This window comes from Aegilops tauschii, chromosome 7 (assembly GCF_002575655.3).
Source record: "Aegilops tauschii subsp. strangulata cultivar AL8/78 chromosome 7, Aet v6.0, whole genome shotgun sequence".
In the NCBI taxonomy this organism is placed as follows: Eukaryota; Viridiplantae; Streptophyta; class Magnoliopsida; order Poales; family Poaceae; genus Aegilops; species Aegilops tauschii.
In genome coordinates, this window is record NC_053041.3 from 2,853,227 (window position 1) to 2,925,315 (window position 72,089).

Genomic DNA, 72,089 nt, shown 5'->3' on the forward strand with positions numbered 1-72,089 from the left:
GTGAGAGTCCATTCAATCAAGTCCTCATTCATGTTGTCGAGGATGTCCTGTTTAACTGCCTGCACCTTCGTCCATAAGCATAGGAATTCCTCCAATTCAGCAGCTCCGTCCATCCTGTTAAGGCCTCTCATCCATCTGTCATCACTAGTAAGCGTGCACGTGCAACGCACGTCTCTCAAATATAACACATGTCTTTTGAAATCTATTTATTTTTAAGTAAATGTGCCCGGATGTTGCAACAACATCCTCGCGTTCCCTAATGACAAATATGTGTTCTATGCTTCTACTTATCCTCTTCACTAGATCTCACACATCTCATGAGTGGTATTCACCTGGTCGCCTCGTCATCAGGTATGGGGACACATGCTTGGGGTTGTCATGGTCGAACGTGTGCTTCGCAAACTCCATCTCCTTGCTGGCTCTTTTTTTTAACCGCAAACTGTAGAACAACAATTCTATGGTCAAAATTTCATTAATATAGTATGGTATAAGGGGGGAGGGAAAAACAGAGCAAAAATTATTCAAGATACAATTGGTTACAAACACCTCAGCCAATGCCAGTTCTAGGTATCATATGGAAAGAAAATCTAGCTTGAAAGACTTCTTTGGTCGGAGCAAGCGTCGAAGCTCCCTGAACCTACACATTTTGCAACCTTTGTGTTAGTCAAGGTAAAAAAATAGCAAGGCATTGGTAATCATGAATGTACCATATATCAAGCTATTTGCTTCGTTGATGTCTGGGTTGAAGTATAGCCGAGACTGCTCAGTCGTACGCAAGATAGCATCTGAAATTGAGTGTAAGAAAGACTTAAAAGTATTAGCAGACAACCTAAAACACAATAGCATGAAGCCAAAAGATATGCCAAAGGATACTAAGCATAATATTAACCCATTTAGTTGTTTAGATGACCAGATTAAATCGTAAGCATTATGTGGTTCTTATTTCAGTGAAAAGGAATTTGGTTGAATAATGATTGCCAATGCACGTCAGCATGTATGATTCAGAAACCACACAGAGCATAATTCAGGAGCGGATACATATGTTTTCAGAGCTTGCAGCTCATAATGAAATGCTAGAAAATTTTATCGCCCTACTAAAAACATGAGGAAATTATCAATGTCAAAGTTGTTGCGTCTAATGTCAAAACTAACTACTATATCAAGTTACTGAGATGGTTTTCTGTATGAACATTAGTTAATGAAAAAATATATGAGAAAATACTTGTGTAATTAGAACAACAAGAATTTTAAATGTGTGGACTTGGATTTCACAACTTAATGTGAACTAACACAGCATTAGAAAGAAGAAAAGCCTGGTACAGTTTGCTTTGCGATGAAATTTGATTGAATCATTCAGTTATCAAGAGCAATTGGATAACAAGAAGGGAAGAACAGGAAGGGAGAATCAGAAGGTTCACCTATCAAACGTGAGTAGTAGTAGTTGCCTAGTAGCAGGTCAGATAGGACGACAATAGGCAGAAGAGAGTCAGGCTGCCACAGGGCTTCCTCAAGCTGAAGAAACAGGGAGTCGGGGCAACATCACTGACTTGGCTGGGACCTTGGTGTGTCCTATCGTGTAGCATCGACATCTCATGGTCCTACAGCTGCAAGAAGCAGAATTCCTTGCACTACATTCAGACATAGCTGAGATTAGTTTGTAGTCCACGCTAAAACCTCTCAGATCACTGTTAAATGTCTGGAACTGAAGAATGCAGTTTCTCCTCTTTGTATATGATACGAAGTTTCTTTAGACGGGTAAAATTTCAGTAGAACAAAAGCAACTCTTAATTTTACTCCATATGTCTTACCATAGATATGGTTACTGCACCAGCATCCCTCTGTTGAAATCTCAACCACAGAAGTACCAAGCTATTCTTTGACTTCACTCCCAAAAACTGCATGTGCTTGAACGACTATTGCACCAGGAGACAATCCTGCAATCATGAATTCAATGCTTATAAGTTGAAAGGGGCAATGAATGAGAAATGCTAAATGATAGACCTGATGCATAAAAGCAAATAAAACTGTGATCAAAGGACTACAGAGAGATCTGATGTTGGTAAAATGCTGAGTTGAACTGGAACAAATCCTCGGATAAATCAGAATCAGATTATCTATTGTGGTACATAAATCAAGCGGGAACACACAAACAATCAGGAAATGTAGGACCACTTGATGACTATAAACTTGACAGTAAAGATGTCTCATTTTCATGATAGGCTGCTCTATTTGTCAGTATTAACACCAAAGATTTTTGCTCTTTTACAGCAAAGTGTGTACATAGAAAATTATGGTGCTTAATTCTGCTTGGTTGATTCTCTTGGTGTATCCTCCTCAGCTAGAAGACCGGAACTACCATCTGCTTGGTGCAGAGTGATCCTATGTTGGTTGATTACGCAAAGTATTGCCACTAAAAATGGGTTGTCCATGTTTCATGTCCTAAGCATAATGTTGTTGCTCCGTTTCAGTATGGTACTATGGTTACAACTTACAAACAAGCATGCATGTGCAAATAATTTTGTTTTAACATCTTAACACCCGCAAGCCATTGTGTTCTGACAAATGATGTTTCAGACTAAATTGATTAACTAACAGTGTGTCTTGACAAATGATGTTTCAGACATGTCTAGATATAAAAGAATTTTAGAGGGTTGTACATAGACCAGACATTGACCGGACATTCGAACAGTACATGAATACTTATATTATATACAGTGACACTAAAGAATTCAGTATAAGTCGATGCAACTATATGGAAAGATTGAGCTAGAAACCTAATTACATGGATCAATCCGTCAGTTAAAAAATGTCATTACTCCATACGGAAACAAGCATCCACGATTGAAAGCTCCCAAAATCCAAATCCGATGGCCATTACTCTGTACAGAAAAGGATTTGTGCAGGCGCATCAGGATCACGTCAGAGCATGAACGGAATGGGCCGGGACACGGCGATAGCAGTGATTTTGACCCACCCGGCAGTGGCGGAGGGGAGTTCCTGGACGTGGCGCCCGTGGGGCAGAAGCCGAGCGGCAGGCGGCGACGGCGACCGACGCTCCAGGAGAGGCCAAATGCAACGGCACGTGTGTGCCTAGAGGAAGCCGCAACTCCTCCTCTCGCGTCCCCCGCCGTGGTTTGCGTGCGTGGTGGCGACAGGTTGACTCGAGGTGGATCGAAAGGGAAGGGGCGGCGGCGTTTGCTGGGAGGTGGGGCGAACGCGCGGTGTGTCTTAGCCATGGCAGCGTGGGAGATCCGGTCGTCGCTGTCGTTGATCTAGTCAGGAGGAAGGCCGGCAGTCATGAGGGAAGGTCCAACGGAGACAGGGAGAGAGATTAGTGAGGAGAGGGAGAGAGAAGGGAGGAGGAAGGCGCTGGGCGTGGCTGACCGGCGAGGATGTCGTCGCCGCTTGTAGGAGAGTGGGCCGCGACCGGAGGCGGGGTCGACTCGGGATGGATGAGAGGGCAGCACACAGGAGGAGGGGAATGGAGGAGCGGCGGCAGTTGTTGCCGATCCGTTCTTCTCGACCTGGGGCCTAGAGAAAGAAAGGTGGGGAGGATCCGAAAATCATGGAGTTACGGGCGGGGCCGCAGGGATTGGGTACGCAGAGCGCGACTATTGGCAGACCTCTGCTAGGCAGAACATTGGATCTCAGACGTTCATTCAAGCGACATATCATTGACGTAATATGGTCAGTCGGATCTATTTAAGTTGATTTAATCGGAGGGCTTCGGTTATCCCGTGTACAGTTTTGTGTGTGACTTTAGGTGGACTCATGTTTGCTCTTTTAATAGTAGTATAGATGTAGAGCATGCCTGACCGAGCTTGATTTTGAGCGAGAAAGGGCAAAGAGAGCTGGGAAACAATCTTTTGTTGCATTGCCATCAAGCCATTTATCCATCCAGAAGGATGTTTTGCTCCCGTTTCTCACGGTAATCTTTGTGCAGGAGGCGAAAAGCTGACGGTCAGAGGAGTCACAGGGAATGCTAGCACCTTTCCATGGTCTGTCCGTGGGTTCCCATTCAAACCACTGCCACCTTAACCGGAGGGCTCGGCTATAGGCCTCCAAGTCCTTGATCCCGAGGCCGCCCACATCTTTGGGTGCACAAATTCGCTTCCAGTTGACTAAACATTTACCACCATGTGCCTCTTCGTCCGCGTTCCAAAGGAAGTTTCTTCTAAGTTTGTCAAACTTTTTTATTGCCCATTTGCCCGGTGCAAAGGCAGTGAGGAAGAAGGTTAGTGTGGCAGTGAGAACGGAGTTGACAAGTTGAAGACTAGCGGTGCGGTTCATGAGTCTGCCCTTCCAGCCTTTTAATCTTGCAACGCCCTTATCAATAAAAGGCTGAACATCAACTCTTCGAAGCTTTCGGGTGGACAACGGGAGTCCCAAGTACTTGCAGGGAAAAACACCATGTGTGCCCCCAAAGCATCGAAGGAGCTCCTCCCTATTGATATGCTGACACTGTATGGGATAGGCCACGCATTTGGCCTCGTTGATTTTGAGCCCAGCAATGTTTCCAAAGGCCAGAAGTATCTGCTGGATGGCTGTGATCTCTTGCTGAACCGGATTGACAAAAATTGCAGCGTCATCACCATAGAAACTAGATCTCAGCTTCGCCGTCGGGATGGTGAGCGGAGAGAGAATGCCAGCCTCAGTAGCCTTAGAGAGGAGCAAATGGAGTGGTTCCAAGGCAAGGATGAACAACATGGGGGAGAGGGGGTCGCCCTGTCGCAATCCACACTTATGCATGAAAGGGGGGCCCGGCCGTCCGTTCAGGAGCACTCTGGAGGAGGATGTGGCAAGGATGATGCTGATAAGATCCCTCCATCGTTGGCCAAAGCCAATTTTTTTTTTTGAAAAGACAGTAAAATAAGTAGATTTTTGTTTTGTTTTTTTCCTTTGCTTCGAAAGACAATAAGTAGAGCAAACAAACGGACGCCTCCCAATATATCCTTTCTCCGCGATGATTCATTAACACCGCCGCCAGCCTACATATATGGAGTAGTAACTCTCAGAAAATGTATACGTGGAGTATCAATGGTTACTAGTGTATAATATGATGATGAAGATAATATGTATCGTGCGTGCAGATTGGTAATTGATTTTTTTTACAGACGTTCGGCAATTCCTGCTATTTAATCTAGTTTAGAAAGAAAAGAAAATATAAGGTGCATATAAATAGTTAGATAGGGAGCGTGCGTACCTTGCTTGCGGCAGGTGGAGATACACGCCTAGCTTAGCTCAATTAGTTTAGGAATCTGGAAAGCTTGAAAAAGGAGATCCGTGAGTACACGGCTAGATGCCCATGGAGATCAGCACTAACAAATAAATAAATATACACTTAGTTACCTGTTATTCCAAACATTTATATTCCTTGTTTCGATATAATGACTAACACGGTCTCGAAGCATATCAATTGCACGCTTTGCCGTTTCCTTGGCCTTCTTGTGGTCCGCAGGAGGGGCCCATACAAAGACTTTGATTTTCTTAAGCAAAGGGAGGTTCCCTAGGCTAGCAAAGTCAAAGTCAAAGCTAATGCCATCGTCATTGGACCGTGCTCTGATGTGGAATTTGAGAGATTCAAGGACCGACATATCTCCCTTTTGAAACGAGCCAACCGTTGCTTCTGTCTCGAAGACCTTCAGCTTGGGGAACGCACCTGCATCGCCCATGGTGTCATGGTGGAGAGCTGAACGTGTCCACAGCTGGAGGGAAACAAGCTCTCGGAAACTTCCAAACTCATCCAGATCTAGACTGTACACATACAGTTCTAACTGGGACATGTTCGGAAGAAGCCTGGGGTTGATCCTTGCCGCCAGCCCAGGTTCTCCGTAAGCCATGTGTAGAACACGGAGTTGTGGAGAGAGGGCATACTGTTCCTAGGGCTCTCTTCATGAATGGTATCTCTCCACCCTAAAACTGAACCAATGTCTATGACTTGGATCTTGCGGAGTTTGGCTACAGACTCGGCCCAACTATTCATTCTGCTATCATCATCATCATATAAAATAACTATGACTTCCCGAAGCAAAGGGAGGTTCGCTAGGCTACCAAAGTCAAAGTCAAAGCTAATGGCCTCATCATTGGACTGTGCTAGGATGTTGAACTCAAGAGATTCAAGGACCGGCATATCTGCCTCTTGAAACGAGCCAAGCGTTGCTTGTGTCTTGAAGACCCTCAGCTTGGGGAATGCATCTGCACCACCCATGGTGTCATGGTGGAGAGCAGCTGGCCACGTGTATAGCTGGAGGGAAATAAGCTCTTGGTTACTATCATAACACTCCAATTGTTCTGCAGGCAAGTGTGACAATATTCAGTCTTAACTCTTCTTCACATTGCAAAAGGCACTTGAATTTCTGCATCATGCTTGTGCTACCCAGCCTGTGATGACATGGTAAGTTACACTACAATGTGCATTATTGTAGATGCATCTGCTTGTAATGTTATCAAAAATAAAAGGGGAGAGTTTTGAATTGCTTTCTCGGACGTTGTCCAGCTTTTGCACATTGTTTCCACTTGTTACTTCAACTCTGCTGAAGGGCTATCTATGCTTAGAATCCATCAACGTTTTCTACACTGGCAGAGTCCTCTGTTCCACACTTCCACTACAGCATCACCCAATGGTTACATATTTCACACAAAATAGCAAATACTACATAATCATAATATAAATAGTTATATTCATAACCTACTGGAAGGAAAAGGTGTTCAGATATCAAATCCTAGATACCTGGAGAGTAGACTTGGCAAACAAAATCCCAAAAGAAGCTTTCATTATCTCCCAAATATTGTTGGCACAAGATTCTCTGCTTGCTGGCTCCTATATGTTTTCAAGGGTAATTCTGTTGGAGTCGTGTCGAATATTGTGTACAAGGTAGGTTACAGTTGGACTTGTAGTTGTATTGTGTTTACATAGGATATGGAGTCGTGTCCTAATAGGACACTTGTATCCTAGGCCTCTCATATATAGTGGGGGTAGACACACGATGTAACCTATGCCAACATAATAGCACCGGAACGCAAGGGAAGCCGGCGGCATGTGCCGGTGTCCAGGGCGACCGGATGCGGTATTGTGACGGTGTCACGGGGAGGAGCGCCCGTAGTCAGGCCCCGGGAATGTAGCCATATCGGTGAACCTCGTTAACAAATCTCGGTGTCGTGCTCGTGTGATTGCTTGGTCCTCGGATGATCAACGGTATGCCTCGGATTTATTCTAATAAGTGGTATTATGAGCTAGGTTGTTCGTAGGCTGTGGCTTGTTGATCTAGAGGAAATATCGAGTCTGAGTTTGCAGCCCAGTGCGGCGTGGTTCCGGACGAGATTGAAAACAGCAATTGGGTGGAGCTGGATCGGAGCGCCGTATCGTCGGAGTGTCGCAATCTCGGCGAGTTTGGGCTGCATATGGCGGCGGATCGCAGCAGCAGTCGTGGGCGTGGCAGCGGCTCGCATGGCCGGCTAGCTCGCTAGCGGCCCGTCGGGCAGTGCAGGCGGAGGCTCACGGGATCGGGCAGCGGCCCGTGGCGTATGCATGTCCGCGTAGGGGCGCTGGACTCGGCTGGAATTGGGACGCAGCGAAACGAGTTTTGTTTTGGACGAAAAGAGGACCGAGTCCTTGTGACACAGACGGAGGCAGGTCGAATCGGGAAGTAAAAAGACCATCAAGCATACGTATCCATGAGGAGTCCTACTTGCATAGGCGTTGGCAAGGCAAAGGCAAATAGCCAGCATTGAAATTTTGTGCCAAGGGAGCCATCACGTGAAGACCAAGGCAGTTTATTGATTAAATTTGCTAGTACTAGTACACGTGCTTGAAGTACTTGGGCATTGCGTGTAGAAGCTTGTTTTTTTTCCTCGAGGTCAGCCCGACGAAGAACCAGGACGTCACGGGTTCCAGGTTTGAGGTGGTGAAGTTCGTTGAACTGAAAACCTTGGATTATGGCAGACAAAGGTGAAAGATTTGTTGGCACAACAGGGATGCTTGAAGGCGTTGCAGGAAGTCACGTCAGCTAAGATGGAATTATCAGGTGATGGATGGAGATTCACGGAAGACGATTTGGGAGCCTCGAGCGTGTCATGTAGCCGGACAAGTTCGGCTGGGTCGGACTAGATAGTCTGACGGATCGACGAGAGTCGGTTGGTACAGAAGACGGTGGTGGGATCGGCAACGACGACATAGGAGCGTGATGCTGATGGTGACCGACTTCTGGGCGTGGAAACACGTGGCGCAGGCCGAGGGCTTGTGCGGCTTCGACAAGACTATGGCGCGGGGTTGATTCAAGACGGTGCACACGAGAGTTTGAAGTCGACGGGGCGCGGGGTGGACTGATCATCTACTATGGAGTCATGTTGAAGGTGGAGCTGGATTGAGGGGCTACGGCGTAAGTGCACAGAGAGTCGGAAGCCTATTCAGCAGGAAGCGAGTGACACGTAGTTCGGGCTGGAGCCCAGTGGTCTGATGGAAGCGTGAAACTCGTCATCGGTCGGTGATGATCGGTGGTACTCTGCAGTGGGGGTTGAGTGGTCTGGGTTTGCGACCCTTCAGACTCGACCGGAACAGCGGAGGCTCGACGCGGTAATAGCGGCGAGGCGTGCGGTAGCACGGGACATGGAGACGAGCCAGGGCTCTGGTGGTCATACATGTGGTGAGACAACTGCGAATTTGACTCGGGATGACTACAAGCAATGGTGAAATTTCTTCAAGTTTCAGATAGGCAGTAAAGAAAGGAGTAGTGATGTTGAGTTCAGGTAACTCTTATGTGTGACACCCAATATGTGAGTTGTTCACTTTCAGGCAGGTCAGTGATCGGTGTGTGATGGCGTTGACGGATACTCTGGAAGTTGGGAGCACGGACTAGAGTAACAAGGAACTTAATTTTGCTCGAGTGTTGACTGGGGTCAAGAAAAGAAGGGACTACAAGTTGCAGGTGGAGTCACATGGAGTCTTTGGAGTAGCAGCGGTACTCATGGGATAAGCTCAAGTCCAATGTACATGGAAGTTTGACGCATTGACGAATTCAAGGTGGTGGAGAATATTCGTCAAGGTGGAGAATATTCGTCAAGGTGGAGTTTGTTGGAGTTGTGTCGAATATTGTGTACAAGGTAGGTTAAGTTGGACTTGTAGTTGTATTGTGTTTACATAGGATATGGAGTCGTGTCCTAATAGGACACTTGTATCCTAGACCTCTCATATATAGTGGGGGTAGACACACGATGTAACCTATGCCAACATAATAGCACCGGAACGCAGGGGAAGCCGGCGGCATGTGCCGGTGTCCAGGGCGACCGGGTGCGGTATTGTGACGGTGTCACGGGGAGGAGCGCCCGTAGTCAGGCCCCGGGGATGTAGCCATACCGGTGAACCTCGTTAACAAATCTCGGTGTCATACTCGTGTGATTGCTGGGTCCTCGGATGATCAACGGTATGCCTCGGATTTATTCTAACAAATTCTAGGCAGAAAATTTAGCCTGAAGCAAAAGTAGAGTCTACTTCAGAACTTCATGAATATACGGTGGTCAAGTACCAACCTAGGCACCACAAATAAATAGGGAAATCCCCATAGCATCAATTTTAATGTTGATCATATCACACTTCCTTCAACATACTATACGTAGGAAAAGAAAGAAACCGATAAACAAGGGTGACAGTAGTACTTTTGGGATTCTGGTGGCATGGAAGCATGTACGCAACGGATAATAAGCAAATGGTTATGAGGTGCATAGTCAACCCTGGTCTCTGCTAGTAATAATGAAATAGATTTGCCTAACTTGTTATAAACCAGAAGCCAAAGATGTGCCCCTAAAATAGCAGAAGGTAACCAGCATCTACTCGGAATCTAACCTCACATAGCCTTCAGATTGTTTTGTTTCAATATATGACTTCAGCATTGATTTTTGCAGAGATCCTTCATAATGAGAGACTGCCCTTTGTGCAGCAATGCAAATAGGAAGATCTGCACTTGGTAATTGATCTGGCATAAGCCTGTCCCAAGAGTAGTTTTCTATCAACAATAGTGCATTTTCTGCATAAGTTTGCTCTTTCAGCCAGATCTTCAGTTTATCAATCCAGATATGAAATCATGAATCAAACTACAGATATAGTATTGACTCCTCACCTTTACATCAAAATTTTGATACATAAACATGCCATACCTGATACTTCTTTCGCCCGTTAGATCTCTTGGACACCATGTACGAGATGGGTATGGATGTCAACGAGGATATAGCTACACTGTCAGAGAAAAATAACACTAAATGGAAATGGAACTCTAAGATGCAAAAAGGGAAATGCCAAAAACCCGCTGTGTACTCTGGTTCTGCAAATGCTACAGGTAATGGGTACAATCAGAGCAACTCCAATGGGCCGACCCAAACGGACGGCGATTTCATCCGCTTTTTGTCCGTTTGGGTCGGCCAAGCGGACACGAACGTCCGCTTCCGCGTTTGGGTCGGTGCGTGCGTCCAACGCAGGCGCGACCCATTTTGACGGCGCTAGAAAAAAAAGAATACATGCATATTTAAAATAAAAGCAACATTAATTAAACATTAAAGCCGGCCACGAAGGCCGGCGGGAGTCCACGCGTCCACATTTGCATTTAAAAAAAATAAAAACAAACTAAACTACGCGCCGGCGCTGCCCTAGGCGTCGTCGTCGTCGTCCTCGGGGTCCGTGAGGTCGATGACCGTCGGCGCCGGGCCGGCCCAAGGGAACGCCACGTTCCAGAGCGCGTTCATGTCGGGCGCGGGCAGTGCCGCGGCCTGGCGCGCCTCCTCCTCGGCCTCGCGCTGCTCGGCCTTGGCGTCGCGCTCGAGCATCTCGAGGTACTCGCCGTCGCGGCACTCCTCGGCCAGCCGTATCTGGCGCCAGTGCTCGAGGTATGCCGCCTCCTGCGCCGTCATTGCCCCCAGCCAGACGGGCGGCGCGCTGACCCACTCGCGCACTACTCCCGTCCAGGAGTAGCAGCTCGGCTTTGACGAGGCGGCGGTGAGGGGACGGCAGGGCCACCGGCGGCACCAGGCAGTCGCCCGCCGCGGAGAGGGCCATGGCCTGCGTCATGGCCGCCTCGTATCGAGCCTCCTCTTCCTCCACCGCCTCCGCCCTGCGCCGCTCGTCCTCCTTGCTCTCCCGGTAGATGGCCGCAAGGGCCGCCTAGTAGGTGTCCTCCGCTGCCTGGTCTTCCTCGCGGACGATGAGCGGGGGCACCGGCACGCTGCGGTCGACCTCACGCACGCCGCATCGCCTCGCCTCCTCGTGCTCGAACGCTAACCATCTCGCCCAGTTGGGCGAGTCGGTTGCGTAGGTGGGGTCGCGGCGCTGCTCCGGCGTCAGCAGTGCCCGCCGCGACGCACCTCCTCCGCGTGCGCCCAAGCCGACCGCGGCGCCGCCGGCACTGGGATCCTCTTCGGATCTAGATGTCAGTCGTGCGGCAGGGTGGTGTCGGGGTACGGCAGAGGCACGCGGTGCTGCCACTGCCACTCCGCCTGGTGCATGGGCACGTTCACGCGCTGCCTCTGCCGGGGATCCGGCGCCGGCGGAGGCGGGAGGAACTTTGGGGAAAGGGACGGCGGGGGCCTTTCCCTTGGCCTTGCTGCTGCTGGCGCTGGAGAAGAGCCCCATCTCGCTGTGGTGTTGGTGGCTAGGGTTTGCCGGCGACGGGGGAGCAGAGCGGCCTAGATGTGGACTGCGAAGTGGATGAGGACGGCCCCACCGCACGGTCGGCTTAAAAAAGGACGACCGCCGTCGCTGACGCGTGAGCCCGAGGTCATAAATTAAGCTGACCAGGTTGGCTGCGGGCGGTTGGACGACCGCCAGGTGGGGACGCGGAGGACACCAAGAAGGCGCGCGTGTCGTCCGTTCCGCGTCCGCGTCGACGCATTTTGGGCCCCAAATACGTTTTGGGTTTGGGTCGGCGCATTGGGTCTCCACTTTTGTCCGCGCCGACTCAAACGGACAGCGGCGGACGAAATAGGTCGCCCCATTGGAGTTGCTCTCAACCATAAGAAGATAGAATGGTCACACAATTTCATAATAAGTAGAGTTTGGCCCCTCCTTCTTTTTCCGGGCTTGAGACCGGCTATGCAACATGAAGCTACGAAGCAACAGACTACTTGACCCTCAAAACAAACTTTTTTGGTGTGATTTTTTTTCCATTACTATGAAAGGCAGAGATACAAATATTTTATGTGATTTTCTTTTTCTTTTACTACAAAAGGCAGTAAAACAAACCAGCATTTTTTAGAATTTTTTCTTCTGCTAAAAAAAGAGAAGATAGGAAAAAAACACTTCTTTTTGGCTTAGTCCGGTTTCATTTTCCATTTCTTGAAAAGACAATAAAATAAGTAGATTCTTTTTGTGTTTTTCCTTTGCTTAAAAGACAATAAATAGAGCAAACAAACGGAAGCATGTCGCTATCTTTTCTTTCTCCGCGGCAATTTGTTAACGCTGCCAGCCTACATATAATGGAGTAACTCTTAGTGAATGTATACTCGGAGTATCAATGGTTACTGTTTAAAATGATGAGAAAGATATATGTATCGCGCACGCAGATTGGTAATGGACATTTTTACAGTTGACTGACAACTGCTGTTATTTATTCCCGCAGGTGAAGATGCACGTTGCACGGCAAGCTGCATAGCCCATGGAGATCAGTTTGTCAATCTGGTAAAAAAAAAGAAAAAGGAAAAAGAAGATCCGTGAGATACGTGGCTAGCTGCCCATGGAGATCAGCACTAACGAAAAAGGAAAATACTACACTTAGTTACCTAGCTCCAATGCTTTTCTTCCTCAGCCTTCTTCTGGTCCGCAGGAGGGGCATATAAACATACTACTATGACTTCTTAAAGCAAAGGAAGGTTCCCTAGGCTACCAAAGTCAAAGTCAAAGCTAATGCCATAATCATTGGACTGTGCTAGGACGCCGAACTGGAGAGATTCCAAAGCTAATTCCAAAGCAGGAGGGGCATATAAACATACTATGACTGTACCGGCATATCTCCCTCTTGAAACGAGCCAAGCGTTGCATCTGTCTCAAAGACCCTCAGCTTGGGGAACGCACCTGCGCCGCGCATGGTGTCATGGTGGAGAGCTGACCACATGTCCAGGGGCGGCGCAAGGGGTATTATTGGGTCTTCATGTGAATACCCATGATCTTTACAAAACAGTGTTGATTTTGGCAAAACAGTGACAATTTTTGAAAAAATCAATGATTTTGGCAAAATGAATACACATGAATACCCGGTTGCAAATTCCTAGAGCCGCCACTGCACACGTCCATGTCCAGCTTGAGGGAAACAAGCCCGCGAAAACTTCCGAAGACCTCCAGTTCTGGACTAAATACATGCAGTTTTAAATGGGACAGGTTCGGAAGAAGCGATGATTTGATCCTTGCCACCAGCCCAGATTCTTTGTATGGCACGGGTAGAACACGGAGTTGTGGAGAGAGGGCATACTGTTCCCTGGGGCTCTCTTCTTCACTGGAATATCTCCATATGCCCATTGAAGCAATGTTTATCACTAGTAGGAAAAGGGGCTTTTACCCCGGTTCATAAGGGCCTTTAGTCCCGGTTCTGGAACCGGGACTAAAGGGTCGTTACTAATGCCCTAGCCCTTTAGTCCCGGTTCTTACACGAACCGGGACTAAAGGCCGTCCACGTGGCCGGTGCGGGGAGCCCAGGCAGGAGGGCCTTTGGTCCCGGTTGGTGCCACCAACCGGGACCAATAGGCATCCACGCGTCAGCATCTGGCTGGAGCTGAGGTTTTTGTATTTTTTTGAAGGGGCTGATTTAGGGGTTTTGGGGGTTAATTTAGGTTGTTATTAGGTAGCTATTAGAGAGAAGTGTCCTCTCTTATATCTCCGTGCTTGGTTTACCAACGCTACGTACTGCTATGCCTAAACATGGCTTAGATTGAAGTGAAGGCAACATGTGGTGCATGTCGAAAGTAATACTAATCCTAACTTGATCAAGTTTGGATTGTACTACTTTCGACACGCACCACATGCATGTTGCCTTCACTTCAATCCAATCCATGTTCATTTCACCCGCTGATATATAATAACTCTTCATGCGCGCATCATGCATCATCATATATAATAACAAGTCCTACTAATCATCATCGTACAACTTCTACTCGTTATTAATAACAAGTCATACGATCATCATCCTCACAGTCATCGAACAACCCTACTTAATTGTTCTTAGCACATGATCATCAGTATTAGATAGGACCGAAATACCCTCTTTAAGGTAAAATAGCATAAAACAATATAGACCCTGACTCTCCATTATGGAGAATGGAGATCATCCTGTCTCCAATTCTTGCGCTTCGCTTCCTTTTGCTTCCAAGAACCTCCTTGCGACTGTCCATACATTTTTTCCATTCTTTGATTTGCATGTCTCCACTTCTTTTAGAAATTCAGTATGGACAGTTGAGATTCGTAGGATGACCTGGTTGTATATTCAAAACATCAAGCCTACCATTCTGATACATCAAATGAGGCACACAATCCTCTGGGATTATCTGTTGAAAAACATAGTAATAACTTCATAGTTAGCAATGATGTACCAGTTTTAGAACTATGCAAAATATGCACGGATGTCGTAATAGTAAGAAATCTTACCAGGGTATCTCCATAGTAGTTACCGTAGTTCAACACGTGCACTAGTGGCATGTATTGACCATAATGAGGAGGAGTTTTACAATAGATATTGTAATTCTCAAGATCAGTACAAAATCCGACCAGATGAGTTTTCTCCTTATAAGTTAACTCAGAGCCATCGGTGTAGTAGGTTCTGTCTACCATGTTCCGCACATTGTTTGAACAATCAAAATAAGCTGTCAACTATTTTGAAATGAACAATATAAATTAGCTAATAACTATGTTTGAGAAACTCACATAGCGGTAGAATTGGAGGCGTATCAACAAGGACCCAAATGTCCATATTGTCTTGCTCGATGTCAGGATCACCAAGATCCATGGTGACAAGCATACCCTCATCAAAACCATACATTTTGCAAAATGCTTCCCAATTTTTGCAACCAAAATGGGTTACGCTCTCAGAATTATACAACTTTACTTCAAAATCTATATCATGATGGGTCCTTAGGTGAATTTTCTTTGTTTCCATACTTTCATGGTCTTCAAAACCCATCCTCTCCAAGACGTAGCGTCTTACATGGCATGGGATAAGCTAGCCGAATTGTAAAAGATGAAAAGTACACGTTGAAATAGTTGAAGTCGTGCTTAATTACGAAAAAATAACACTTGTCGTCGTTGCGTACCGTTTCAACATCGAAGGTCTCCTCCAGCTTAATACTGAAGCGCCGATCTTCGTCCAGGTGAGGCCTGTCGCACTGACCTCGGTCGTCGTGGCACCAGTCGCACTCCCCGGGGAGACTTTCGTCGTCCGAGTACGACATTTCCTATGTTCATAATTCAAATATTAAACATATACAATTAAATATATGTACTAAAAAACCTAAGTTAGATCATTATTATTCATCACGGGTTGACTATCGGTTTGTCGAGTCTTTTCTTGAAAACTCTCAGCTCACGTGGTGTATACATTCGACCGTTGGTGATGGTCGCTCCTCCATTTGTCCCCGTGTGCATTACACCAAAATGTCTAGCACACGGGAACAAAGGAGAAGCGACCCCCACGACAACGGTCGGGATTCTTCGTCCTCTCATATATATATGGTGGAACTCTCCCTCACCGATTCCTCTCTGACATTTGCGACCGTCGGTTATGGTAGCTCCTCCTTTCGTTCTCGAGTGCATTACACCAAATTGTCTAGCACATGGGAACGAAGGAGAAGCTACCCCCACGACAACAGTCGGGATTCTTCGTCCTCTCATATATGGTGGAGACTCGACAGACTTACAGTCAACCCGAAATATCGTTTAATTATCTTTCTAAAAGAGGATTTGGCTGGTCTCACCTCGATGTCGGAGGGGGCGGTGACGGGGACGACAGCGGGGATGATGGAGGGGCCGGGGGCTCCTAGGTTTCTGCGAAAACAAAAACCCTATAAGCTATCAACTAATCATAGTGCTCTCCAATTTTAGCATTCAAAGTAGGATCGGAGTAGTTTTCCACTTTGAGCATTCAATAAGCAAAATCAAATCACAAAATAAAGTAGTATTCAAATTAGGATGCATTCAATTATAAGCAAAACTAAATCATCTCCATGCGTCCGTACATCGTCGAATATTATCACTAATACACCTCGAATACTATCATACATATAGCATCGCTAGTACAGCTAGAACAGTAGTGCCCGACGGGTATCGGCGCGGGCGGTGGACACCCAAAGGGACGGAACCATCACAGGATCATAGCTCCAGTGAGATCCCTGAAGAACCTGCCAGGTATTGTCGAACCTGCCCTCCAACGCAACCATGTAGCGACGGACGTGCTGGTCCTCCTCGCTGACACAGTGACGTACCACCTCCGCGGTGTCCGGAAGCCTCGGCACCGTCACTGGCCCACGCGAGCGCCACCAAACAAGGATCGGGTCAACGACGGGCTGGTTCCTCACCAACCTACGCCCACCGGAAGGTAGCACCTCCCAAAACCAGCCCGGCGGAGCCCAGTCCCGGACATGGCCCCTCTGATCAAGCCGGCCTCCTCCGCCGAGTCGACGACGAGGATGCGGGATAGGCATCGTCGACGTCGATGCGGGAATAATTGCATTAACTAAAAAAACAAACTAGTTCTATTAATTTCCTTGCTAAAAATAAACTACTTCTATAGTAAAATAAACTAGTTTTGTTAAATCAACTAGTTCAACTACTAATTAAGAACTTACTATAAATAAAATAAAGTAGTTTTATTAATTAATCAACTAGTTCAACTACTAAGCACTTGCTATAAATAAATAAAATAAAGTAGTTCTTACTAAAAATAAACTACTTCTATATATAGTAAAATTTAATAAAATAGTTCTATTAATTAATCAACTAGTTCAACTACTAAGCACTTACTATAAATATATAAAATAAAGTAGTTCTTACTAAAAATAAACTACTTCTATATATAGTAAAATTTAATAAAATAGTTTTATTAAATCAACTAGTTCAACTACTAAGCACTAACCTAAAATCGATATGTACTAATAATTAACCTCAATAAAAAATTAATACATATATGAAAAAAACATATATAAACAAAAAAATTGTATGAACATTATATTCATACATACATAGCCACATCCATTCATCATATAGCTACCACATACATATATATATACATTATATATATGAAAAAATGCAATGAACAAAAAAATAATACAAATTATATGAAAAAAATAAACAGAGCCGTGGCGTGGTGGCGGCTCACATCGGGCGACGGAGGGCGACGGCGTGGGTGGCGGAGGGCGACGGCGACCGCGGCGGGCCGGGGGCGGAGGGCGACGGTGACGTACGGGCGACGGCTCGGGGGCGCGCGGCGGAGGCCGACGGCGACGGCGGCGGGGGGCGGAGGACGACGGCGACGGGCGATGGCGTGGGCTCGGGGGCACGGGCGACGATGACGGCGGCGGGGCAGCTTGGCGGCGTAGATCGAGCTCGCGGCGTCGTCGGGCGGGGGGAACTGACGATGGAAATCTGAAAATTTCCTAAGTGCTGGCTTATATAGCAAAGGCTTTGGTCCCGGTTCAACGCACAAACCGGGATGAATGCCACCTTTAGTCCCGGTTGGTGGCACCAACCGGGACCAAAGGCCTCTTTTCACCAGCCCAAAGGGCGGGAAGCAGAGGGCTTTGGTCCCGGTTGGTGGCACCAACCGGGACTAAAGGGTGGGCATTGGTTCCGGTTGGTGCCACCAACCGGGACCAAAGGGGAGCATTGGTTCCGGTTGGAGCCACCAACCGGGACTAATGTGCTGGCGCGGTGCGGTGGGAAGTTTAGTCCCACCTCGCTAGCTGAGAGAGCTCAGCACCTGTTTATAAGCTGCATTGCAGCTCAGGTGCTGAGCTCCTCTCTAATATGCAGGCATTACATGCCTACCCTTGTCACTGCCATGTTGGGCCTATTGGGCCTGCGGGCCTGCATCCTGGCCCATGTGCAGATGGGTTTCTAGTCGTATGCAGGCCGTGTGGCCCATTAGGCGGCATTTTTTTATTTTTTCCAGTATTTTTTTGTTTTTTGAATTATTTATTTTCTTTTGATTTTTTCTTTATTTTTTTATTCTTTTTGCTTTTAGCTCATAATAATTATAAACTTTCTGTTACTCCATTAGTTTCCAAATTTGAATAGTTTAAATTTTAATTCTTTACGAAAATACTAGAGGTTTATAAAAGCTTTTTAGTTGATTCCTTTTGCTATTAGAGTTTATAAAAGCATATCAAATGAACTCTGAAAAGGTTCAAAGTTTGCATGGTATCATCATTTCATCCACATAGCATGTTCAAGAAAGTTGAGAGGGTTACGGCAAAAACTGGATGCAATTCGTGTACAAAACGGACAATCTTATTCAAAGTATCAGGATTTCATACGGAAACTCGTTTGTTACAAAGGGATTTCATTTTTTAAAACTTATTTGAACTCCTGACTTTTTGTGTGTTCAAAATGCACCATTCAAAGCCACATCATATTTTTCAATCCTTTCTGACTTCATTTGTTATTTTTCATGCATTTACTAATTATTTTGAGCTATAAGACCCTAAAATTGAAAAGCATTTCAAATGAACTCTGAAAAGGTTGAAAGTTGGCATGGTATCATCATTTCATCCACATAGCATGTGCAAGAAAGTTGAGAGGGTTACGGTAAAAACTGGATGCACTTCGTGTACAAAACGGACAATCTCTTTCAAAGTATCAGGATTTCATCCGGAAACTCGTCTGTTACAAAGGGATTTCATTTTTTAAAACTTATTTGAACTCCTGACTTTTTGTGTGTTCAAAATGCACCATTCAAAGCCACATCATCATTTTTCAATCCTTTCTGACTTCATTTGTTATTTTTCATGCATGTACTAATTATTTTGAGCTATAAGACCCTAAATTTGAAAAGTATTTCAAATGAACTCTGAAAAGGTTGAAAGTTGGCATGGTATCATCATTTCATCCACATAGCATGTGCAAGAAAGTTGAGAGGGTTACGGCAAAAACTGGATGCACTTCGTCTACAAAACGGACAATCTCTTTCAAAGTATCAGGATTTCATACGGAAACTCGTCTGTTACAAAGGGATTTCATTTTTTAAAACTTATTTGAACTCCTGACTTTTTGTGTGTTCAAAATGCACCATTCAAAGCAGAGACTGATTTTGAATGGTGCATATTCAACACACAAAAAGTCTGTAAAGATCGCCAACCCCAACATAAAAAAATGAGCATAGATGCGCTTATAGAGAAAATTCAACCTAAATTCATAATAAATTTCTATGAATTTCAGAGAAACTCACTCTGAATTTAGGCCAAATTCCCTGTATAAGGGCATCTATTTTCATTTTGAGAGGAGCTTAACAAGGCAGAGAGGGATGGGTTTATAAACCGGTGTGAGCGCCCTTCGGTTGGCGAGGTGGGACTAAACTCTGGCCGCAACGAGGACCAACCCTTTAGTCCCGGTTTGTGGCACAAACCAGGACTAATGGTCATGGGCCAGGGGCGAGGCGCATTGGTCCCGGTTCGTGCCTTGAACCAGGACCAAAAGGTCCAGACGAACCGGGACCAGTGGCCCACGTGGCCCGGCCGGCCCCCTGGGCTCACGAACCGGGACTAATGCACCCTATGGGTCCCGGTTCGTGCGGAACCGGGACTAATGGGCTGGCCAGGCCCGAACGGAAGCCCTGTTTTCTACTAGTGTATGACTTGGATCTTGCTCAGTTTGGCTATAGACTCAGCCCAATTATTGATAGGGCTATCACCATATAAATATACCATTTGAGAAATGCGGAGCTTCCTCAACTCTGTCAACTTGCCCAGCTCTGTCACAAAGTTCGAGTCCCGAACAACTTCTGCTAGGCTTAGCTCTTCCAGATAAGTCAAATTTCCGATCCAATATGGCGCTACAATGTCTGTATCGCAAATGTTCAAGCACTTGAGTTGACTTAGTTGGCCAATACTCTCTGGAAGTTCACTTATGCTATTTGCACCCAAGTCCAATATCAGCAAGAACTTCAGATGTCCTATTTCCTTTGGGAGCTCACTGATACCAATGCTCCCTAGTTTGAGGTGCCTCAAGTGAACTAACTTTCCAACATGCTCAAGATAATAGCTACACTCGTTCCAACTATCGTCGCCTTCCAAAGCTAGGACACGCAAAACTTCAAAACATGAAAGTGATGGCAACAACTCAGCACCGCACATGGCATTAAGTGACCTTGCTTATAATGTTGACGTGCTAGACAGAGGTTGGACTATGTCTTGAACAGCTAGCCTATGAGCATTGCAATGTGAAGTTGCATATTGCTCATCACTGTTCAATACAGTAACAAACTTTTCTTCCTTTGACAATACACATATCATATCAAGCATTATGTCGTGGACACGACACTCAGTTATGATGCCATTATACTTATCTTCCTCTACAGGCATTATCATGTTTTTGCTCACCAGCTCATTGAAGTACCTCTCGCCAATCTCGAATAGTCCTACCCCTGGTTCGTCATGGATAAAACCTTCGCCAACCCACTTCCATATCAAACTATCTTCCCCAATCAGATGATCTTCAGGATATATGCTTAGATACAATAAGGAAGTCTTGAGGTGACAAGATCATAATAGCTAAATAAAAGTATTTTTCTTGTGTTTTCCACGTCTTCATTCTCTTCATGCCCACCGATTGAGCTGTAATCCTTAGACCAAAGCTCCACTGGTTTAGTGACGAGCAAACTAGCTATTGTGATTATATATAGCCAATGGTACACCACTGCATTTATGTAAAAAATTATTGTGTACCTCTGACGGTAGATGATTAGGCTGATTTATTTTACCTCCAAATAGTCTTCTATGAAATAAATCCTCTGATAAATCACGAAAAAGTGGTTGTAGCATGTATACTTTACCAGTTCTTGTGGCAACTTCGAGTATACGAGTAGTTGTGATGATCCTGCTTCCACAATCATCACACACCAAAGCGGTCATGACTAGTTCCCAAGTTCTTTTATCTCATATGTCATCAATGACGATTAAGTGCCTGTCATCACCATCCATAATGCAAGAGATATCACAAATTAGGGAAACAATTTTACAAGCCATCTAAGTATGTAAAATATCTTTAAAAAGAGGATGCATGAATGTCAGTCACCAGTTCGTTAAGGTCTAAAGTTGGCATTATAATAAAGAAATGAAGGGTACATGAGAGAGGCGTCCAGTTTAACTACGAGAAGTCTATTTCTGATTCACAAAATTTCGCAATCCAGATACTTTCATCTATTAGATATATTTCTGAATTGAAATATATGGTAAGAAGTTCAAGAATATATGAACATGGGCGAACATTTGACAGTAAGTCCCAACCCAAAGTATAGCAAAGAAGATAGGAAAACTTGATATTATACATAATTCCGTGCAAAAAATACAGTTTTTGAAAATAGACAAGAATGAGCATAGTAAATCCGAACCCTTGTATAAGAGATGTCTCAAACATAATTGGGGATTGATCACACATTTCTTCGCCGGTGTGACGCTATCTTTGCCTTCATTTACTACTTGATGTATAGTATGAACCTACATAATAGATGCATACCTCTTTATCTCATAGTTCATCTATCAGCTGCGTTTCATCCAACACCCCATTTACTACTTGAACTATATGAAATTAAATAATAGGGCATGTACCTCTGTAGGATAAGCCAGCTACTCGAATTTGTGTGGCTAGCTAGTTGCTGGAATTTGTGTGCACGCTATTTAAGTGCCTCTTTTGCTCAAAGATATATTCCTACATTTTTGTTAGAAAAATTGCCTGCACTTTTCCTGCGATGTGACCATTCAACATCTAAATCACTACCGTACGACCTATCAAAATCAGCAGCGGCTGCTGTCAGCTATTCTGCTATAGGAATGAATCCGATTTGCATATTTTATCAGCCTGAAGAACATATAACGCAGATCTTCACGAAGGGCCATTGGCCGCATTTTATTAGATGGGAAAAGAGAGAGTACAAGGTTACAGTCCAGGAAAACTAGACCTGTAACTACAACAATACAGCCGGCACCCCAGCTCGACAACACAGGAAGCATCTGACTCTACAAACCGACCAAGAAGGCCAGCTCAATCACGTCATCAGGTCACAAATGCATCCTGCTGCCCTCCATGTGTCGATATCCTGTATTACCAGGTCCCGAACCCTGTCAGCCGAGCTAGCGACATTATCAAAAATCCTGGCGTTTCTTTCCTTCCAAATCCTCCAATGGAGAAGGATGACAATAGTATCGAAGTTCTTCTTCATTGGTTTTGGGATCCCCTCCCTCGCCTTCAGCCACCAATCCTCCGTAGAACTGAAATTGACCTCCGGTATATGAAATCTGCCCCTGTCCAATCCCTGAACCTCATCCAAACCAGCCTGGTAAAGTAACAATGCACAAAAAGATGTGAGCAAGTCTCCGGGACAGATGAGCATAGTGGGCATGTGTCATTTGACGGCCAGTTCCTTCTCTCTAAGTTATCCGCCGTCAAACATCTTCCGTGAACTGCCAGCCACATGAAAAATTTACACCGCGGCGGCGCTTTGGATTTCCATATCAGCTTGTGGCAGGCAAACCGAGTGTTCCCGAGGAACAACAATTGATACGCGCTCTTGATTGAGAACTGATGATCATGCGTGAGTTTCCAGACGAGCCGGTCCCTTGAACCAATTGTGAGAGATGTGGCCTGAACAATATCCCAGATCTTCAGATACTGGGCCATGGCTATGAGAGTTAAGCCTCCAGAGATGTCTCTCACCCACGCCCTGCCATGTATGGCGTCTCTTACCGATTTTTCTTTATTCCTCACAAAGGAGAACAGCTCCGGAGCTAATGTAGCAATAGATTGACCATCGGGGAGCCAATTATCCGTCCAGAACTTTGCTCTCTCTCCATTGCCTAGGCTGACACGACACGCCACACTGAACATGGCTTGAACCTCCTTTTCATTAGTGTCCGGTAGCAGCTGCCATGGTCTCTCACTCGTGTCCCACCTTAACCAAGGCCATTTGCAACGAAGCGCCATGCCAAACCACTTGAGGTTAATTACACCGAGACCTCCCAGTTCCAAGGGCAAACAGACTCTTGACCAAGGTAATAGACAGTGACCTCCATGGATTTCTTCTTCCCCCTTCCAGATGAACCCCCGACAACGCCTATTGATGATTTTAATGGCCCACGCCGGCATAGGAAGCACAGTCATCAAATGAATTGGCAAGGCCATAAGAACCGAACGAGTGAGAGTAAGGCGACCCGCCGCAGCCAGCATCTTTGGCTTCCATCCTTTCATTTTCCCTGAAACTTTGTCAATGAGAGGAAGCAGCTCGCTACGTCGCAATCTGTATATGGAGAGAGGTAAGCCCAAGTATTGAATCGGGAATTGTTGTCGTCTGCACTGAAAATGTTCCTCAACTGCAGCAGCCACCACCTCATCACAACGGATGGTGGTGATAGTACTCTTGTGCATATTAATCCTCAGTCCCGTGGCTTCCCCCGGCAGATTCAGAATACTAGATATGGACTGAAGATCCGAATGCACCGGTTTAAAGAACAAAATGGCATCATCCACAAAAATGGAGGCTCTTGGCATCTTGGAGTTGCAAGCAATATCCGATAGCAACTTATGTTGTACTGCCCACTGCAACATGCCGTGCAAAGTATCCATGGCAAGGATAAACAAAGTCGGAGATACTGCATCTCCTTGTCTAACTCCTTTACCCAGGGCAAAAGGTTGGCCCACCACTCCATTCATGAGAATAGAGGAGGATGCAGTTGACAACAATCCACAGATCCATGAGCACCACCTTCTTCCAAATCCTCTCTTCCTCGGCACTTGTAGAAGGAATTCCCAAGACAAAGTGTCAAAAGCTTTGGAGATGTCAATCTTCATCAACACCGCTTGCTTGCATTTCTGGTGGAGCCATTTGGCCGTATTGCGCACAAATTTGAAGTTCTCATGCATGTTGCGTTTACTGACAAACGCGGATTGTGCCGGAGAAATAATAGTAGGCAAAATGGGTGCAATCCTGGAGGCAAGCACTTTGGCAAAAATCTTCGCCACCCCGTGAATTAGATTGATAGGCCGGAAATCACTCACCTCCAGAGAATCTGATTTCTTCGGCAGTAGAGTGATGATGGAGGAATTAAGACGTCCAAAGGAATAACATCTGGCATCAAACAGGGCCTTGATAACTGCCATGAAATCCTGTGCTATTGTGACGCCCGAGAAATCAAGCTACAGTAACCCTCTGGTAATCATGCAACGTCACCTTGATTACTGTTGATAATCTCGCGTTGGTTCAGAACCGATCCAAATTCAAAATCTGAATTAAAGTTAAAACAATTAAAGTTTTCAAGTCAAAACTAAATAAATGTTGGTGAAGAAATCATCTTCTAATAAAATACTTAAATGCACTAAATAAACTAAAACAACGCTAAAACAATTATCTAAAATGCTTTTAAAATAATAAGCACCTGCAAAACACTTTATTTAAATTGCCAGAATATTTGGGGCTGTGACCTATTTAATAACACCAAATTAGTTGTCGCTTTTAAATTTTATAAAACTAAAATAAAAGAAAACTGAAAAGAAATAGAATAAAAAAAAGAAAACAGAACAAAAAGAAAGAACCCCCCACTGGGCCACAACCCAGCTGGCCTCTGGGCCAACCAGGCCGGCCCAGCCGGCGCCTAGCGACCCCCTCCCCACTTCCCCCCGATCCCCACCCCGTTCCCTCGTCCTCACACCCCGCCGCCACCACACAGCACACACACGGGAGAGGAGCTCCCTCCTGTCCGATGCCGCGCCGTCGACTCTGACCGCCTCACTGCCCTTCCCCGTCGCCCGGTCATCTCTCCTCCCTCCGTTCTCCCCAGCAGCTCACCGCGCCCCTCTTCCTCCTCGTTTGGCCGAGCGCAGCCACCACCTCGCCGTGGCCATGGCCAACGGCCTTCCCGAGCTGCTCGTGCTGCCCTACGACTTCCTCGACGTTGTCCACGACCTCCACGTGCTCGAGACCGACTGGAGCGGCCCCAAGTCAGCGACATCGACCGGTTCCCCGTCGCGTCCACCGGAGCTCCTCCTCGACCCCTGCCGTCGCCGACGCCGTCGACGCACGCCGCCACGCCTGCACCTCGTCACCACATCGCCGTCGTCTCCGACTTCCTCCTCAACCCCCACTGCCCCGTGCCCTGCAACCCCTCGTGAGGCCCCCTCCTTCTCCTCTACCCCGCTCCCGCCGCACGCCGCGTCCAGCGTCGTCCTTGTCCCGCGCGCCTCGCTCTGCTCCAGCCCATGGCCGCCTTCGCCGGCCAGTGCTCGTGTGCGTGCGTCCCCGTTAGGCCTTGCCCCGCCTCCGCTCCGCCTGCCGCTGCAGCCTCACCGCGCTGCCCGCTGGCCTCCGCCGCCTCCCCTGGCCGGCGACCGCGCCGTTGGCCTCGCCTGGGTCGCGCCTGACCAGGCTCGGGCGCCCACGCCCGTGCCCGTAACCGCGCCCGAACCGTTAAGGCCCTCTGGGCCTATGACGAAAGGGCCCCGCCCCAGAACGTTTTTTTATAAAATAAAAATAAAAATAAAAAAATGAATTAATAAAATTAATAATTAATTAATTAGTGAATTAATTAAGTTAATTAATCCTGTTTAATTAATCTAATTAACCAGTTAGTTTAATTAAACAGTAATTAGATTAGCTAAATCATAATTAACCTAAACAGGGTATGACATGCGGGACCCACACGTCAGTTAGACCCAGTCAACGCCCTGTTGACTGCTGACGTCATGATAACGTCAGCATGCACTATGTGGATAATGTTGAATTAAAATAATTAAATAAATTCTAAAAATGATTTAAAACTTTAGAAAATCATATAAAATAAACCGTAGCTCAGATGAAAATACTTTCTACATGAAAGTTGCTCAGAACAACGAGACGAATCCGAATACGCAGCCCGTTCGTCAGCCACGCACCCCTAACATATCGAACACACAACTTTCCCCCTCCGGTTCATCTCTCCGAAAACGCGAAACAACGGGAATACTTTCCCGGATGTTTCCCCCCTTCGTCGGTATCACCTACTACCGCGATTGGTCCCCACTAACAACGCTCATTGTCATGTCATGCATCATCTTGCATATGTTTGCATTATATTTATTGTTTCTTCCCCCTCTTCTCTCGCTAGACTCCGATACCGACGCTGTTGCTGCCCAGTTCGACTACGGAGTTGACGACCCCTCCTACTTGCCAGAGCAACCAGGCAAGCCCCCCCCCTTGATCACCAGATATCGCCTATTCTACTCTCTACTGCTTGCATTAGAGTAGTATAGCATGTTACTGCTTTCGGTTAATCCTGTCCTGATGCATAGCCTGTCCTTGCTACTACTGTTGTTACCTTTACCTGCAATCCTACATGCTTAGTATAGGATGCTAGTATTCCATCTGGCCCTACATTCTTGTCCGTCTGCCATGCTATACTATCGGGCCGTGATCACTCGGGAGGTGGTCACGAGTATATACTTATATACATAAGATATATGATACCTGTGGTGACTAAAGTCGGGTTGGCTCGTAGGAGTACCCGCGAGTGGATCTTTGTGGTGGAGCGACTAGGCAGGTTGAGACCACCTAGGAGAGAGGTGGGCCTGGCCCTGGTCGGCGTCCGCGGTTACTTCATAATAACACGCTTAACGAGATCTTGGTATTTGATCTGAGTTGGGTCGTTGACCTTATACGCACTAACCGCCACGTGGGACAAGATATGGGCAACCGGCGTCGTGGTATCAGCCGAAGCTCTTTTTGACGTCAGCGACTGAGCGGCGCGCGCCGGATTGGACTGGAATGCCTGCTCTTGTATTAGGGAGGCTAGGTCTGCTTTCGGCCGCGTACGCAACGTGCAGGTGTGCAATGGGCGATGGGCCCAGACCCCTGCGCGCATAGGATTTAGACCGGCGTGCTGACCTCTCTGTTGAGCCTAGGTAGGGCTGCGACGTGTTGATCTTCCGAGGCCGGACATGACCCAAGAAAGTGTGCCCGGCCAAAGGGGATCGAGCGTGTCGGGTAATGTGGTGCACCCCTGCAGGGAAGTTTATCTATTCGAATAGCCCTGATCTTCGGTAACAGGACGACTTGGAGTTGTACCTTGACCTTATGACAACTAGAACCGGATACTTAATAAAACACACCCTTCCAAGTGCCAGATACAACCCGGTGATCGCTCTCTCACAGGTCGACGAGGAGAGGATCGTCGGGTAGGATTATGCTATGCGATGCTACTTGGAGGACTTCAATCTACTCTCTTCTACATGCTGCAAGACGGAGGCGGCCAGAAGCGTAGTCTTCGACAGGATTAGCTATCCCCCTCTTATTCTGGCATTCTGCAGTTCAGTCCACCGATATGGCCTTTACACATATACCCATGCATATGTAGTGTAGCTCCTTGCTTGCGAGTACTTTGGATGAGTACTCACGGTTACTTTGCTCCCTCTTTGCCCCCTTTTTCCCTCTTCTTCCCGGATGTCGCAACCAGACGTTGGAGCCCAGGATCCATACGCCACCGTCGACGACGACTCCTACTACGCTGGAGGTGCCTACTACTACGTGCAGGCCGCTGACGACGACCAGGAGTAGTTTAGGAGGATCCCAGGCAGGAGGCCTGCGGCTCTTTCGATCTGTATCCCAGTTTGTGCTAGCCTTCTTAAGGCAAACTTGTTGAACTTATGTTTGTACTCAGATATTGTTGCTTTCGCTGACTCGTCTATGATCGAGCACTTGCATTCGAGCCCTCGAGGCCCCTTGCTTGTATTATGATGCTTGTATGACTTATTTTAGTTTTAGAGTTGTGTTGTGATATCTTCCCGTGAGTCCCTGATCTTGATCGTACACGTTTGCGTGTATGATTAGTGTATGGTCAAATTGGGGGCGTCACAAGTTGGTATCAGAGCCGACTGCCTGTAGGAATCCCCCTTCCACACTCCTTGGCCGAAGTCGAGTCTAGACATTACAAAACTTTTACTAACATGGCTGTGCGGCTTACGGGCCCACACCGCCATTGGGTGGTATTAGGATCTTTTATTCCTCGTCTTTACTCTCGGATTCTGATCTCTCTCCTATTCGGGTTAAATGAATTTGCTAAAATCTAACTTTAGGTTCTCGAAAACACTTTCTCCCGGAGAGCCCCTGCAGTCCAGATGATCGCCGGCTGCACCTGAAGATTTCGAAGATACTCTCCGAGGTTATCCCGAGAACTTGTGCTCATGCGTGTGCAATTCCCTTCCACCGTCAAACCCAATAAATAACTACATGCCCTTGCCATTCTTTCGTTCATATCCCCAGCTGCTCTTGTTATTACAAGATGCATCGAATTATTCTTTGACTTTGAAGAATCTCTTGAGCCACTGCCTTACAGATCTTGGCCGCATGAATACCCCTACGGATAATTCCTCGCACTTATCGAGTATCCGCTCATCCCTAGTTGTTCATGTGTTTCACAAAATTCTTTGAAATACTATCCAATCTTTTGTAGAATCCTCTGTAGCCCATGGCTCTTGAAATGCTTGTCTACCTGCATTATGGTTAATTCCAAATGACTAGCAATATTCATGGATGTCCTTTGCCTTTATCATCTTGGATCCCTTGACTCAATATGTTGTGAATGCTCGCAATCCTCAATCGGATCCTAGATTTCATCCTTCTGGCACAGATGCCGTTTTGAACATGAGTTGGTTCTCGGCAATTCAAACCTTTATTGATTGCCCAACTAAGTGTTTTCAACTTATCCATCCTTGATCAGAGCGTCTGCTTCTCATCGTTCGTTTTGGAAACCATAATTTCTTTCTAATTAAGCATCAGACTAATCAGGTGATTCTTGAATCTGATGCCTCTGCATTCCTTCTTCTTCTGAGTGAGTACCGATACTCACATCAGCTCCGTTGTGGATCGCCCGATCCATGGTTGGATTGTTATCCGACAGTGTCCTTCATATTCAATCACCTTGTGAGTTCTTCCCCTGATACATAATGCCTCTGGTAAATTGTATCCTCTGCTTGGCCAACCATGCTCTGCTTTCGAGCTTGTGTATTTACTTTTGAAACTTGTGGTATATGTTACTAAGATGCCCGATGGGTTGAACCTATGCCTTCCCCTAATCCGTGAGAACCCGAAAGTTTTCACAAGTCTTACTCTTCCGGTGTTCTACCAGATAAAATTCCAAAGCGAGAGGTGGATGAAATGATATGCATTAAAGAAGTGGGAGTCGAGCTTGAACTTTGTGTTCATGCCCATGAAAATGATGTAGACCGTCTCGGAAGCTTCTTGCAAAATGATTATCCAGCTGTATGATTCTTTCGGAATTCTTGAAATTGATTCCTTACAGTTATGGTTCCGACCATGCTGTCCTGATCTAATATATCTGATGGGAAATCATTCCGGTGCCTCGTCTATTTTTGGCAAGGTTGAAGTATCTACTGCCATAGGTGAATGACCCGGTTCTACTTCTATCATGTTCTACCTTCGAGTATTATCCCCTGGTATCTCGAAGATGTCTTGCCATTGCACCACATCTTACTAACTTTGTTGAAGTAATGTCTTTCCTTATCGTAATCACTCTACGGGTTCTGGGTTGTTGTCAACCGAGGACACCGACTAGTGAAATTATTCTGCACTACAAATCAAATACCCCTAGTATTTTACTTGGAAATTCTGAACCCAATCTGGTCATTCCTAGACTATCGGCTGCATCCTGGTCTTGCTATCTTTAACTGTGCTACCTCGTCCTTCTCTGCTGCACGAATTCTTCAGTGTGTGAGCACGACTTACGTCGACCTTTCAACATCATGTTGCTTGTCTTGAAAGCCAACTTTGGTTCCGAGCTTGCATCTTATATATTGATCCTATAACTTGCCACTTCGTCCTTCCCTTGCTTTTTGTCATTGATGTTTGATTGCATCCTCTCGAAACCTCCCGGCAAATGTGTCGGATCACCTTCAACACTTTGACTTCTTCCGAGATGTTAACCGTGTTCATGATGAGAAATACCCTCCTTGCCCTCGATGATTTTTATTATCATCGACAACACCCTTGACTTCCTTTCAGCGCGAACTTGTCCACATTATGAATACAACTTGCTCTCCAGCTAGTGTTGTGTTCTGCCTTGAAGTATTACTGTCTTTTCTGTCGAGAATGTTGTGGGGATTGCTTCACCTCTTAGAAATTCTTGGTATGATGATACTTCTCACCATCACAATTCTTTCTTGGTCCTCGTGTTGATTCCAACCGGGGTACCAATAAATGAACGGTGTTGTTTGGATTTTGCCCTTCTAGCAACCCTATTGCTTTGAAGCTAATGGTCGGCCATTCATTCTTAGACTATTGATTATTGAATCGCCATTCTGACATTGGTCATGCTACCTAAGCCCATATTTCGGGTTCACCTTTCAACCAATGTTTAATTGTGTATGTTTTCCTCGAGCATACCTCATTATATCATTTGATCTGACAAATGTTATCTCCTTGTTCACAGAAGTGTGGAAATCCATCTTTTGAAATCTCAATGAATTGTCGCTGAGTCCATCAGCCACCTCCTCACCCTCTCCCTGGTTTAATGATGAACTCATGTTTCGGAACTCGCTTCCATAGTTCATTTTCCCGAGAATCTTACAATGTTATCTCGTCAATTTGTGTTGCACCTTTCCTTCTTAGGCCTCCTGAGTCTGAGGTACCCTAACACCGATCAGATCTGAATCTCGGTCAGATATGATGGTTGGAACATTTTTCCAAGAATTATAACACTGGTCTTTTATGACCCGGTAAGGTGATGGCATGCCCAGCACACCTGGCCGGATGACCTGCTGTTATAGTTTCCTTATTAGCAAGGTTATCCATTCTTCCAAGAGGAAATTGTTAGACTTATTCGACAAGTTGTTCCTGATGGATCCTTAGTGAATCCAAAGTCTGATCTTTACCCAATGACCATGTCAATGCTATCTCGAAGCATGTCTGTGGTACTCGATTTTCGACAAGAACATTTGAAGCCCAATGCTAAATGTTTTCTTGCTCAATTATCCAAACACCGTTGTATGGGTAATGTCATGAAATTTCTCTCCCCTTACCTAAAGAGTTTTCTACATTATATCCTGTCATGGATATCATGCTCTGCTTGTCCTTGGGAAGGATATACCCTTGAAATATGTGTTTAAACACATTTTCCTTTCCATTGTTCTGCTTAAACCTGATAATCATATTTTCCTTTCCATTGTTTGGCTTAACCTTTCTTGTGATCTATATGATCTAAGCGGTAATATTCTCCTGCTTTTGTAAACACCTCAGTGTCCAATTCTGTCAGAAAGACCCTGTTACTATTATTGATGACATTCCGGTAACCACCGATGGACGAGAACTTTGCCTATTGGTCCGCCTCGTTCAACGAGCAGGAACATGGTTCTCTTCGTCCCTCGCCCTTGGTACCGACGTTGTTGCTGACATAATCGACAGGCTACCCTCTGACATGCCTTGCTTGCATGATCACGCAAGACGTCTCCGCCCTTCCTACTTTTAACCCACATGGTTGGCCCATAACCCATAGTTCCACAGGATCGAAACCTGACTCTCCTGTACAGCCCTGTTTCTAATAGTTAGTCCTCGCATTTGACTCTGTATGTAATTGACGAGTCACCTTCCTAGTGATCTACTCTGGTATCAGACGCAATACTTATTCTTGTGCCCTGAAACCCCTTTCACCTCCTAATTGGGCATCGAACGATTGCCTATCCGCTTGATACTTCTTACTGTACTTTCTTGCTTGGCTCTCGATGTGTTTCATTTGACCAACTCGAGAGATACCCCTGTGTTCATTCATGGGATAACCCCCGATGGTTAACCCTTATAGCATTCTATCATTGTCGAACTGCCCCTTACCTATTCGTAAGTACGAGACAGACCCCGAAGAAAGGATGCAACTTCGTCAAGATGACCTGAAGTAGATAAATGAAGACATCAACGAAAGGGATCAACCTCTTCGAAAGGGCAGCCAAGACCGAGAAGACCCGTTAGAATTTCGTAACCAAATCCCTTCCCCCTTACCCCACCTCTTAAAGTCTCGGGACGAGATTTCTTGTAGTGGAGGAGAATTGTGACGCCCGAGAAATCAAGCTACAGTAACCCTCTGGTAATCATGCCACGTCACCTCAATTACTGTTGATAATCTCGCGTTGGTTCAGAACCGATCCAAATTCAAAATCTGAATTAAAGTTAAAACAATTAAAGTTTTCAAAAGTCAAAACTAAATAAATGTTGGTGAAGAAATCATCTTCTAATAAAATACTTAAATGCACTAAATAAACTAAAACAGCGCTAAAACAATTATCTAAAATGCTTTTAAAATAATAAGCACCTGCAAAACACTTTATTTAAATTGCCAGAATATTTGGGGCTGTGACCTATTTAATAACACCAAATTAGTTGTCGCTTTTAAATTTTATAAAACTAAAATAAAAGAAAACTGAAAAGAAATAGAATAAAAAAAGAAGAAAAGAAAACAGAACAAAAAAAAGAACCCCCCCACTCGGCCACAGCCCAGCTGGCCTCTGGGCCAACCAGGTCGGCCCAGCCGGCGCTTATAGCCCCCCTGGGGCGACCGAACCCTAGAGACCCCCTCCCCACTTCCCCCCGATCCCCACCCCGTTCCCTCGTCCTCCCACCCCGCCGCCACCACACAGCACACACACGGGAGAGGAGCTCCCTCCTGTCCGATGCCGCGCCGTCGACTCTGACCGCCTCACTGCCCATCCCCGTCGCCCAGTCATCTCTCCTCCCTCCGTTCTCCCCAGCAGCTCGCCGCGCCCCTCTTCCTCCTCGTTTGGCCGAGCGCAGCCACCACCTCGCCGTGGCCATGGCCAACGGCCTTCCCGAGCTGCTCGTGCTGCCCTACGGCTTCCTCGACGTCGTCCACGACCTCCACGTGCACGAGACCGACTGGAGCGGCCCCAAGTCGGCGACATCGACCGGTTCCCCGTCGGGTCCACCGGAGCTCCTCCTCGACCCCTGCCGTCGCCGACGCCGTCGACGCATGCCGCCACGCCGCTACACCTCGTCACCACATCGCTGTCGTCTCCGACTTCCTCCTCGACCCGCACTGCCCCGTGCCCTGCAACCCCTCGTGAGGCCCCCTCCTTCTCCTCTGCCCCGATCCCGCCGCGCGCCGCGTCCAGCGTCGTCCTTGTCCCGCGTACCTCGCTCTGCTCCAGCCCGTGGCCGCCTTCGCCGGCCAGCGCTCGTGCGTGTGCGCCCCCGTTAGGCCTTGCCCCGCCTCTGCTCCGCCTGCCGCTGCGGCCTCACCGCGCTGCCCGCTGGCCTCCGCCACCTCCCCTGGCCGGCGACCGCGCCGTTGGCCTCGCCTGGGTCACGCCTGACCAGGCTCGGGCGCCCACGCCCGTGCGCCCGTGCCCGTAACCGCGCCCGAACCGCTGAGGCCCTCTGGGCCTATGACGAAAGGGCCCCGCCCCAGAACCCTTTTGTAAAATAAAAGAAAATAAAATAAAAATGAATTAATAAAATTAATAATTAATTAATTAGTGAATTAATTAAGTTAATTAATCTTGTTTAATTAATCTAATTAACCAGTTAGTTTAATTAAATAGTAATTAGATTAGCTAAATCATAATTAACCTAAACAGGGTATGACATGCGGGACCCACACGTCAGTTAGACCCAGTCAACACCCTGTTGACTGCTGACGTCATGCTGACGTCATGGATAATGTTGAATTAAAATAATTAAATAAATTCTAAAAATGATTTAAAACTTTAGAAAATCATATAAAATAAACCGTAGCTCAGATGAAAATACTTTCTACATGAAAGTTGCTCAGAACGACGAGACGAATCCGAATACGCAGCCCGTTCATCAGCCACGCACCCCTAACATATCGAACACGCAACTTTCCCCCTCCGGTTCATCTCTCCGAAAACGCGAAACACCGGGAATACTTTCCCGGATGTTTCCCCCCTTCGCCGGTATCACCTACTACCGCGATTGGTCCCCACTAACAACGCTCATTGTCATGTCATGCATCATCTTGCATATGTTTGCATTATATTTATTGTTTCTTCCCCCTCTTCTCTCGCTAGACTCCGATACCAACGCTGCTGCTGCCCAGTTCGACTACGGAGTTGACGACCCCTCCTACTTGCCAGAGCAACCAGGCAAGCCCCCCCCCTTGATCACCAGATATCGCCTATTCTACTCTCTACTGCTTGCATTAGAGTAGTGTAGCATGTTACTGCTTTCTGTTAATCCTCTCCTGATGCATAGCCTGTCCTTGCTACTACTGTATTTACCTTTACCTGCAATCCTACATGCTTAGTATAGGATGCTAGTATTCCATCTGTGGCCCTACATTCTTGTCCATCTGCCATGCTATACTATCGGGCCGTGATCACTCGGGAGGTGGTCATGGGTATATACTTATATACATAAGATATATGATACCTGTGGTGACTAAAGTCGGGTTGGCTCGTAGGAGTACCCGCGAGTGGATCTTTGTGGCGGAGTGACTGGGCAGGTTGAGACCACCTAGGAGAGAGGTGGGCCTGGCCTTGGTCGGCGTCCGCGGTTACTTCATAATAACACGCTTAACGAGATCTTGGTATTTGATCTGAGTTGGGTCGTTGACCTTATACGCACTAACCGCCACGTGGGACAAGATATGGGCAACCGGCGTCGTGGTAGCAGCCGAAGCTCTTTTGACGTCAGCGACTGAGCGGCGCGCGCCGGATTGGACTGGAACGCCTGCTCTTGTATTAGGGAGGCTAGGTCTGCTTCCGGCCGCGTACGCAACGTGCAGGTGTGCAATGGGCGGTGGGCCCCGACCCCTGCACGCATAGGATTTAGACCGGCGTGCTGACCTCTCTGTTGAGCCTAGGTAGGGCTGCGACGTGTGATCTTCCGAGGCCGGACATGACCCAGGAAAGTGTGCCCGGCCAAAGGGGATCGAGCGTGCCGGGTAATGTGGTGCACCCCTGCAGGGAAGTTTATCTATTCGAATAGCCGTGATCTTCGGTAACAGGACGACTTGGAGTTGTACCTTGACCTTATGACAACTAGAACCGGATACTTAATAAAACACACCCTTCCAAGTGCCAGATACAACCCGGTGATCGCTCTCTCACAGGTCGAGGAGGAGAGGATCGTCGGGTAGGATTATGCTATGCGATGCTACTTGGAGGACTTCAATCTACTCTCTTCTACATGCTGCAAGACGGAGGCGGCCAGAAGCGTAGTCTTCGACAGGATTAGCTATCCCCCCTCTTATTCTGGCATTCTGCAGTTCAGTCCACCGATATGGCCTTTACACATATACCCATGCATATGTAGTGTAGCTCCTTGCTTGCGAGTACTTTGGATGAGTACTCACGGTTGCTTTGCTCCCTCTTTGCCCCCTTTTTCCCTCTTCTTCCCGGATGTCGCAACCAGACGTTGGAGCCCAGGATCCATACGCCACCGTCGACAACGACTCCTACTACGCTGGAGGTGGCTACTACTACGTGCAGGCCGCTGACGACGACCAGGAGTAGTTTAGGAGGATCCCAGGCGGGAGGCCTGCGCCTCTTTCGATCTGTATCCCAGTTTGTGCTAGCCTTCTTAAGGCAAACTTGTTTAACTTAGGTCTGTACCCAGATATTGTTGCTTCCGCTGACTCGTCTATGATCGAGCCCTCGAGGCCCTTGGCTTGTATTATGATGCTTGTATGACTTATTTTATTTTTAGAGTTGTGTTGTGATATCTTCCCGTGAGTCCCTAATCTTGATCGTACACGTTTGCGCGTATGATTAGTGTACGGTCAAATTGGGGGCGTCACAGCTATGATCTCCCAACACACCTTGAAGAATAGCCCTGAAAATGTAACATCCCAAATTTTCAATTTGGTATGTTATACATAGATCATCATTGCATATCATGTTTTATTGCATTTTGACAAATCCTCGATAAATCCTAAGCAACTCAAGGACCCTCGGAGAGAGTTGGGGATTTTCTCGAATTTTCATATTTGATTTTCATCAAATAATAAGACGAGGATTTTGGTTTTAATTACTTTCTCTTCGGAAAATATTTCATTAAACAAAATAATTGAGAGGAGAAAATATGACTTCTTCAAAACTATTGAAATACTGGAGGAAAAGTGTTAAAATCATTTATTGGATTTATTCGGATTTTATTTGCAATTTTAATTGCATTAAAAACATATTGCATGTTTTCAAAAATTTATTTTGTGTTAAAAAATGTCCACCCTATTCTAGATTTTCTAACTAGACGGGGAAATTTTGTTTTATCTTTTTTGGATTTTTATATATTTTTCTACGAATTTTTTTACCGCGAAACGTATTTAAAAAAAACGAGCGACGCCTGGCCGGGCCGCAGCCCAGCCGAGCGCCGGCCCACCCCGCGCCCCTCTCCTTCCCCAGCACGGGAGCGCCGCCGCCGCCGTGTCTGGCTTGGACACGGGAACCCCGCCGCCGCCGTGTCCGGCTTGGACACGGGAACCCCGCCGCCGCACCTTGCCCCTCCCCCAAGCTGCTGCCCCCCTCCTCCTCCTATATATACCCCCCTCTCCTCTCACCTCACCTCACCTGGCCCGCCGCCGCCCGCACCCGTCTCGCTCGCCGTCGCCGGAGCCGAGCCCGAGCCGCCGCCGTTCGCCTCCCCTCGCCGCCCCCTCGCACCCCCCCGCCGCCCTCGCCAGAGCAGCCGAGCCCCGCCGGAACCCCGCCCCCGACGAGGTACTGCCCCGTTCGTTGCCGGTTTTCTTTAAAAAAACCATTCGTTTAAAAAAAAACCTAGATCGGTTTTTTTCGGTTGTATTATTTTGCGAGCGTTCACCGAACCGTTCGTTTTAACGAACGCGTTCGTCGGTTTTTCTCTGTTAACGAACGACCGTTCTTTAACCGTTCGTCCGTTTTTCTTTTTCGTCGGATTTTTCCGCTATTTTCTCAGATTTGATTTTTGATCGAATCTTCGTTTCCGTTTAACTTCTCGCTCGTTTATCGGAATCAGGCGATTCAAGCGCCTAGAGTTTCGTCTCGAAATTCTCTTTCCGTTTAACCTACTCAAACAAGTTTTTGCTACTGTAAAATTTGACCTAGAACCAGATTAGTAAACGAAGCTTCTTTCTTTCGCAGTTTGACTTTCGTTGCTTCTTTCGAGTTGATTCTTTTTGCAAACCCAGTTCTTAAGTTGAAATTTCTGGTTGGATCTTTCATTCGAGTTTTACCTGTGCATTAGATGAGGACTTATTGTTTGCTTGTTTGTTTGCGATAGAGTACCCGGAGTGTGCCGCTTGTTACTTCGAATCGCTAGGTTTTGCGGATCATCAGCAAGGCAAGTAACACTTTGATCATACCTTTCCATACCCAGTTTTTATTGCATTAGATCAATCCTCAAACATTGCATGATTAGGATCTACTTAAATTGTGGGTATTGGGAAGTAGTTGAGGTAGTACCTATCACCTGTTTTATTATCAAACCCTTGGGAGTTACTTCTACGTTTGCTATTATATTGCCATGCTATGCCCGTAGACGTGGATTGGGTTTGAGAGATTTCCATGACAGATGTGAGATTGTTAATTAATGGTTTACCTAAGGTGGCAACTAAAACTCACATCTGGGTGGATTGAGGTACCTGGGTATTCCAGGATTGCCTGTTTTTCTTTTGGACCGCCACCCAGGTTCAAAGGGATCATGGGTTTATTCATGCTAGAAACTTCCGTGTGCAGCCGCAAGCTATTATGGGCTCTAGCATAGTTGACTAAGTTGTGTGAACTCTTACAGTGGTAGACTAGCAGATGTAGGGGAAAGTAGGTGTAACTGTCTACCCATACGTAAGGTGCAAACACTTCTGAAAGACTGTGTCTCGGTCATCCGTTACTCAAACACCATGTAGTGCGAGTAATCCAACGGAGGAGATCGAGTCTTGTGGGGAAAAGTGCGCAAACCTCTGCAGAGTGTACAAACTAATCATGATTAGCCGTGTCCCCGGTTATGGACATCTTGAGTATCTAGTACTTGGATTATCATGTGAATCTCATCACCATGCTACTTTTAATTAATTTTGTTGGGTTAATGATGATTTCTTAATTGGGATTGAGATGCTGTCAACCATCTCAATGTTTCACAACCACCATGATAGTTAAATAAAATTTATTCCTTTGAAGTAGGGTAAAATTGGCTTTTCGCAAAACTGTAACCATAGAGCTTTCCACCAACCATATATGCATGTAGTATAGTATTATTATTGTTCATTATCCTCTATGTGTTACTTTGCCAGCATATTCTATGTGCTGACCCGTTTTCGGGCTGCAACGTTTCATGTTGCAGACTTTTCAGACGACGAGTAAGGTGCCTTAGGTCGTGGTCTTATACTCAGTGATGCCGCTGGAGTTGATGGACTCACTTATCTTCCAAGTCTTCCGCTGTTATCGTTTTTAGATGGCCTTAAGCCATATTTACCATACTATTTCTCTTTGGAGATATTCGATGTAATAAGTGTGTGATTGCTATTCTGTTATAAATCCTCCATTTGTACTGTGCGTGTCAGCATTACTGATCCAGGGATGACACTGGTGCACAGCAGCACAGACCATTTGAGGTCTGGTCGCTACAAAGTTGGTATCAGAGCACGCGTTGACTGTAGGACACGACCACTAAGCTTAAGCCCTAGAAAGCTTCTCTCTTCTCATTTCTGACCCCTCTCCACTTTCTACTCTTTTAGGAATGGCGGATGCAAGGAGCAAGTTCATGCAACCAGATGAAGACACGCCGTTTGGACGACACTTGAAGGAAGTCACTAAGTACTTGAACATAGGAATACCAAGCATCACCGGAACCTACAACGCCACATTACCCGAAGAGGAGAGCTGGAAGATTCAAGTTCACATTCCAGGAAGGACGTTTGTGCCAGTTACTGAACCTATAAGATTGGTTTTCGAAGCACCAACCTGGAGTTTAGGGAAGAGCAGGGCCGCACACATCGCCATGGGACGCATTGGAGAAGTCTACCACCAGGAGCTTAAGGATACAATTTACCAAAGTTGTGGATGCCGAGACGCGCAATGGGAGATGATCAGAACCAAGAAGGATGGATCAATTGCAGCTTTCATCCAGGAGCAAAACCAACATATTCGTCGCCAGGAAAACCAGATGTGCACGGACAAAGAAGAACTGAAGAAGGCATTAACCAAGATCAAGGAGCTCCAAGAAGAACTCAAGGCTACACGCGAGGATTATATGGAGGAAATCATCGCACTAGTAGGAAAGAATGACGACCTGGAGAAGAAGATTGGCGTATTCATGGGAAATCCAGTGCCAAAAGCAGAAGCTGACGAATGCACTTGTCCGGATAATTACATCATCATCGACGACACCGACTCGGAACCAAGTGAAGATGACTTTGTTGATGAAGCCGGAGCAGACATCATGGAGTCTTCAACGGATTAGAATTTTTATTAGACCACCATATCAGTAGTAGTTTTCCCCCATTTAATAGTATAGTTTAAGCACTTTGTAACGCTAGTTAGATCGATTGTTTTGCCTAGCTTGAATTGATTGAGTGATATTGATTGAATTTGTCTCATGAGCATATGGGTAGTGTTTTCTCTCTAGACCTCATTCTATTCTTAACTCTCATCTTTTCTAAACCAATCAGATGCCTCCGAGACGCGACACCGGATTTGTTTTCCCACCAGAAATCACCCAGTTGATTCAGCAACAGAATGCCCTGATGCAAGTGTTAGTGCAGAACCAAGGCAACAACAACAACAACCCACCGCCACCACCACCTGTTGATCACTTAGCCCGTTTCTTAAGGCTAAACCCGCCGGTGTTTTCCAGTAGCACCGAGCCGATTGTTGCAGATGATTGGCTCCGCAAAGTTGGAAGGGAGTTGACCACTGCAGGATGCACAGATGCGGAAAGAGCGCGTTTTGCCGCACATCAGCTTGATGGACCCGCAGCATCATGGTGGGAGAATTATACAGCCACGCACCCTATTGACACTGTCACATGGGACCAGTTTCAGCAAGCTTTCCGTACAGCTCATGTTTCAGCAGGAGCTATGGCCATGAAGAAGCGTGAGTTTCGCAATCTACGCCAAGGAGGACGCACCGTAGGCCAGTATGTGGAGGATTTCAGTAAGTTAGCACGTTATGCACCAGATGACGTTGCTACAGATGCAGCCAAGCAGGAGAAGTTTTTGGAAGGACTGAATGATGAGCTGAGCATGCAGTTGATGGTAGCAACCTTCAACAACTACCAGGAGCTGGTAGATAGAGCTCTCATGATTGAAGGGAAGCAACAACAGATTGAAAACCGTAAGAGGAAGTATGGACAAGGGAAGTATAACTCAGGAGCTCAACAGAAGCCTCGTTTTGCCCCGAAGCCGGGAGGACAGTTTCAGCATACCCATGGAGGAGGTAGTTCGCACAACCATAATGGCTCTAAAAATGGTAATGGGAATGGAGGAAGCAACGGACAGAACCGCACCAACCCATCTACCCCAGCCAAGAGGGACCTGAGCCAAGTCACTTGCTTTAAGTGCCAGAAGAATGGACATTATGCCAATGAATGTCCTGAAGCCCAAAATGGAAATGGCAATGGAAGCTCTGGGAAGAAGCCGAACCCGTTCAACAAAGGACACGTGAACCACGTGAGCGTGGAGGAGGTTGAAGCTCAGCCTGATGCAGTAATAGATAAGTTTTTGGTTAAGTCATTTGCTGCAACCGTTCTTTTCGATACTGGGTGCATCGCATTCATACATATCAAGGGGATTTGTGAATAAGTTTAAGCTGTCCACCAAAGTTCTCAGAACCCCTATGTTAGTAACCTCGCCAGGAGCAGAGTATGTGGCAACCCAAGGATGTTTTCAGATACCATTGGCCATTGGTAGGCATGTTTTCCCCTCAGACCTCATAGTTTTGGAGTCGCAAGGTTTGGATGTGATTTTGGGAATGGATTGGCTATCGTTGTATGGAGGAAACATCGACTGTGCCAGCAAGACGATTTTGCTTACCACCCCGGAAGGGAAAAGGATCAAGTATGTATCCCGGCATATGCCGAAGAGGACCCAAGTAAATTCCTTATCAGGAGTTGTACAGGAGGAAGTACCAGTGGTGAAGGATTACCCGGGCGTATTTCCAGAAGAGTTGCCAGGCATGCCACCGGATAGAGACATCGAGTTCTTGATTGAACTTTTTCCAGGCACAGGACCAATATCTAAGAGACCGTACAGGATGCCCGCAAAGGATTTGGAGGAAATTAAGAAGCAGATCAAGGAGTTACTGGATAAAGGCTATATTCGCCCAAGTTCGTCACCTTGGGGATCACCAGTACTTCTAGTGGAGAAGAAAGATGGATCGCTGAGGATGGTTGTTGATTACCGTGGATTGAATGAAGTGACCATCAAAAACAAGTACCCACTGCCGATGATCAACGATTTGTTTGACCGCCTACAAGGAGCTAAAGTATTTTCCAAGATCGATCTACGATCAGGATACCATCAGTTAAAGATTCGAGAGCAGGATATACCCAAGACGGCTTTTACCACCAGATATGGATTGTATGAGTATACCGTTATGTCATTTGGTTTGACTAACGCACCTGCCTATTTTATGAACCTGATGAACAAAGTGTTTATGGAGTTTTTGGATAAGTTCGTCGTGGTGTTCATTGACGATATTTTAGTCTTTTCCAAGAATGAGGAAGAGCATGAGGAGCATTTACGATTGGTACTTGAGAAGCTCAGAGAACATCAGTTATATGCCAAGTTCAGCAAATGTGAATTTTGGCTGAAGGAAGTTGGATTCCTTGGACATGTTATTTCTGGAGAAGGAATAGCAGTAGACCCTGCCAAGGTTGACACAGTGACAAGTTGGGAATCACCCACGACAGTTGGAGAAATCCAGAGTTTTCTTGGACTTGCAGGATACTACCGGAGATTCATCGAGAATTTCTCGAAGATTTCTAAGCCCATGACTGAGCTATTGAAGAAGGACACCAAATTCAATTGGACTGTGGAATGTGAAGCTAGTTTCCAAGAGTTGAAGAAACGATTGGTTACATCACCAGTGTTGATTCTGCCAGATCAATGCAAGGACTATGAAGTTTATTGCGACGCTTCTCGTCGAGGACTTGGAGTAGTGCTTATGCAGGAAGGAAGAGTTGTGTCATATGCTTCACGACAACTTAAACCCCATGAGAAGAATTATGCTACGCATGATTTGGAATTAGCAGCCGTGGTGCATGCATTCAAGACATGGAGACATTTTCTCATCGGAAACCATTGTGAGGTGTATACGGATCACAAGAGTTTGAAGTATATTTTCACGCAGAAGGAGTTAAATCTCAGACAGAGGAGATGGTTGGAGCTCATTAAAGATTATGATATGAGATTGCATTATCACCCAAGAAAGGCTAACATAGTAGCAGACGCGTTGAGCCGCAAGAGTCATGTCAACACCCTCATGACAGGAGAGTTACCTCAGGAGTTAGCCGAGGACCTTCGCGAGCTATGTTTGGAGATAGTCCCAAGAGGCTATTTAGCGACATTGGAGATTCAGTCTACCTTGATGGAAAGGATCAGAGAAGCTCAGAAGACAGACAAGGAGATTGAAAGGAGAAGATGAGCAAAGGAAAAGCCAAGGGATTTCGTGAGGATGTGCACGATACCTTATGGTTTGAGGACCGCGTATATGTGCCAAATGATCCGGAGATCAGGAAGTTGATTTTGCAAGAAGCCCATGATTCACCGTACTCGATTCACCCAGGGAATACCAAGATGTATTTGGATCTGAAGAATACTTTCTGGTGGACCGGAATGAAGAAGGATATTGCGGAGTATGTAGCAGTTTGTGATGTGTGTCAGAGAGTGAAGGCAGAGCATCAGAAGCCAGCAGGATTGCTACAACCATTGCCGATACCCGAATGGAAGTGGGATAAAATAGGCATGGATTTTATCACAGGATTACCCAGGACTCGTTCAGGCTATGACTCAATATGGGTTGTAGTCCACCGTTTGACGAAAGTGGCTCATTTCATTCCAGTAAAGACCACTTACACCAGTGCTAAGTTGGCAAAGATATACATGACCAGGATCGTATGTTTGCATGGAGTTCCGAGGACCATTGTATCAGACAGAGGAACCCAGTTTACCTCGAAGTTTTGGAAGCAGTTACATGAAACATTGGGAACCAGGCTAGAATTTAGTACAGCTTTTCACCCACAGATAGATGGACAGACCGAGAGAGTCAACCAGATTTTGGAGGACATGTTGAGAGCTTGTGCACTAGATTATGGATCTAGTTGGGACGATAATTTGCCATATGCAGAGTTTTCGTATAACAACAGTTATCAGACCAGTTTGAAGATGGCCCCTTTCGAAGCCTTGTACGGAAGGAGGTGTAGAACACCGTTGTTATAGGACGAAGTTGGAGACCGTCAGTTGTCTGGACCAGATTTGATTAAGGAGTCTGAACAGAAAGTGAGGTTGATACGCGATAGGCTCAAGGTAGCCCAGTCCAGGCAGAAGAGTTATGCTGATTCTAAACGAAAGGAGACAGTTCACGAAGTCGGAGACCGAGTGTATCTTCGAGTATCACCACTTCGAGGAGTGAAGCGCTTTGGAGTTAAGGGAAAGTTAGCGCCCCGTTTTATCGGACCATACAGAGTTGTGGAACGTATGGGAGAGGTTGCCTACAAGCTGGAATTGCCCGAAGGATTGTCTGGAGTTCATGATGTATTTCACGTCTCCCAGTTGAAGAAGTGCCACGCAGAGATGGCTGAGATACCACTGAGAGATACTGTGCCGCTGGAAGCTATTTAGCTGGAAAGTGATTTGACCTATGAGGAGAAACCAGTTAAGATTCTGGAGTATGCCAGCCGAGTTACCCGCAGTAAAGTTATCAAGTTTTGCAAAGTCCAGTGGAGTCACCACACGGAAGATGAAGCCACCTGGGAGCGAGAGGAAGATCTACGGAAGGACCACTCCCACCTATTTTCTAGCCAACCAGAATCTCGAGGGCGAGATTCATCTTAAGGGGGGTAGGTTTGTAACATCCCAAATTTTCAATTTGGTATGTTATACATAGATCATCATTGCATATCATGTTTTATTGCATTTTGACAAATCCTCGATAAATCCTAAGCAACTCAAGGACGCTCGGAGAGAGTTGGGGATTTTCTCGAATTTTCATATTTGATTTTCATCAAATAATAAGACGAGGATTTTGGTTTTAATTACTTTCTCTCCGGAAAATATTTCATTAAACAAAATAAATGAGAGGAGAAAATATGACTTCTCCAAAACTATTGAAATACTGGAGGAAAAGTGTTAAAATCATTTATTGGATTTATTCGGATTTTATTTGCAATTTTAATTGCATTAAAAACATATTGCATGTTTTCAAAAATTTATTTTGTGTTAAAAAAATGTCCACCCTATTCTAGATTTTCTAGCTAGACGGGGAAAATTTGTTTTATCTTTTTTGGATTTTTATTTATTTTTCTATGAATTTTTTTTCCGCGAAACGTATTTAAAAAAAAAACGCGCGACGCCCGATCGGGCCGCAGCCCAGCCGAGCGCCGGCCCACCCCGCGCCCTTCTCCTTCCCCAGCACGGGAGCGCCGCCGCCGCCGTGTCCGGCTTGGACACGGGAACCCCGCCGCCGCACCTTACCCCTCCCCCAAGCTGCTGCCCCCCCTCCTCCTATATATACCCCCCCCTCTCCTCTCACCTTACCTCACCTCGCCCGCCGCCGCCCGCACCCGCCTCGCTCGCCGTCGCCGGAGCCGAGCCCGAGCCGCCGCCGTTCGCCGCCCCTCGCCGCCCCCTCGCACCCCCCCGAGCCCCGCACCCCGCCGCCCTCGCCGGAGCAGCCGAGCCCCGCCGGAGCCCCGCCCCCGACGAGGTACTGCCCCGTTCGTTGCCGGTTTTCTTTAAAAAAAACCATTCGTGTTAAAAAAAACCTAGATCGGTTTTTTTCCGGTTTTATTATTTTGCGAGCGTTCACCGAACCGTTCGTTTTAACGAACGCGTTCGTCAGTTTTTCTCTGTTAACGAACGTCCGTTCTTTAACCGTTCGTTCGTTTTTCTTTTTCGTCGGATTTTTCCGCTATTTTCTCAGATTCGATTTCTGATCGAATCTTCGTTTCCGTTTAACTTCTCGCTCGTTTATCGGAATCAGGCGATTCAAGCGCCTAGAGTTTCGTCTCGAAATTCTCTTTCCGTTTAACCTACTCAAACAAGTTGTTGCTACTGTAAAATTTGACCTAGATCCAGATTAGTAAACGAAGCTTCTTTCTTTCGCAGTTTGACTTTCGTTGCTTCTTTCGAGTTGATTCTTTTTGCAAACCGGAGTTCTTAAGTTGAACTTTCTGGTTGGATCTTTCATTCGAGTTTTACCTGTGCATTAGATGAGTACTTATTGTTTGCTTGTTTGTTTGCGATAGAGTACCCGGAGTGTGCCGCTTGTTACTTCGAATCGCTAGGTTTTGCGGATCATCAGCAAGGCAAGTAACACTTTGATCATACCTTTCCATACCCAGTTTTTATTGCATTAGATCAATCCTCAAACATTGCATGATTAGGATCTACTTAAATTGTGGGTATTGGGAAGTAGTTGAGGTAGTACCTATCACCTGTTTTATTATCAAACCCTTGGGAGTTACTTCTACGTTTGCTATTATATTGCCATGCTATGCCCGTAGACGTGGATTGGGTTTGAGAGATTTCCATGACAGATGTGAGATTGTTAATTAATGGTTTACCTAAGGTGGCAACTAAAACTCACATCTGGGTGGATTGAGGTACCTGGGTATTCCAGGATTGCCTGTTTTTCTTTTGGACCGCCACCCAGGTTCAAAGGGATCATGGGTTTATTCATGCTAGAAACTTCCGTGTGCAGCCGCAAGCTATTATGGGCTCTAGCATAGTTGACTAAGTTGTGTGAACTCTTACAGTGGTAGACTAGCAGATGTAGGGGAAAGTAGGTGTAACTGTCTACCCATACGTAAGGTGCAAACACTTCTGAAAGACTGTGTCTCGGTCATCCGTTACTCAAACACCATGTAGTGCGAGTAATCCAACGGAGGAGATCGAGTCTTGTGGGGAAAAGTGCGCAAACCTCTGCAGAGTGTACAAACTAATCATGATTAGCCGTGTCCCCGGTTATGGACATCTTGAGTATCTAGTACTTGGATTATCATGTGAATCTCATCACCATGCTACTTTTAATTAATTTTGTTGGGTTAATGATGATTTCTTAATTGGGATTGAGATGCTGTCAACCATCTCAATGTTTCACAACCACCATGATAGTTAAATAAAATTTATTCCTTTGAAGTAGGGTAAAATTGGCTTTTCGCAAAACTGTAACCATAGAGCTTTCCACCAACCATATATGCATGTAGTATAGTATTATTATTGTTCATTATCCTCTATGTGTTACTTTGCCAGCATATTCTATGTGCTGACCCGTTTTCGGGCTGCAACGTTTCATGTTGCAGACTTTTCAGACGACGAGTAAGGTGCCTTAGGTCGTGGTCTTATACTCAGTGATGCCGCTGGAGTTGATGGACTCACTTATCTTCCAAGTCTTCCGCTGTTATCGTTTTTAGATGGCCTTAAGCCATATTTACCATACTATTTCTCTTTGGAGATATTCGATGTAATAAGTGTGTGATTGCTACTCTGTTATAAATCCTCCATTTGTACTGTGCGTGTCAGCATTACTGATCCAGGGATGACACTGGTGCACAGCAGCACAGACCATTTGAGGTCTGGTCGCTACAGAAAACCCATCCGGCCCCGGTTCCCTATCCGGGGGCATTTCCATTGTAACCTGCTTCACCTCCTCATCCGTGAAAGGAGCTTCCAGACTGCTTGCCATTTCAGGAGAGATCTGCCCCAAATTCAGCTCATCAAGCCTTATTGTGTGTGGTGGGTGGTCCGGTGTGCCCATGAGATTTTTGAAGAATTGGCTTGCCATGTCTAACTTCTCATCATTAGTCGTGACCGTCTGCGTACCTGCCCTTAAGTACGGTATCAGGTGCTTTCTTCGCCTCCCATTGGCCTTCATATGGAAGTACTTAAAATTTGCGTCCCCCTCCTTTAGATCTCGCACCCTCGCCCTCTGCCTCAACCGAACCCTTTCTAAAGAAGCAAATGCCAGACATTTACCTTTGAGAAAAGCCTTCAGCTTACGTTCCTCCTCAGACAGCGGTCGCCCTTCTTGTGCCGCGTCCAGTCTCAAGATGACCTCGCTAGCGATTTGGAATTGAAGATTCAGCCGGCTCACACTCTTCTGACCCCAGCTTCTTAGAGCTTTAGCTGTGCGCAGTAGTTTGATGTGCATAATCTTCATTGGGTCATAGCTAGAAACCCCCTGATCCCACGCTTCCTTAACAACATCCAAGAACCCCGACAGCTTACACCAAAAATTCTCAAACCGAAAGCGGTTAGCACGCGGTCCAACAGCCGTACAAGAGAGAAGCAAAGGTGTGTGATCTGAGATATTAGAGCTGAGTGGATGGAGATCGCTGATTGGGTAAACCTCCTCCCAAGCATTATTGAATAACACACGATCTAACCTCGCCATCACCGCATGTTCTTGTTGATTGCACCAGGTATACCTCCTTCCAATCATCGGCATATCATGTAGACCAAGCCTATTAATAGCGTGTCTAAATTTAGACATGAGTCTCCTGTTACCTCTCCCTGAACTACGCTCCAATTCCGAGCAGATCAGATTGAAATCCCCAGTAACAATCCAAGGCAAGTGCACTTGATCACCGAACTGCACCATCTGCTCCAGAAACCTCAATTTATCCTCATCACCTTGTGGCCCGTACACCGGGGACACCATCCATTCTTTGCCATCCTCCAGAGAAAGAGCGTGAGCCGAGATCATAAACTCACCCTTCTGAATGTTCGAAATCCGCAACCTATCATATTTCCAGGCTAACAGAATTCCTCCTCTTGTGCCATCCGCCTGAAGATAATCAAAAGCATCAAAAGCAAGACCCAGGCATTCACACACAACCGCTGCATCCACAATAGCAAACTTTGATTCTTGAAAACACACTAAAGAAATGTTGTAGGATTGAGTAAAAAGCCTGATCGAACACCTCCTAGCAGGGTTATTCAGCCCCCTTACATTCCAGACTAACACATTAATCGGCATCTCCATGACACAAACGAAGACCACAAATACCCCACACACACACACCTACGCGCCACAGGGCTCCACAACGTCAGGAAGGGAGAAGGAGCTGAAATCTGGCAGCATCGGTTCATCAAAAGCAACTTCATCAGGGGCGAAGAGAGCTATCACTGCCTTGATATGGTGAGGCGCCAACGGCTTGTCGAAAAGCTTGATATACTCCTCCAGGGCTTCATCCGATACATGTTCTTCTGCCTAAATCACGCCCATCTGCCTGAGTAACACTATTTGAGCGCGTTGCACTGGCCCCAGATTAGCCCCACCACCAGCCTTGCACAGCCTAGCACTTCTCCACGGGGTAAAATTTGGCGGCATCATCTTCTTTCTGCGCGCCGGTGCCGAAGCCGCAGGTCTGGGACCCAGGATGGATGGTGTAAGGTTACTCATGAGTCCCTGCCTCAACGTCTCCCCCACCAGCATTGGGCCGGCGATCACCCGCGGCAGCAACTGGTGTTCCGCCAAAGGCACAGCGATCGGAGTGCGCGTGGGGCTCTCACTCGCCTCCCGCGGATGTGGGATTCTAATAGAGAGACCCCTCCCCCCATCCTCTGAATCGTCTTGTCCTCCCAACACAGCCTCCCGATTCTCCACCATGATATCCAACTCAGTCATCACCTCTGACTCACTTTGTCCTACCAAAACAGCCACCTGCTTCTCCATCAGTTGCTCCAATTCCGGCCCGGAGCAATTGCCCACTACTAGGGAAAAGCCTAGCAGCAGCGCAGGTTTTAGGTACATTAGTAGCGCGGGTGCCCGCGCTACTGATACGACGCTACACCTAACTGGTAGTAGTAGCGCGGGTGCCACCCGCGCTACTACTACGTCCATTAGTAGTAGCGTGGATACCACCCGCGCTACTACTAACTAGTAGTAGAGTGGGTCTGTACCCTCGCTACTGCTAACTAATTAGGAATTAAAAAAATAAATTCCAGCCATGGCTGCTGCTGCTAGCTAGGCATCATCGTCCTCTTCGTCCATGGTCGATGTTGATCCTAGAGGGGATGAAGTCGTCCATGGTGATACACCTCTCCTTTGCTGCTGCTACAAAAAAAAGACAAGGATTAGAAGAGGAAGAGAGAGATGGAGAGGAGTATGTGCAGCAACTCACCGGTGGTCGCTGGAGTTGGAGCCGAAACCCTAGATGACGCCATGGATGGCGCTCTGCTCAATCTGGAAGATGAAGAGAGAGAGAGAGAGAGAGAGAGAGAGAGAGAGAGAGAGGAGTAGGAAGAAAAACTCACCTGTGGTTGTGTCCATGGCGGATCTGGCCGCCGCCATGGATGGCGCTCTGCTGGATCTGCCTCTCCTTCCAACATCAGTGAAGGAGGAGGAAGGAGGGGGAGGGGGTTGTGGTGGGTGTGGAGGTCGCCGGATTTGGGGAGTCATGAGGTGCGAGGCCGGCGGTGGTGGTGGATGAGGAAGGGAATCGTGCGTGGGAGGGAGAAGCGGAATGGGAGAGCCTATGGAGAGAGGGGGGAGAGTGAGGGAGAGAGAAGGGATTCGACCGAGGATATGGAGATTTCACCTACCTTGTACTTAGTAGTAGCGAGGAGTATAAACCCACGCTACTACTATCAACTTAGTAGTAGCGCGGGTTCATACCCCACGCTACTACTATGGCATGTCCCCGGGGGGCATGGTAGAAACTGCTTAGTAGTAGCGAGGGTTAAAAACCCGCGCTACTACTATCAACTTAGTAGCAGCGAGGGTAAAAAACCGCGGCGCTACTAGTAAGTAGCAGCAGTGAGGGGTATAAACCCGCGCTACTAGTAAGCGCCTGTCTATAAGCTTTTCCCTAGTAGTGGCCAGCATAGCCTGCATAAATCGCCATGGAATCTTGAACCTGATCATCCTTAGCCTCACGTCCTGCTACTCCCATATCCGTCGAGACAACACCAGCAGACAGGGGACTGAACGACAACCTACGCGGCGGTGCCGTGACCCGGAGGGCCGCTCTGTCAAGAGTTGGTGTAGAGACCAGAGCCCCGGAGCCCACCGCCGTGAGCGCGGTCGAGTCCTGAACAGAAGGCGTGGAGGCGCCAGCTCTGGAGCCGACCACTGTCGCCGTGGAGGAGTGGTGCGAATCCCCCGAGCCTGTTCTGCCACCGGCCTTGACGATCGCAATCTCCCCCGATGAGTGCTGAGAACCAGAGGCCTGTTGAACCCAGGATAGCGCCCGGCCCCCTACCGGAGGGATCAAACCATTGATGCGGCGACCACCACCCCAATCGCCCGCCATGCCGTGTCCGCCAGGTCCACCAAAAGGGTGAGCACCTGAATATGGCCCTCCACGGCCCGAGCCATCAATTCTACCCCAGAAACAACATCTGGAATAGTCATGCCTCCTTGTGAGATCTTCATCATCCTCTGGCTCGAAGTTGGGCCTGAACTGGAGGTAAGGGACAGTACGGTCCACCACATCCAACACATGAATTGTGAGGGGATGAATCAATGTCGGCCTCTCCAATAGTGGTGCGGGATTCAGAGGAGACAGATGGAACTCCTCATCGAATGAGTCTTGCTGGCCAACCAGCTCCGGAATCTCCAAGTCATAAACCTTGGGGATGCTCGAGGGATTCCTCATCCAGGCTGTGACCTCCAGCCGCCAACGGTCGTCCGGCGGCAAGATCTCCACCAATGGGCCATTCAGATTGTTGATCAATTGACCGATGGCCCCACACTCCCAAGCGCTAGCCGGCATCCCCTCAATCCCTAGTCTGCAGAAGAAATCCAGCTTGCTGTTGGATGCCTGAGCACATCGATGCCACCTCTGGAAAGAGATGGGAGCACCGGTGCAGTGAAGCTTGCCGGAGAAGGAGAAGACCTTGTCGCAGTCTGCGTTAGAGGCGAAAGAGATGAAGATATCCGCCGGGTGTGTGACCTCGATCCGGACATGCCTCCTCTCGATGCTGCAAATCCTTGCCAGAGATTGGACCAAGGCCTCCGGGGAGACAGCCGGCCTCCTACCACCAACCAAAGCGAGCAGCGCCCGGCTGTGGAAATCCGCCTCGAGCTCCTCCATCCCTGGCGTGCGCGCAATGATGCCTCCACCCCTCTCCGGCCGCAGATCTGGGTCACCATGGGTGAGGAGCTCGCCCGGGAAGTGGTGCTGGACCAGCAGGGGATAGTGCGCCATACCGAGCGGCGGGGAGGCCGGTGGGATGAAGCCGGCCGAGGAGGGTGATGTCGAGGGCGGGAGGCCGGAGCAGGAGGATTGTATCTGGGTCGGCGGCTCGGAATGGGCAGAGGAGGGCGACGGGCGACGCCAGCCGAAGGCGGACCTCGATTGGATCTGGGCTGAGCGGCGGTGTGTGGGTGAGGCGGAAGCGACGAGTTGGAAGAAAAGGAGCACTCACGAGCAAGATGCCCCGTGATCGAGCACTTATGGCATCGAATCTCGCCGGAGCAATTAGCCTTTTGATGCCCCTCGTCCAGGCATTTAAAGCAACGGCCCCAAAGCCACCGGGGAATCCCAAGCTTGAAGTCAGCCGGATGGCTGTCGGCCGTGTCCGTCACATAACGTGGCTGTCGACGGCGGTTGCGGACCTGAATCCATCCATCACCGTCCGGCTCCAAATCAACAGATGCTGGCCGCGAGCGGCTCGGCAGCTGAGCGTCCGCTGCAGGACTGAACAAAACGGCCTCAACGAAACTGCGCCGTCCTGGGGCGTTATCTGGCCGACGGCCCTCGGAGCGAGGGACCGGCGGGTGGGGCTGGAGGTGGGGGTGAGGGTCTGGGATGCGGCGGCCGTGGATTTGACCGCTGGAGGTGGCCGGAGCTGAGCTGCAAGACGACCGTTGGTGGGGGCGCGGCATAGTCGACTCTCTCCTTCTAATTTGTACTACAACTAACACCAACTAGACTCGTGGAAGGATGAAATCGACCCAAAGGTTATAACGCAAATCTTTCAGGAGCAATCTCCATCAGAGAACCTTTTACTCTTTAATAATTATACAACTCTGCTCGCAAACCATTAACATTTTCTACTTTGGTCTTTCTATGCTCCAGCAGGCCTTCTTTTTCCCGAGTTGCTTCTTCCCCTTTCCGGTCTCCTTGTTGCTGTGGTGGTAGCCTCATTTTGGTTGTAATAAGGTTGTTTCGAGACTTGCTATTGGTTGCGAGTACCGCACGGACGGTGCCATGCGATGTATGTACGTTAAGCAATTAATGGAAAGGGGTTGGGCCTGGTTGAAAAAAAAGCAGAATTCTTTTAAAGGCCTCCGGCAGACTATCGCAACAGCTTTTGAGCTATGACGGATCACCAGGCCCAACCTAGCAATGTCTCCATAGCATTGAGAAAAAAACTAACACCCACATGTGTGGCATCTTGCATATCGCCCACACGCCTTCATCACCACTCATTTTGCCACGTATGAACAGATGACAGCATCATGGGTCTTTTTGGTTTTTGGCTTAAAAATGTTTTATCTCCAAGTTAAAAAATCAAATTTAAAATCTGTTTTCACCATTAAATCCGTCTCGACGAGATCTTCAAAACTAGACCCATGTTGATATGTTTGGACGAATTTTTTTGGCCAAAAAGTTGCCATGAGGTTTAACACTGTAGTTACCATAGTGCTTAAACTAAAGTTGCCATGTGACAATTTTAGTTTGTAGAGCATGGCAATTTTAGTTTTTTGATGATGGCAATTCCAGTACTTTGACCATGAAAATTATTTTTTTGTATGAACCATGGCAATTTTAAGTGCATGTATCATGGCAATTTTAGTTTATGGTTCATGGCAAGTCTAGTTTCTTAATTCCCCATTCTATAATATATCAAAATTTACTTTTAAATGTAGAAGAAAATAGCTGAAACATATCATGGCAACTGCAGTGTAAACATCATGCCAATTCATGTACAATAGACATGACAACTTTTAACCCAAAATAAAATTCGTCGAAATATATTGATATGAGATCTAGTTTCGAAGATCTCGGCGCGAGATTTAATGATGAAAACAGATCTTCAATCGGATTTTGCATTTAAGAGATAATACATTTTTAAAACTGAAAATCTAAAAAGATTTCCACATGCATGCATGCGGTGACGCGGCGCAGTCTGTGTGTTATAAGACATGTAGGCGGGTTTGGCTCACACCACACGTGTGGGCGTTAGCATTGTCCTAGCTTTGTCGACAGGCATCTCAATCTATCATCCTTCAACGAACTACGTCGTTCATCTGGAGGGACACGGACAATCTCAGTGGCGGTGCTGAAGACAAGGTTTCTGCGGGTACTCGGTGAGATCACAATTATGGAATCGTCGTGGCCCGAAAGCAACGGAGCAGAACACCAATGCACCTCCATTACCAGGCACCGATGGCTGCAGGAGTTTACACCAATGCACCTCCATTACCAGGCACCGATTGACTAAGGGTCAGTTTGGTTTGCATCCACAACTTCATGCCTGAGAAAATCAGGTGCCTGGACTGAGCCTGGAGAGGTGACGGTTTCCTGCCTGACCAGGCGCGCATGTGACGGCAATGTTTGGTTCGTGCCTGGCATGGTAGATTATCAAGTGGACCCCATACATGTGCTAGCTACTTTATTAGCAATCCCAGGCAGGAGTGGTAGAGGCCAGGCGTCCATATCCAGATGCCTGGGCCGGGCTAAATACATGCATGCATTTTTGACCCTGGCTAAGTGCATGTAGACTTTTTTTTAACCAGGCTAAACACAAGAAACACCTCCCAGGCCAGGCTCGTACAGGCATCTCCAAGCTGCTAACCAAACAACATCCAGACAGCTTTCAGGGAGGACTCAGGCCAGGCACAAAGCGTTCAGGACACAAACCAAACTGACCCTAATACCATCGTCCAGCTGTAGGAATGAAACCTGATTCACAGCCACCTGTTGTATTTGGTTTTTCGTTCTAGCTACTCCATAATGCAGGATACACATATGACCAGATATCACCAGGCCTGTGTACTTGGATAATCGTCTACTGATGACTGAAGTTGTGGTGTACTAACGTCACCGCCTAAGCTCTCACTGTCCATCTATGCATACTCTCCTATCACCGGAAGGATAACGCACCTTAACTTTGTCTAATCAGTGGGTAGGAAGCCTAAGATCCTCTGATCACTAATTTTGGCTTTACTGTGATGCATCTGTGCTATCTGCAAACCAATTGGTCCATGTCAAAATGGTCACACCCGTCTTATATATGTATGTATGGAATGATTTTTTTTCGAAATCATGGTTTTGTTTTGAAAAATTTGTGAACATTCTCTTAAATCATGTACATTTTTTTTGAACCATGAACATTTTTTTATAACTCACGAACATTTTTTCAAAATCGGAACATTTTTTAGAACTTTATGAACATTCTCTTAAATGATGAACATGTTTTCAAATTCGTGAACATTTTTTCAAACTCATGAACATTTTTTTGAATGATGAAAATTCTTTAAATTTAAGACAATTTTTTGAAATCGTGAACATTTTTTCATCAATTCTTGAAAAAAAAATCGAATTCACGAACAAATTTTAAAATCATGAATATTTTTTGAATCATGAACATTTTTAAATTCTAGGCAACTTTTTGAAATCACGAACATTTTTGACAAATTCATGAACATTTTTCATTTTCACGATCCTTTTTTGAAATCATGAACATTTTTTACAAATTTTGTGAATATTTTTCAGTTTCACAAACATTTTTTGTAATCATGAACACTGTTTAAAATCCATGAACATTTTTAAAATTTGCGAACATTTTTTGCCAAATTCATGGAACATTTTTGAATTACCAAGCATCTTTTTTGAAATCAAGAATATTTTTTGAAATCATGATCGTTTTATTCAAAATTAGCAACTTTTCTGAAATTTAGTACCTATTGATATCCCGAATTATTGAAAAAAGAAACGAAGAAAAGGAAAAAAAGAAAAAAGAAACATCCGCAAAAAGAAAAAAAAACAGGCGGCTTCCCGGCCTCACATGGGCCGGCCCAAAAGGGGAGCGTAGGGTGCTCGCCCGCTTCCTTGGCAGCGCGTGCTGCGCCGTATAGGAGGCCTCCAACGGCAGTGTCTTCATAATCCACCACAAGGCCGGAGTTGGGTACCAAGAAGGTCCGTGACCCATAATCCATCCAAGGGCCTTAGTTGGGTACCAAGGTCCGTGAACCATAATCCATCCCAGGGCCGCAGTTGCGCACCAAGGTCCGTGACCCGGGGCCAATTCTATGTGCTGCATACGGCGAAAAAATGTCCTTTCACACAGGGATTTGCCAGCGAGTAAGTGGGCTCCCATTTAGTGTTAGAAGGAAGGTTTTTCTCATTTCGGTTTTGAGATTTATTTTTTTGGGGGGGGGGGGGGGGGGGGGGTTCTTTTCTAAAATTGCAAAAAATGGGTTTACATTTTTAAAAAAAAATTCGATTGTTTAAAGAAATTTTGATGTTTCATAAAATGTTCGAAAAATCCTTGGAATTAAAAATTTTATTAAAGATTCTATCAGATTTTAAAAAAAATTCACAGCTTCAAATAGTGTTCGCTCTTTGAAAAATATGATCGTAATTTCAAATTTTGCTCCTGCCTTTTGAAAAAGTACAAAATTTTTCAAAAAAACAGAATTTGAAATGTTGTCTCAATTTAAGACAATAAAAAATTGGTCATATTTTTTAATTGTTTGGACCTTCATTTTTTTTCCTTTTTCAAAAAACAAATTCAGAACTTTTAGTAAATATTCACGTACCGGGCGACTACTTGCCGCAGCGAGTGGAATATTGGAGCCGTCATGATTCGGTATCTCGTTTATTTTTCCACTCGTCATTATCAGGCCTGGAGTTCAGCGCACAAAGGCCCAGGCACCAAGCCGATGAGCGAAGAAGGACTTGGTTGATCTCTTCGCAGGCGGATTCTATTTGGCGCTTCAGTGTCCGTTTGGGGCACCTGAAGGCGCTTCTAATTGCGCCAGCCCATCTAACACTTTGTTCTGTCTATTAATTCGCAAAAAAGGGCGTCGTATGAGAATCGAACCCACGACACCCACCATCATGGAAGGCCATGCCACCAAGACGGATCTGGTAAACTATAACATTTTTCCTCTTTTATTTGTTCTTTTCCTCTTTCCTTTTTTCATTTTTCTTTTATGTTTATTTTCTTCTCAGTCGTTTGATGAATTGTTCACAAATATGTGAACGCTTTCTTCGAATCGATGACTCCTTTGGGAATTCGATGAACTATTTTGAAATTCAATTAAAATTTAAAATTTAATGAACCAAAATGATCAACTTTTGTTTTCAAAATCCATGAATTTTTAGAATTTTGACGAACCTTTTTCAAATTCGATGAACTTTTTCAATGTATGATCTCTCTTTGAAAATCAATGAACTTTTTTCTATTTTTGTTGAACTATTTCATATTTCATGAACTTCTTCAATAAGTGAACTTTTAAAAATCCTTGAACTTCTTTGAAATTAGTGAACCTTTACAAATTCAGTGAACTTTTCTCAAATTTATGAACTTTTTACTCAAACTAGTGAACTTTTTTCAATTTTTCGTGAGCTTTTTTGATTACATGAACCTTTTATTTTGAAAAACAAATTCATGATTTTTTTTAATCTGTGAACTTGCAAATTTTAGGTCAGAGCAGCGACAATTGTCCTTAACTACTTCGCGGTATTATCGATCACTTGTACGGGCAGTGGTGCCTAGCATGGGCAGTAATGTAGTTGTGCGGTTTCGATTCCTGGCCGCAACAAGTTTTCAAGGTTTTTTCGTTGCCGCTGTGTGTTCGTGGGCCGGCCCAGCATGGCGTTGCAGGGAGTGCCGGTTTGCTTAGGCGGCGCTGAACGCGCGACAAAGGAGATCTCCTCTCTGAAGCCTGTGTGACAACGACTCCTAGCGACCTGGCGCGTACCTTCCTCACGCTGGGTGTTCGTATGGGCCGGCCCAATTCCGGTAGTTTTTTTACTTTCGGTTTTTCCCTTCCTTTGCTTTTTTTCATCTTTTGTTCTTGTATGTTTTCCTTTTTTCTTTTCTTTTTTCTCCAATTTTCATTTCTCATTCTCCCTTTTTATTTTTAAATTTACGAATGTCTTTCAAATTCATGAACATTTTTTTGAAATGATGAGCATTTCGCATATACATGAACATTTTCTAAATTTTGAACATTTTTTAATTCATGAATAGTTTTTTACAAATTCGTGAACATTCTCCTAAATAGTGATTTTTTTTCAAATTCGCAAACTTTTTTTTGAAATCACAAACATGTTCTGAAATTCATTAAATTTTTTAATTTCATGACCATTTTCTATAAATTCATGAGCATTCTCTTAAACCATGAACATTTTTTTAATTTCCGATCATTTTTTAAAATCATTAACATTTTGAGAATTCATGAACATTTTTCTTTTAAAAAATTGCAACTTTTTAAAATTTGAGAACTTTTTGGTATCCTGAATTATCGAAAAACATACAGGGAAAAACAAAAGGAAAAAAAGAAGAAAAACAGGGGGTGTCCTAACATGCACATGGGCCCGCCCAGATGGGCGCGAAGGGGAGCGGGTGGAGGGAGGGGTGCACGTTCGACTGTTTTCTGGCGCGCGGGTTGCCTATAGGAGGTCCTCTGTGCGACTACCGAATCTCGTCGGCCACCGAGACACTCAGTAGTTTATGAAGTTATGTATTGAAGCTAAACTGAATTGAAATAGAGTTGCGTACTTGCGTATGTATTGTATTGAACTCGTCTTGGTGCATGCTATTATTACTTGTTATTTTCACTTTTTTTTGCGGGGACTTGTTATTCTCACTTTACATTGTAACAGAAATATAAGATGAAAGCTACGTTTTCATTCAAAAAAAAAAAAAAACAGTGGCTGCCTGGAGACGATCTAAGCTGCACACCAACGTTCATAAGAGAAAATAACATTAACATCTTACTCACTGCTTGGAGGATCAATTACAATATTCCTTTCACTTATATAAGGTTTTTCCTTGACATAAAAACCAGCACACGTTGTTTCATAGTGTCTATAAGCCTATCACGTACACCCAAACAATTAATACATACAAGTAGGTTAGTAGATGTTGATCTTAGTTCACTTTTGCGTACAGAAGGGTGATAAATCACTTGGCTAGCTGTACTTCATGAGTGTCCTGCCCTAATGTACTCATTTATCTTCTTCAACCTCACAACCACATCACTCGTCGTCATCCTTTGGAGAGGCAGCGAATGGGAGCAGAGCAAGCCTACCTCGAATATTCACAGAAGAAATTCTTCCAAGCCGCAGCCAGAAGAAGAGTGTTGGAGCAGCTCCACAACATGGACAACACTGCCTAAGGCTTAGATCCTTTCGTGTACACTAAGTCTTCTGGAATCTTCTATATATAAGTCATGGGCTACCCGAAGTGGCCCAAGATAAAACCGGCAAGAGTTCCACTAGTAGAAAACGGCCCATTTGGCCCGGTTCCAGAGGCCCTTTAGCCCCGGTTCAGGAACCGAGACTAAAGGGTCGGGACTAAAACCCAAACCCTTTAGTCCTGGTTCACTTACGAACCGGAACAGAAGGGCTCCACGTGGCCGCAGCGGGGCGTCCAGGCAGGAGGACCTTTAGTCCCGGTTGGTAATACCAACCGGGACCAATAGGCCTCCACGTGTCAGCAGCTGGCAGGAGCTGGGGTTTCTTTTTGAAAGGGAGGGTTTAGGGGTTTTGGAGGGTTAATTTAGGGGTTTCATATTGTGTTAGCTAGCTAATAGAGAGAAGTGTCCTCTCTTATCTCCGTGCTTGGTCGACGCTAGATACTATATGTATAGAGAGAAGTGTCCTCTCTTATGCTACTATAATTTTGTGGAATGCAACAAAGAGGAAAACATTTCTACTTAATTCAACATCTCATTGCATAACAGCTTCACTTCTAGTACATAACAACTTGACAATGCTTAAACAACTGCAGTACATAACAGGTTCAGCATACTGAACATAAACACTAACACTTGTCTAACTGACACTCACCGCATTTCTTCATTTCTGCATCTCCTTCATCTTCTTGATGCGGTCAGAGTGGTGAATGCCGACGCAGATGTAGGTCTCCGCCTTGATTAGCATGCTCATGTCGCCGAGCTGCGGGATCCCCGGCGCCACCATGTACAGGTCATCGCCGGCAGGCGGCTGCAGCCGCTGCGCCACCTCCCCCTCGTTGTCGTCCTCCACCTCCACCACCAGCTGCTCCTGCTCACCGTCGTCCTCCACCTCCACCACCAGCTGGCTCCTCCTCCTCCTCCTCATCCTCATCCTCCTCCTCATCTTCAATGCTCTCTCAATCGCTGTCAGAGTGGACAATCACCTGCTTCACTGCAGCTGGTCTGGCGACCACGACGTCGACGATACCTTCCACTGGAGCTGGAGGGGCGCGACGGCGGGAGCGGTACTCGTACCACCTAGCACGCTGATGCGGATCTGGTGAGTTTTCCGCTTCATTCATAGCCCAAAGGAACGCAGCGACAGCGACAGGAGGAACACGGCCGCCGGGGAACATCGTCTTCTTCTCATAATCCGTAGCCACGGCGATGAGGCCCCTAGCGTGGTCGACGCACATCTGCAAGCTGGGAAAGCTATTGCAGATCTCCTCTACGTTCGCCCTTTTCTCCGCATCTCCCTTGCAGAATTTGCTGACAGTCTCCTCCCATCGATCTTGAGCACGGCGAAAAGCTCTTGCAGACGGCCTCTTCTTAGGCGCCATGGCCGGCGTCGAGAAGCGACGGGAGTGGCCAGATGAGTTGCTTATCCCCTGAATCAAGCCCAAGTGACCAAAATGTTATTTAATCATATCTAGAACAATAAAAGCACAAAGAATTATTCAAAGACCAAAATGATACTTTGTAAGTGCATTTTTTTTGTAAGCCAAGTTACAGAAGTACATGACCAAGAAATTAGCAAACTAGTACTTTTTTAAGTGCATTTTTTTAAACATCATATTTGTATTGTCATGTACCAATTTTTTAAGCATCCTATATTAATTGTGCAAAAGAACATAATGCACTCGCTTACAATAGCAATGCTAGATGTTAGTGATGTCTACTACACAACCTTCTTCTTGTAGACGTTGTTGGGCCTCCAAGTGCAGAGGTTTGTAGGACAGTAGCAAATTTCCCTCAAGTGGATGACCTAAGGTTTATCAATCCGTGGGAGGTGTAGGATGAAGATGGTCTCTCTCAAACAACCCTGCAACCAAATAACAAAGAGTCTCTTGTGTCCCCAACACACCCAATACAATGGAAAATTGTATAGGTGCACTAGTTCGGCGAAAAGATGGTGATACAAGTGCAATATGGATGGTAGATAAAGGTTTTTGTAATCTGAAATTGTAAAAACAGCAAGGTAACTAATGATAAAGTGAGCACAAACGGTATTGCAATGCTAGAAAACAAGGCCTAGGTTTCACTAGTGCAAGTTCTCTCAACAATAATAACATAATTGGATCATATAACTATCCCTCAACATGAAACAAAGAGTCACTCCAAAAGTCACTAATAGCGGAGAACAAACGAAGAGATTATTGTAGGGTACGAAACCACCTCAAAGTTATCCTTTCTGATCGATCTACTCAAGAGTCCGTAGTAAAATAACACGAAGCTATTCTTTCCGTTCGATCTATCATAGAGTCCGTACTAATATAACACCTTAAGACACAAATCAACCAAAACCCTAATGTCACCTAGATACTCCAATGTAACCTCAAGTATCCGTGGGTATGATTATACGACATGCATCACACAATCTCAGATTCCTCTATTCAACCAACACAAAGAACTTCAAAGAGTGCCCCAAAGTTTCTACCGGAGAGTCAAGACGAAAACGTGTGCCAACCCCTATGCATAAGTTCACAATGTTACGGAACCCGCAAGTTGATCACCAAAATATACGTCAAGTAGATCACGTGAATATCCAATTGTCACCATAGATAAGCACGGCAAGACATACATCAAGTGTTCTCAAATCCTTAAAGACTCAATCCGACAAGATAACTTCAAGGGGAAAACTCAATTCATCACAAGAGAGTAGAGGGGGAGAAACATCATAAGATCCAACTATAATAGCAAAGCTCGCGGTACATCAAGATTGTGCCAAATCAAGAACGCGCGCGCGAGAGAGAGAGAGATCAAACACATAGCTACTGGTACATACCCTCAGCCCCGAGGGTGAACTACTCCCTCCTCGTCATGGAGAGCGCCGGGATGATGAAGATGGCCACCGGTGAGGGATCCCCCCTCCGGTAGGGTGCTGGAACAGGGTCCCGATTGGTTTTTGGTGGCTATAGAGGCTTGCGGCGGCGGAACTCCCGATGTATATGGCTCCTCGATGTTTTAGGGTATATGGATATATATAGGCGAAAGAAGTCGGTCAGGGGAGCCACGAGGGGCCCACGAGGGTGGGGGGCGCGCCCAGGGGGGTAGGGTGCGCCCCTGACCCTCGTGGCCACCTCGAAGCTTCCCTGACTTCTACTCCAAGTCTCCTGGATTGCTTCCGTTCCAAAAATAACTCTCCCGAAGGTTTCATTCCGTTTGGACTCCGTTTGATATTCCTTTTCTTCGAAACACTGAAATAGGCAAGAAAACAGCAATTTGGGCTGGGCCTCCGGTTAATAGGTTAGTCCCAAAAATAATATAAAAGTGCTTAGTAAAGCCCATAAACATCCAAAACAGATAATATAATAGCATGAATACTTCATAAATTATAGATACATTGGAGACGTATCAGCATCCCCAAGCTTAATTCCTGCTCGTCCTCGAGTAGGTAAATGACAAAAGAAATAATTTATGAAGTGTGAATGCTAGCAGGTGCATAAGTTTGATCAATGATAATTTCAATCACCTTTTCTAGCATCATTATATGTCATAACAGTAGCTCATCTCATAAAACTTCTCATGATCAAGTAACAAGATATTCAAATGTTAAAGCATAGACCATAAACTTTCTTGAAAACTAGCAAACTATGTTCTCAGTCATCAAGCAATTGCAATTCATCTTATTTTCAGGAAGGGTCTATGTAAGAGCTTTGATTTAGCAAATCCCACATACTCAACTATCATATAGTCTTCCATGATTGCTACCACTCAAAGCATATTTTTAGAACAAATAGCATCCATCGAACACAAAGAAAGATAGGGGCTTAATGTTTCGCCTCCCAACTTACTTATCATATAGATAATTGTCAACAATAATAATTCATGATCAAATATATTTGAATGGACATATATTCTTAGATCTTTCCCCATCACATGATGCTTGCCAACTAAAGAGTAGGTTGGAATGAGAAGGAATACTACTGACTCTTGCATAAAAGTAAAAGATAGGCCCTTCGCAGAGGGAAGCAGGGATTTGCAGAGGTGCCAGAGCTCGAAGCTTTTAAACAGAGATGAAAATAATTTTGAGAGGTATGCTTTCATTGTCAACATAACAACTAAGAGTTCCCGATATCTTCCATACTAGATACATTATAGGCGGTTCCCAAACAGAATGGTAAAGTTTTTACTCCCCCTCCACCAACAATCATCAATCCATGGCTTGCCCGAAACAATGGGTGCCTCCAACTAACAACAATCCTGGGGGAGTTTTGTTTGCAATTATTTTGATTTGATTTTGATCTTTTGATCATGGGATTGCGCATTCCAGTTACCAGCCATTTTTCTCGTGAATGATGACCGGAGTCCACTCATCATGAGAATAACCCACCTAGCATGGAAGATACTGACAGCCCCTAGTCGCTACATGAGCGATTCGGGCATAAAAAACAGATTATTATTTGAAGATTTAGAGTTTGGCACATGCAAATTTACTTGGAACGGCAGGTAAATACCGCATATAGGTAGATATGGTGGACACTCATGGAAGAACTTGGTTCAAGGAATTTGGATGTACAAGCAGTATTCCCGCTTAGTATAGATATTTGGCTAGCAAAGGATTCTAAACAGCAAGCACCACATGTTGGAGGATCTATAACAATATAACTTCTATACAAATATACCCAAGCATAACTCATTATGTTGTCTTCCTTGTCCAATTTCAACTAATTTGCTCAGGTTTGGAAATAATTAATGGGGCTCACAATCATAGAAGATGTCTAAGATAGTATATTTGTATGTGAAATCTCTCTTCCTTCAATATTCTTTCATGAATTGTTCAAGTGACCAATACAATGTTTGCTAACCTTCAATAAATTTACCACCTCTACTTCTTAGATGTGAAGTCATTACTCCCAATGGGGTAAGCATATGAAACATATATAATTTCAGATTTATGACATTCAACTCATTCAACCATTTACTCATAGGATAGAAGTGAAGCACACGAGTAAATGACAAACTACTCCAAAAAGATATAAGTGAAGATCAATGAGTAGTTAAATAATTATGTAGCTATGTGAAGACTCTCTCTCATTTAAGAATTTCAGATCCTGTTATTTTATTCAAATAGCAAGCAAAACAAAAGAAAACAAAATGATGCTCCAAGCAAAACACATATCATGTGGTGAATAAAAATATAGCTCCAAGTAAAGTTACCGATGAACGAAGACGAAAGAGGGGATGCCATCCGGGGCATCCCCAAGCTTAGGCTCTTGGTTGTCCTTGAATATTACCTTGGGGTGCATTGGGCATCCCCAATCTTAGGCGCTTGCCACTCCTTATTCCATAGTCCATCGGATCTTTACCCAAAACTTGAAAACTTCACAACACAAAACTTAACAGAAAACTCGTAAGCTCCGTTAGTATAAGAAAATAAAACCACCACTTAGGTACTGTTGTGAACTCATTCTAAATTCATATTGGTGTTAAACCTACTGTATTCCAACTTCTCTATGGTTCATACCCTCTGATACTACTCATAGATTCATCAAAATAAGCAAACAACACATAGAAAACAGAATCTGTCAAAAACAGAACAGTCTTTAGTAATTTGTATCATTCGAATACTTCTGTAACTCCAAAAATTCTACCAAATTAGGAAAACCTGAGAAATTTGTGTACCAATATAGAGCAAAAAGAATCATATCAAAATCACGTTTCTGTGAATTATCAAAACTAATTTACTGGGTGCAAAAGTTTCTGATTTTCAGCAGGATCAACACAACTATCACCGTAAGCTATCCTAAAGGTCTTACTTGGCACTTTATTGAAACAAAAGCTATAAAACATGATTACTACAGTATAATAATCATGTGGACACACAAAAACAGTAAGGGTAAATATTGGGTTGTCTCCCAACAAGCACTTTTCTTTAATGCCTTTTAGCTAGGCATGATGATGACAATGATGCTCACTTAAAAGATAAGGATTGAAACATAACGGGAGCATTATGAAGAATATGACTAGCACATTTAAGTCTAACCCACTTCCTATGCATAGGGATTTTGTGAGCAAACAACTTATGGGAACAATAATCAACTAGCATAGGAAGGCAAAACAAGCATAACTTCAAGATTTTAAGCACATAGAGAGGAAACTTGGTATTATTGCAATTCCTACAAGCGTATGTTCCTCCCTCATAATAATTTTCAGTAGCATCATGAATGAATTCAACAATATAACCAGCACCTAAAGCATTCTTTTCATGATCTACTTGCATAGAAATTTTACTACTCTCCACATAAGCAAAATTCTTCTTATTCGGAATAGTGGGAGTATCATAAGAGACTCGAATACTATAAATTGTTTCCACATTAAAAGAGTAATGTTCAGAAAAAGGGTAATCATAATCATGACAAGTTTTATAAATATAATCATCACTACTTTTTATATCATAAGTTTCATCACAATAATCATCATAAGTAGCAACTTTGTTCTCATCATAATCAATTGAAACCTCTTCCAAAATAGTGGATTCATCATTAAATAAAGTCATGACCTCTCCAAATCCACTTTCATAAATATCACAATAAGATTCAACATTCTCCAAAATAGTGGGATCATTACTTCCTAAAGTTGACACTCTTCCAAACCCACTTTCAACAATATAATCATCATAAGTAGGAGGCATGCTATCATCATAACAACTTTGCATATCAAAACTTGGGAGGCTAAAAGTATCATCTTCATTAAACATAGCATCCCCAAGCTTGGGACAAACATTAATTGCAGCAAATATATTCTCAAACATGTCATTCTCATCAAACATGGCATCCCCAAGCTTGGGCCTTTTCATATCATAAGCATAATCACTCTCATCATTAATAGTATGGATAGCACCAATAGTATAGCAATTATCATCATCACAATTAGTAATAGGAGAAACATCATTTAGGAGGGATACCTTTCTACCTTTGCTTCTCCGTCTTTTCTTTTTCGTCTTCACATCATGTGTGGGTTTAAACCTCTTTTGTGAGCTCTTTATTAATGAGATTGGTTGAATAGAAAGCTCCTCCTCGTTACCTGATTCATCATAAGAAATAATAGGAGGGTATTGGGAAGTCTCTTCCCTTTCATTAGTATTATCTTCATCTTCTATTTGTTTTCTTTTCTTTATGTAATTGGCAATATAAGGATTTTCAATGCAATTCACCGTACAATACATATAAATTTTCTCTAGATCAATATCAAGGAATTTCTCAAGGTTATATTCTGGAATATGCTTAGCTGCATGTTTCATTTCTTCATAACCCAAAAGCAAACTAAGTTCATTATGATGTGCAAGGAAAATCAAGTCATCACAATTTTTGGACACGATTCGATCATGAAACAATTTGCATCGGAGATTTAAATGACCATGTTCATTGCAAAGTTCACACGTATGGTAAAGAAATTTTAAATTTTCAACACTCACATCTAGCCTTTCTTGCAACCATTTAGTTTCTAAATACATATGCCTCTTGCAAAATCTATCTTCCCTATTTGGTGTGTACTTGCAAACTCTATGCACTCCACATAATTGACATGCTTATAAGAGACATTTTCATCATGACTAGTGCAATCATCATTAGTACTATGGATATTCAAAGAGTTCATACTAACAAGATTGCAATCATGTTCATCATTCAAAGATTTAGTGCCAAACATTTTATAGACTTCTTCTAGCACTTGAGCACATTTTTCCTTTCCATCATTCTCACGAAAGATATTAAAAATATGAAGCGTATGAGGCAAACTCAATTCCATTTTTTTTGTAGTTTTCTTTTATAAACTAAACTAGTGATAAAACAAGAAACTAAAAGATTCGATTGCAAGATCTAAAGATATACCTTCAAGCACTCACCTCCCCAGCAATGGCGCCAGAAAAGAGCTTGATGTCTACTACAAAACCTTCTTCTTGTAGATGTTGTTGGGCCTCCAAGTGCAGAGGTTTGTAGGACAGTAGCAAATTTCCCTCAAGTGGATGACCTCAGGTTTATCAATCCGTGGGAGGCGTAGGATGAAGATGGTCTCTCTCAAACAACCCTGCAACCAAATAACAAAGAGTCTCTTGTGTCCCCAACACACCCAATACAATGGCAAATTGTATAGGTGCACTAGTTCGGCGAAGAGATGGTGATACAAGTGCAATATGGATGGTAGATAAAGGTTTTTGTAATCTAAAATTATAAAAACAGCAAGGTAACTAATGATAAAGTGAGCACAAACGGTATTGCAATGCTAGAAAACAAGGCCTAGGTTTCACTAGTGCAAGTTCTCTCAACAATAATAACATAATTGGATCATATAACTATCCCTCAACATGAAACAAAGAGTCACTCCAAAAGTCACTAATAGCGGAGAACAAACGAAGAGATTATTGTAGGGTACGAAACCACCTCAAAGTTATCCTTTCTGATCGATCTATTCAAGAGTCCGTAGTAAAATAACACGAAGCTATTCTTTCCGTTCGATCTATCATAGAGTTCGTACTAATATAACACCTTAAGACACAAATCAACCAAAACCCTAATGTCACCTAGATACTCCAATGTCACCTCAAGTATCCGTGGGCATGATTATACAATATGCATCACACAATCTCAGATTCATCTATTCAACCAACACAAAGAACTTCAAAGAGTGCCCCAAAGTTTCTACCTGAGAGTCAAGACGAAAACGTGTGCCAACCCCTATGCATAAGTTCACAATGTTACGGAACCCGCAAGTTGATCACCAAAACATACATCAAGTAGATCACATGAATATCCCATTGTCACCACAGATAAGCACGGCAAGACATACATCAAGTGTTCTCAAATCCTTAAAGACTCAATCCGACAAGATAACTTCAAGGGGAAAACTCAATTCATCAGAAGAGAGTAGAGGGGGAGAAACATCATAAGATCCAACTATAATAGCAAAGCTCGCGGTACATCAAGATCGTGCCAAATCAAGAACACGAGAAAGAGAGATCAAACACATAGCTACTGGTACATACCCTCAGCCCCGAGGGTGAACTACTCCCTCCTCGTCATGGAGAGTGCCGGGATGGTGAAGATGGCCACCGGTGAGGGATCCCCCCTCCGGCAGGGTGCCGAAACAGGGTCCCGATTGGTTTTTAGTGGCTACAGAGGCTTGCGGCGGCGGAACTCCCGATCTATATGGCTCCTCGATGTTTTTAGGGTATATGGATATATATAGGCGAAAGAAGTCGGTCAGGGGAGCCACGAGGGGCCCACGAGGGTGGGGGCGCGCCTAGGGGGTAGGGCGCGCCCCTGACCCTCTTGGCCACCTCGAAGCTTCCCTGACATCTACTCCAAGTCTCCTGGATTGCTTCCGTTCCAAAAATAACTCTCCCGAAGGTTTCATTTCGTTTGGACTCCGTTTGATATTCCTTTTCTTCGAAACACTGAAATAGGCAAGAAAACAACAATTTGGGCCGGGCCTCCGGTTAATAGGTTAGTCCCAAAAATAATATAAAAGTGCTTAGTAAAGCCCATAAACATCCAAAATAGATAATATAATAGCATGAATACTTCATAAATTATAGGTACGTTGGAGACGTATCAGTTAGTTCTCGGAATCTTCTTATACTGAATTATCTAGAATGTAACGCTGGCCATTCTACATTCATCGATGTTGTCCATTGAAACATATCATCGAGGGGAAGTCAACCGCCGGTTATCACTATACACCGACGTCGGGTATTTTCTCAAATAACCGAGAGGCCCACATCTACCGTTGGCCATTTCCTCTCATAGGTGAGAGTTTTGTTTTCACCTTTGGCTATTAAAAATCAAACCCTTTTTTTATATTATCTACTATTTTTTATCAATGCAATCATCATATATATGACCGCCTCTCTCATCATTGTCTGACATCCCCGCCTCTCTCTCATGAACAAAAAAAATATATTCTATGAATAAAAACCATCATATTATATGAATAAAAAAACATCATATTCCATCCACATCCATGCATACATATGAACAAAAAAACATCATATATATGATCATCTATGAACAAAAAAACACCATATTCTATGAAAAAAATCATCATATACATGAACAAAAAAAATTATGAAAAATCAGGACATATCATCATATATCACACACACACACACACACACACACACACACACACACATATATATATATATATATATATATATATATATATATAAACAGGACAGATCAGAGGAGGAGGCCGGCTGGACCGAACGGGGAGGAGAGGTGCAGCGTGGTCGGGGCAGGGCCGGGTACGGGGTGGCCGGCGTCGAGGCCGGGGGCGCGGGGCGGCGTCGGGGCAGGGCCGGGCACGGGTGCTACCTCTTGAGCTTGCGTTGGTTTTCTCCTTGAAGAGGAACGGGTGATGCAACAAAGTAGCGTAAGTATTTCGCTCAGTTTTGAGAACTAAGGTATCAATCCAGTAGGAGACGACGCACAAGTCACCTAGTACCTGCACAAGCAATCAAGAAGTTTGCAACCAACACGATAAAGGGGTTGTCAATCCCTTCACGGTCACTCGCAAAAGTGAGATCTAATAGAGATTGTAAAGTAAATATTTTTTGGTATTTTTGTTGTATAGATTGGAAAGTAAAGATTGCAAAATAGTAAACGAGATGCGATATAATGGAAAAGAGATGTAATATAATAGAAAAGAGACCCGGGGACCATAGGTTTCACTAGTGGCTTCTCCCAATATAACATGTATTACGGTGGGTGAACAAATTACTGCCGAGCAATTGATAAAAAAGCGCATAATTATGAAGATATCTAAGGCAATGATCATGAACATAGGCATCACGTCCGTGTGAAGTAGACCGAAATGATTCTGCATCTACTACTATTACTCCACACATCGACCGCTATCCAGCATGCATCTAGAGTATTAAGTTCATAAGAACGGAGTAACGCATTAAGAAAGATGACATGATGTAGAGGGATAAACTCAAGCAATATGATATAAATCCCATCTTTTTATCCTCGATGGCAACAATACAATACGTGCCTTGCTGCCCCTACTGTCACTGGGAAAGGACACCGCAAGATTGAACCTAAAGCTAAGCACTTCTCCCATTGCAAGAAAGATCAATCTAGTAGGCCAAACTAAACCAATAATTCGAAAAGACTTGCAAAGATATCAAATCATGTATATAATAATTCAGAGAAGAACCAAATAATATTCATAGATAATCTTGTTCATAAATCCATAATTAATTGGATCTTGGCAAACACACCGCAAAAGAGTATTACATCGAATAGATCTCCAAGAACATCGAGGAGAACTTTGTATTGAGAATCAAAGAGAGAGAAGAAGCCATCTAGCTAATAACTATGGACCTGAAGGTCTGTGGTAAACTACTCACGCTTCATCGGAGAGGTAATGGTGTTGATGTAGAAGCCCTCCGTGACCGAAAAAGGCCCCAAGATGGGATCTCACGGGTACAGAATGTTGCGGCGGTGGAAAAGTGGTTTCGTGGCTCCCCCTGATGTTTCTAGGGTATAAGAGTATATATAGGCGAAAGAAGTACGTCGGTGGGGCTACGAGGGGCCCATGAGGGTGGGGGGCGCGCCTACCCCCTGGGCGCGCCCTCCTGACTCATCGACGCCTCATGGCGTTTCTGACTTCAACTCCAAGTCTTCTGGTTTGCTTTCGGTCCATGAAAGATCATCGCGAAGGTTTCATTCCGTTTGGACTCCATTTGGTATTCTTTTTCTGCAAAACTCTAAAATAGGAAAAAAACAGAAACTGGCACTGGGCCTCCGGTTAATAGGTTAGTCCCAAAAATAACATAAAAGAGCATATTAAAGCCCATTAAACATCCAAAACAGATAATATAATAGCATGGAACAATAAAAAATGATAGATACGTTGGAGACGTATCAACGCGGCGGTGCATCGGGGCAGGGCAGGGGCGCGGGGCGACGGCGATGAGGAGCGGGCGGCACCGGCCATGACGGTGACCTCGGGACGGCTCGGGGAGGCGACAGTGATGTCGGGGCAGGGGTGCGGCCGGCGTCGAGGAGCAGCCTGGCGGCATTTGAGAGAATAATGGGCGGGTGGGGGGAAATTTCGTAAGTGGTGGGTTATATAGCAACCACCTTTGGTCCCGGTTCGTGGCAAAACCCAGGACCAATGTCAGCCTTTAGTCCCAGTTGGTGCCCCCAACCGGGACCAAAGGTCAACTTCCAGCAGCCCAAAGGGCGGGAAGCAGAGCCCTTTGGTCCCGGTTGGTGGCACCAACTAGGACTAAATGAGGGCATTGGTCCCAGTTTGTGGCAAGAACCTGGACGAATGGCCTGTGCCTGGCACAGTCGCGGTGCGGTGGAAGTTTAGTCCCACCTCACTACCTAAGAGAGGCCAGGACATGTTTATAAGCCCTGCTGCCCCTTCGATGTCGAGCTCCTCTCTAATGCAGGCTTACAGGCCTAAACACTCTCTCTCTACCTATGGGTCTACTGGGCCATCTGCAGGCCTGAATCCTAGCCCATGATTGGGTTTCTAGTCGTAATCAGGCCGTGGAGACTCAGTAGGTGGCATGGTTTTTAAAAATAGTTCTAGTTTTTTGTTTTGTTTTTTGCTTTATGTATTTTCTTGTTTTTCTACTTACAGTTTTTCAGTGATTCTTTTTGCTTTTAGGTCACAAAATTATAAACTTTTTGTTAGTGCCAATAGTTTTCAAATTTGAATAGTTTAAATTTGAATTCTATGAAATTTGTGCGAATAACTTTACTATAAAAATAGACTTTTGAGTGATTCTTTTTCCTGCTATTTAATATTACTGTGTTTTATCATTACGGGTCACCAAGGTAGAATTCTGTAGAACTGTGTAGTGTGCTTGAGACCAAGAATGCCCGTCCCTACATATTATTAAGTCCCCTCCTAGCGTGCCTTTTCCAGCCAGTCTCCCCTCATACCGCAATTGAGGGAGACCAATCTTCTTAAGGTCAGGAATGAAGTCAACACAAAACACAATGACCTCCTCTGTTTGATGGCCCGTGGAGATGCTTCCTTCTGGCCTTGCACGGTTACGAACATATTTCTTTAAGACTCCCATAAACCTCTCAAAGGGGAACATATTGTGTAGAAATACAGGGCCCAAAATGGCAATCTCGTCGACTAGATGAACTAGGACGTGCGTCATGATATTGAAGAAGGATGGTGGAAACACCATCTCGAAACTGACAAGACATTGCGCCAGATCACTCCTTAACCTTGATAGGATTTCTGGATCGATCACCTTCTGAGAGATTGCACTGAGGAATGCACATAGCTTCACAATGGCTAATCGAACGTTTTCCGGTAGAAGCCCCCTCAATGCAACCGAAAGGAGTTGCGTCATAATCACGTGGCAGTCATGAGACTTTAGGTTCTG

The 72,089-nt window shown here is 45.3% G+C and overlaps 1 protein-coding gene, 1 long non-coding RNA gene and 1 pseudogene across 2 annotated transcripts; all 3 read right to left on the reverse strand.

Moving 5' to 3' along the window:
* Positions 1 to 175: 175 nt before the first annotated feature.
* LOC109768517 (uncharacterized) lies at positions 176 to 3,587 on the reverse strand. Its single transcript, XR_002234134.4, has 6 exons — positions 2,783 to 3,587; positions 1,809 to 1,934; positions 1,419 to 1,628; positions 708 to 785; positions 547 to 637; positions 176 to 439 (listed from the first exon to the last, which is right to left on the reverse strand). It is a non-coding gene; the product is annotated as an uncharacterized lncRNA (long non-coding RNA).
* Positions 3,588 to 5,770: 2,183 nt separating this feature from the next.
* On the reverse strand, positions 5,771 to 23,056 carry LOC141026392 (disease resistance protein RGA5-like; annotated as a pseudogene).
* Positions 23,057 to 32,331: 9,275 nt separating this feature from the next.
* Positions 32,332 to 48,340, reverse strand: LOC141026394 (uncharacterized). The gene is made up of 2 exons (XM_073502881.1): positions 47,000 to 48,340; positions 32,332 to 32,355 (listed from the first exon to the last, which is right to left on the reverse strand). The coding sequence occupies exons 1-2, from the start codon at positions 48,338 to 48,340 to the stop codon at positions 32,332 to 32,334; spliced, it is 1,365 nt and encodes a 454-aa protein (XP_073358982.1).
* Between the last annotated feature and the right edge of the window lie 23,749 nt (positions 48,341 to 72,089).

Bases quoted from the DNA above. Each gene is read 5' to 3' on its own strand.
- LOC141026394 (XM_073502881.1), bottom strand. From the start codon at position 48,340: ATGCCGATTAATGTGTTAGTCTGGAATGTAAGGGGGCTGAATAACCCT. The intron at 32,356-46,999 runs GTTACAATGGAA...ACTTTAATTCAG, and splicing joins CGGATGAGGAGGTGAAGCAG to ATTTTGAATTTGGATCGGTT.